The sequence below is a fragment of the Gossypium hirsutum genome, chromosome A03 (assembly GCF_007990345.1).
Source record: "Gossypium hirsutum isolate 1008001.06 chromosome A03, Gossypium_hirsutum_v2.1, whole genome shotgun sequence".
NCBI classification, from domain to species: domain Eukaryota; kingdom Viridiplantae; phylum Streptophyta; class Magnoliopsida; order Malvales; family Malvaceae; genus Gossypium; species Gossypium hirsutum.
Window position 1 is genome coordinate 17,859,543 of NC_053426.1, and position 72,089 is coordinate 17,931,631.

A 72,089-nucleotide genomic window follows, 5' to 3' on the forward strand; every position below is an offset into this window, starting at 1 on the left:
AGATCCCAATTTTTTGAAAAAATTTCATTAAACTCTTAAAACTTTTGAAAACTTTAATTAACCCCAAAACTTAATCTTAACATCCACTATTGCTTAAATTTCTTTGAAGGTTCATATTCAAACTTTGTTTGAGCTATATCAATAGTTTGATCTTTAAAAATTAAAATATTAAACTATAAAGTGTGACATGGTGGTTGTTAATTTTGTCCCTTAATTGTGTGATTGGGGATTCAATTCTCGCTAAAGGGGATGAAACACATTTTGTGGCCAGCTATGTATCATTTTAGAGAGCATCAGTGATAAGAAAATTAACCACTATTATCAGCGATAAATACCCTAATTTCAACCTAAAAGTAATTAAATATTTTATAATTAAATTTAATGATGTTTGTTAATTATTAAATATAAATTTGGATCAGTCCAAAGCTTGAGTGACATTATCTTAACTTATCAATTCTCAGAGCTGATCTAACTCTTGAATGGGTATAGAGATAAAATCAATTTTTTAGACAAATAGGAATAGCTTTGAGTTGTTGCAAAACAAAATTGTTTAACATCTTTTAAGTGGAGTCCAATTTTAGTTTGTTGCAAACTAAAAGCTCATAGTCATTCATATGTGCCTGCAATTAATCTATTGTCTTAGAACAAATATATATATATATATTAAAATTTAAATTCTAAATCTTTTAGATGCCAATTTTAAAAAAATAAGAAGAAGAAAGTAGGTCACTATCTCATAGGATTTGCCATAATCTATGGAAGATTGTGTTTGCTAGATTCCCAACCTGATTTGTATGAGATGAAAGTGAGAGAAGAGAGCATTGTATCCACTCCAACAATCAGCCTTTAATTTTTAGGTAGTTATACGGTTTATAATAGCTACCCAACACCTCTTTTCACGATTTTAAAAATATTTTTATTAAATTTAAAGAAAATAATTTTATTCTGTTTTAGTTAGTTTAATCCAAATTAAAAAAAATTATTAAAAGTCAGACCCCAACAAACATAAGCATCATTGAAACTTTCAGGTATTCAAGATTTTATTTGAAGAGTTGGTATGTCATTATTTATTTATTTTTAAATGACATAAGAAAATTAATTTAAAAAATATTAAATGTAAATACATATATTTTTTTAAAAATTAACTAATTATTCCTGTTGAGATTGATTTTTTCCGAAAAAATGTTTGAGATATTATATGTCTGGTCTCTCAAGTACAACTAAAGGTGATTATACTAATTACTTTAAGCTTTGCCTTTGAGCGACCTCCATGTTGCCTACAAGGTGGTGATCGTGATTGTACTTTAAACTTAGCTATTCCATCAAGGTACATAGGTGCTACTTTCACATTTGATTAAATGTCTTGTAAAGAAAGTATAGTAAATAAAGTTAAAAGACCCATTGTATTGATATTCAAAAAAAAAAAACATAAGCTAGAAACCAAGTCAAAAACCACAATCTATGAATATTAAAAAGTAACCAAACAATTGTTAGACTAAATGAGAAGATTTACTGTGAAAAAAAAAAAAGAAACTCACTCAATAACATTTTATGGATTGTATACAAAAAAAACTCAATGAAAAACAAGAACTTAAGACACTTTTTATTCACTGATTTGCATCCTTTATATAGGCTGAAACTAAAACAACTTTAGCTAAAAAATAGGATAACTCAGAAATAAAATCACAATCAGATATTAAACCATGATTTTAGCTAACTATTCAACAACTTTATTGAAACTAATTTGAATATTTCATCTACTGATATGCCCAAGATTTTAGGCCACTAATTGAGTTGGTGGTGAACTTTAATACTCCCTCTCAACGCCAACTCCAAACCTTTTCACAATCCCAAGTTGTGAGCAAAACATTTCCAACTTAGTTGTACTCAAGCCTTTCGTGAACAAGTCTACAACCTGGTTATCAGTCTTGACATAGGACACTTCAATTTCTTCTTGTAACACCTTCTCCCTAACAAAATGGTAGTGCACCTCCACATGTTTGGTCCTTGCATGAAACACAGGATTTTCTGCTAAACGAATAATTGACTGATTGTTACAATAGAGGAGTGTTGCATAATCAACTTTTTGGTGCAAATCTTCCACAAGTTGCACTAACCATGTACTTTCTTAGGCTGCCGTAGCTGTTGCTCTATATTCTGCCTCTGTTGTCGATAAAGACATAGTTGGCTGTCTTTTACTACACCAAGAAATTGTCTCTGAACCAAACTTGAATACATAGCTAGTGGTTGATCGATGTGTATCGTGATCCCCTGCATAGTCAACATCACAATAACTAGCTAGTTTGTAAACCTCACATTTCTTATATAGAAGACCATAATCAAGAGTACCCTTCACATATCTTAGAACTCGTCGAACTGCTTCAAAGTGTTGTTTCTTGGGATTTTGCATATATCTACTTACTACCTCAACAAGATAAGAAATATCAGGTCGAGTTAAAGTTAGGTAAATGAGACTACCTACTAGTTGCTGATACATCAACCTATCTTTTAAATCTTTCCCTTCATGAGCACACAACTTGGTGTTTGGTTCCACTGGTATAGTGATGGTCTTGCAATTGAGCATTCCAAATTTCTGCAACAAATCTTTTGCATATTTCTCTTCACAAAGAAACATGCCTTCTTTTGTATGATCAATTTCTAGCCCTAAGAAGTGTTTAAGTTGGCCAAGTTCCTTCATTTGAAAGCGGACTAACAAGTTTTGTCGAACTTGGTGGATTTCTTCACAATTATCTCCAGTGATTATCAAATCGTCCACATACACCAACACTATTGCCAACTTTCCTTCACTAACTTTAACAAACAGACTAGAATCTGCTTGAGCCATAACATAACCAGCTTGAGTTAAAAATTCAGCAATCTTACCATACCATGCTTTCGATGATTGCTTTAACCTATATAACGCATTCTTTAACTTGCAAACATAACAAAGATGACTTTCACTCTCAAATCCAATAGGCTGATTCATATAAATTTCACAATCTAGCTCTCCATGCAAAAAAGCGTTCTTCATATCCATTTGCCACAACTTTCAATCTTTGCTAGCAGCAAAAGCCAAGAGAACTCAAACAGTAACAATCTTTGCCACCAGACTAAACGTTTCTTCATAGTCCAATCCATATTGTTGAGAAAACCCCCTTGCAACTAACTGAGCCTTGTACCTCTCAACTAATTTATCAAGATCGTACTTTATTTTATAAACCCATTTACAAGATATAGGTTTCATATCTGGTGGACATGGCACAAGCTCCCACGTCTGGTTTTGTTCCAATGCAGCAATCTCTTTCTCCATTGCTTTTACCCACTCAGAATCTTGAGACGCTTTGTAACACCCCTCACTCATATTCGACGCTAGGATAGGGTTCGTGGTGCTACCTGACTCAAACTCAACCAACTGTATAAAACTGAGCGTGAAATTTCAAACAATTTAAAAACTTCCCTTTTCACAAACAACTATCTCGTATATGGGCTTACGAGGCCTAATCATAAATCCAGGGCCGTTTGCAATCCAATCGAGACCTCGTGAAAACTTAGAAAATTTTTGTGCATCAAGACTCCACACGCCCATGTGGGTATAGAACACACGACCGTGTGCTAGGGACACGCCCGTGTCCTGAACCTGTGTCTGAAATCATAAGTATTCTGCCAAAACCACACGGCCCACGAACATACCCGTGCCCTATAACCGTGTCCTTCACACGGTCGATACACACGGCCGTGTCTCTTGTCCGTGTGCTACAAGCATGCATACTGACTTTATGACACGACCTAGGCACACGCCCCTGTGGCCTACCCGTGTGCTAAAATGACTTTAAAAATTTAAGTGCAAAGGATGCACGGCCATAACACATGCCCATGGGTGTGAACCGTGTGTCACACACGGCCTAGACACACGTCCGTGTGTCTTACCCGTGTGGACAATTTAGGCTATTTCCCAATCCCTTTTGTCACCCATTTTGCACAACCTACACAAGATCATTTCAATATATAAATCCCATCACAATGGGCACTAATTCATCCATAGAATGAGCATTATATACATTCATCAAAATGAATAATAGCCATTATTCCAGGCTTGATTACAAAACGAAGGGCCTTTGACTTAAGCTAAAATACACGAATCATTCTCTTAATTCAACATCCTAGTCTAGCCCTATACATGCCACCATAAAAAAATATAAATCCAACTATACTGGGTATTGCGGCCAATAGTGTGATCGATATCTCTGACTTTAAGGGATCTTTAAGTTAGCTTGATAACACTGAAAGAAGAGGGAAAGGAAAGAAGGTAAGCATAAAGCTTAGTAAGTTGCATATAAATAAATATACAACAACAATCTCACCATTAGTCATCATACTTATAGCTCAAAGGTAAACATAATTTAACTTAATCATTATCATCTACTAGAGTCACATTCTCTAAATTAAGCTCGTTATTCATGCTTACCATACAGGTACCTGTACCACTCACAACATGATTATTCTTTCTTTATCAAAATTGATCTACAACTCTCATCATTGAAACGTTTGGAATATTAGTGGATATTCTATGAACCTTCAACATGGGATATATTGTCGATGCCATGTCCCAGACATGGTCTTACACTGGCTCTCATATACGCGTGCTGATGCATGTCCCAGACATGTCTTACACTAGCACAACTCTTAGCCGATGTGCGTCCCAGACACGTATTACACTGGCTATCTCTGTCGAGGCCGATGCATGTCCCAGTCATGTCTTACACTGGCACTCATCTCTGTGCCGATGCCATGTCCCTGACATGGTCTTATACTAGCTATCACAGTATGGCTGATGCATGTCCCAGACATGCCTTACACTAGCCCTCGTCTGGATGCCGATGCCATGTCCCAGACATGGTCTTACACTGGCTCTCATAATGTGTCCGAAGCATGTCCCAGACATGTCTTACACTGGTACACAAATCACCCAATGCCTTGGCACAAATATCCAGTTCGTATTCTAATGTTTCAACGAAATATTTCTATTATCTCAAATATTACTAAACATTCTCAATTCATAACTTGAAAACTCATACAATATCAATTCAATGGTGATATGAATACCAGTATTAACAGTGTAGTTGTATCATTTACATACAACTTACCTCGATTTACAAAAAGTACTTGGCTATTCGATTTAGTCGGTTTGCTTGGCTTTCCCTCGATCTAGGTTCAGATTTGGTAATTCTTGATCTATAATGACAATATGCACTCATTTAGTCACTAATTAGGATTAATAAATCATAAATTTACATCTTTGGTAAAATGACCATTTTGCCCCTAGACTTTGGCAAAATGACCATTTACCCCTATGCCTGAAAATCGATTTTCATCGGATTTTGTTGTATCATAGGCCTAATCGAACTATTTTTGCTATTATAGCAACTTCAAATAATCACTATTTCACATACTTATTAACTATTTTACAACTTATGCAAAATAGCCCCTTTAGGTGTTTTCATGCTAACACCTTTCACAAAAGTTGTTTATAACACAACTAGGACTTATATTCCTCCATAAAAACTCAATAAAAATCACAAATACTTTCATGGAAACACTCTAAACTCTTGAACATTTTGCAAGATATCACCCTCATTTGAAAACTCATGCTTCAAGGGTCTCAAAAATGCAAAAAATCATCAACAAAGGGTGTGGGAATCACTTACTTGTGAGGGCTTTTAGTTGCTAAAAATTTTCAGCCTTTAAAACTCCATTTTTGCTGATATTTTTGGTGGAGAAGAGAGATGGAGAAGAAAGAAAATGATAGCTAGGCTTTTAGGCATTATTTTATCACCAAATCATGACATCATCCACCTAACACTTTGACTATTTGCTTAAAACTCATCACATGGCCGAACAACACTAATAAAAAGGGTGTAATTGCCCTTTAAAAGCCCTCAATTTAATTTCTTTAGCTATTTAACTCATTTGGGTACTAAAATGTAACTTTTGCCTTTTATGCGATTTAGTCCTTTTTCGAAATTGGGCTAGAAAACATTAAAATTAGCTCATCAAAATTTTTCATACACTAATAGAATCATACTATAACCTCATAAAAAAATGAGAAAATAATTTTTTTCTAACTTCGAATTTGTGGTCTCGAGACCACTGTTCCGACCTCTAAATCGGGTTGTTACATGCTTCTTCATAAGTTGTTGGCTCGACCAAAGGTTTTTCCTCCGCTACAGCTACATTAGCATACTTTGGATTTTGCCTACGAAATCTGGTTAATCTTCTAAGTTGTGGCTACGAATTTTCTTCACCCTCTGGATTGATTTCGGCCTCCTGCCTTTGATGAACACCACACCAAGAATTTGTTGTTGTCTTAACAACTTCATTGTCTCCAATTTCTTCATTAGCTGCAGAACTTGGTTGTTTCTCAAGAAACTATTCCTCTATTTTCCCTTAGGGTTGATCTTCTTTTACTTCAGAATATGGCAACTTCACTTGTTGTGGATTCCACCAAGAAGAAGTTTCATCAAACACTACATTGCGTGATGTGTAGCATTTTTCAGTCACAGGGTCACAACACCTCCATCCTTTTCTTTTGGTTATCATATCCAATGAAGATACACCAAATTGCTTTCTTATCGAACTTGCTCCTTAAATGACCTAGAATAAATACATAGCAAATACACCCAAAAACTTGAAAATGACCAACAACAGGTTTAGTATCCCATAGTACCTCAAATGGTGAGATGAAACCAAGCTTTGGTGTTGGAAGTTTATTAATGACATGAGCAACAGTCTTTATACATTTTCCCAAAATCTTTCAGGTATATTTTTTGCATGAAGCATACTCCGACACGTCTCAGCAAGATGTCAATTCTTCCTCTCGGCAACTTCGTTTTGCTGTGGCGTGTTGGCACATGTGAATTGATGATGAATCTTGTTATTTCTTACATAGGAGAAGACTTATCTGATGTATACTCCCTGCCATTATCTGTGCGTAAGCATTGAATTTTTCTACCAACCTCTACTTCAGCTATTTCTTTAAATTCTTTAAACTTGGCAAATGTATGTGATTTTTCTTTCATAAAGAAAACCTACACATACCTTGAGAAATCATCAATAAAAGTCACCATATAGTGCATCCCACTAATTGAAGGTTGCTTGACACGCCCAAATATATCAGAATGAACTAGCTCTAACGAAGCCTTTGCTTTGTACTTAGATTCTTCATATAACAGCTGATGCGCCTTACCAAATTGACATCCTATACAAACAGTATCATCCCATACTTCAAGTTGAGGAAGACCCTTTAGCATTGACTTCTTCATCATAAATTTCAACTTATGATAGCTGACGTGTCCAAGCCTTGCATGACACAAATCTATCATCTCATTCTTCTTTGTTTTGTCCATATAAGCAATTTCTGCCGACATCACATGGACAGATTCCATTCTCTTCCCTTTCATGGTTGGTGTTCCTGAGACTTTAACATTTTCAAATACCTTTACACCCTGTGGACTAAACAAAACATGGTGGCCTACAGATATTAGTTGTGTCACAGATAATAAATTTTTCTTCATGTCAGGCACATGATAAACACCTTGAATTGACATTGGATCATAACTAAATCAAGGTGCGATAGTTGTCTTACCAACATGGGTGATAGGTAACCTTAAGATGTTAGCCATTACCACCACATGATTTCCTTTGTACACTGTAACATCTTGAAGCTTTTCTTGATCACCAGTCATATGATTAGAACAACTAGAGTTAACAATCCAGTCGTTTTTATAGTTAATCTTCTGGGAAGTTGTTACTGCGAGTGCCAAATCTTCTTCTTCCAAAGTAAAGGTTGCTTCAGCATCCCGCTCATCATCGCTCTGAACATCTCCTTTTGATGTCACTGCATTACTCTCAGCAACTTTCTTCTTGGACCAACAGTCATTGGCCATGTGACCCTTTTTGCTGCAATTATAGCAATCACCATCAAACTTCTTCCTCTGGTTGAATCAGTTATTGTAGTTGCTATGCTTTTGAGTTTCTCCAAATTGAGAACTCCCATGATGACTTTCTAATTTTCCATTATTCTTTCTTGGTTTGCTTCTGACATTATACTTGGGTTTTTCTTTACTTTTTCCACTAAAAAGTGCAACATCCTCAGTTTTGATTGAGACTCCACTCATTTTTTTTGCCAAAGGCAATGGTTGTGTTGGCCATCATTGAATGCAGTAACAAAACTCTTGTACTCCGGTCTCAATCCATGAATGATGATTCTTCTTATTATAGAATTCACAATACGAGAAATAGAATCAAGTCACTGTATAAGGTTTTTACCTTAGTAAAGTACTGGTTGATTGCCAAATCTCATTGCTTCATTGATAACAATTCATTTTCTAAGAGCTGCAGGCTTGTGTCATTTTTTCATGAGAAAAGTTCTTCCAACGTGTCCCACGCCTGTTTTGGTGTGTCAGCGTCTCTGATATGCTCTAACATTTCTTTCCCTATAGTGGTTTTAACTGCAAACATAGCCTTGTCTGCACGGGCCTTTCAATTCTTTAAGTTGTTAGCTTCTTGAGGCAATGGTGAAGGCTCATTTCCACTAACAATGTCCTATACATCTTGAGCCTGCAAGTAAGAATTCATACATGTTGCTCATGTGTTGTAATTTTGGTTATTAAGCATTTTTACTGCTCCAACAACTGAAAAATCAACCATGATTACCTTCACGAACTTGGTAGCTGATACCACACTGTTAGACTAAATGGAAAGATTTACTGTGAAAAAAAAAACAAAAGAAACTCACTCAATAACACTTTATAAATTCTATAGAAAAACTCAATGAAAAAATAAGAACTTAAGACCTTTTTTATTCACTAATTTACATCCTTTATATAGGCTGAAATTACAAAAACTTTAGCTAAAAAATAGGATAACTCAGAAGCAAAATCACAATCAGATATTAAACCATGATTTTAGCTAACCATTCAACAACTTTATTGAAACTAATTTGAATATTTCATCTGCTGATATGCTCAAGATTTTAAGCCACTAATTGAGTTGGTGGTAAACTTTAACAACAATAACATATCCCCTATTCCCCCCAATGTCTTTAGAAATATTTTCTCGAGTAGCAAGAGGAAGCATCACTAGTGCACGATATTGCTCCTTAAAATGCTCCCAAGAGTCATCGGAAGATTATAAAAATATAAATCAACTAAAACATAGCCGCAAACCCCTATGTCAACATTACTATGATCTAGTGGATCATGTACAACTTTGTTCAGATCAGCAATATACTGGAAAAGAGAAAAACAACCAGTTTACTCATTTTATTAAAGAGTAAAAACCATACTACAATTCAAGGTTTTCAACTTCATATTTATACAGAGAATGAACTGATGCTTTATCAATAAGCTAACTCTAACAACTTCTTAACCAACACATAACTGCTTTGACTATCATTAACTGCCTTCTTAGACTATCCTTAATATTCCTTCATCAATTTCTCTGTTGCAAATCTCTGTGCTTCAAAACGTGATGATCGTATTTGCTGACTACATTAAAACACGATCTGAACTTACAGAAAAATGTTGCAGCAATGGTTTTGTAAGAACATCAGCTACATGTTCTTATGCAGGTATATGACCAACAATGAGCATCCCAGTTGTGTCGCATGTGAATACAATATGCGAATTGTGTAAGTATACACGTCAGATCAAGTAATAAAGTGATAAGTAAGATCGTCTCCACAGGGATCGGATTAGGTATAAAAGTGATCACGTTATTATAACGAATTATGATTATTGCTATGACAAACAAAAATAAGTATGTTGTGGTAATTTAGAGGGATAATAATGGGTGCTAAATGTGTACTGCCTAATACTAGAAAGTGCTCAAGCAAAGCAAGAGTAAAAATGTAATGACAATTACGAAAATAACTACGAGTATAATATGTAGCGAACAAGTAAACAACTAAATATGTGCTGGAAAGATGCTACAGCAAAGGATAGAGGATATACGATGTTGTTTTAAAAGGTCGGGATTATTAAGAATCTACCCTACCTATCAATAATGCCTCAGCAAAATCATACTCAATCTACTGCTTAGTAGAGTTCTAAAATGGTCTGCTTCTTTTAAGAGCAAAAACTCAAATTACCTTGCCTCAAACAATATATGTCTATAAGCCTTTAGCGTAGTATCTTGCACTGTTTTGTTTTCTTTCCATATGAACACTGCACTATGTCTAGAGTCTACTACAAGTATCGGTCCAGCACTTCCTCATATCATTCAATTTTAGTTCAACTAATCCAACCTTTTCAGAATTAAATTAGTTTGTGGGCATGCTGCACAATCGTCTATGTCTAGGGATTACACGCATACAATTTAAAAATAAAAACAATTGAATGAAATAATAAATTAATTCAGATCTATGCTTCAACCATTAAAGAAAATAAATGTTTCATCATGTAATTCCAACCCTATGAGATTTAGTTCATGGGCTGACAAGTAAAATTCAAAACCAAAATATCATCCAACATCGTTTCAATCAAATCAATTCACTGGAGAACAAATTAAGAAATAATGGAAGAACCTTGGGAAAATGGCTTTCGCCAAACGAATCCACAATCCAGCAGCACAGTGTCCTGTGGTGGCTGAGAGGGACTGCCTTCAGTTTCCTTTTTCTGTCTATACTTAGTCGTTACCCTCTATTTTTGCCTATAGATCTCCATCCTCCTTAGGGTTTCCTCATTTGGCTTTTTACAAGCTTTTCTTTCTAGGGTAAATCCAACAGCCCATGATATGTTCTCCTCTTTTTTAAATAGATTTTTCTGGTACAAGTAGAGTTAGGTTGAGACTGGTATCATTATGTGTTGACTCGGTCATCTTCCTGGAATTGCCATGGGATACAAGGTTGCAAACTATCTAACCTTTTACCCCAACAAATCTTCATTCTTTTATTTCTTTCTCCACATTCTGCACCTGCCGAACCACCAAACACAGCCCTTCCACACGCAATTAAAAGTACCTAACATTTAAACACAGTCCAAGCTCCTAATGCAATGACAAACATACTAATGAAATGTCCTAAAATACAACTAAATGTACCCAAGTACAAACAATTAGCTAGGTCTAAAATCATGATATATAACACTTTTCAAGAGTTATAAAACTGCCACCTTCTTTCGGAAGAAATAAAGATCTAATTCAACATGTTTAAATTTTGAATGCATGACTGGATTAGTTGAAACAACCATTACTCCTGAGTTGTCACACTATAAAACTGGTGGTCCTCCAAAAGAGACATGTAACTTAGACAGTAAGGATTGTAACTAGGCAACTTCAGCAGTGGCATGTGCAATACCCTGTACTCAGCTTCAACAGTAGATCTAGAAACAACCTGTTGCTTCTTTGATCCTCAAGAAATAGGATTGCCACCAAGAAAAATACAGAACCCTGTTTGGAGCATCTATGATCCAAGTTTTTTCCCTAATTTTCATCAGCATAGCTGACCAAAGAAGGCCTAGAAGCTGGTTGAAATGAAAAACCAAAGTCTATTGTCTCTTGAAGATATTTTAAGATTATTTGACAGCTTTGAAATAATGATCTAACGACTTGTGCATGAATTGACATACATTATTTACTGCAAAAGAAATGTCCGGATGAGTAATAATTATGTATTGGAGAGCACCAACAACACTTTGGTATCAGAATCATCTTGTAGTCCACTACCAACATGTGTAGAGAGATTACATGAACTAACCATAGGCATAGAACAACCATTAGATTGATCTATCTTTCACTTCTTCAAAATATCGAAGATATATTTCCTCTGACTAAGACACAAACCAAAAATTGTGTGCGTCACCTCTATGCCTAGAAAAAAATTTAACTGCCCCAGGTTCTTGAGAGAAAATTAAAAATTGAAGGTTTGAACAGATTGGTTAACATTAGTAGATTTGCTCCTAATGACAATAATGTCATCAAATACACCAAGACATATAAAGTTTGTTGGTCAATCACTTTAATGAACAATAAAGCATCTGACTTTAACAAAACAAACCCCGCAGCTAAGAGAAACTCTTGTAGCTTATGATCCATAAAGAGCCTTTTTGAGCTTACACACAAAAAGTGTAGTGCCATCAGTTGCTATTTCAAAACTTGGAGGCTGATGCATTTATATTTCTTCTGTAAGATCACCATTAAGGAAAGCGTTATTAATGTCTACCTGTCTCAGCTGCCAGCCATAAGTAAATACCAAGGTGAGAATAACCCTAATGGTTGTTGGCTTAACCACTTGACTGAAGGTTTCTTGAAAATCAATACCGGCTTCTTGAAGATAACCATTCATGTAACGACCCAAAATTCGTGAGCACCAGAAAAGTGTGTTATCGGGCCTCCGTCTTAGTGAAATAAGTTCGAAAATAATTATTAAAAATATTTTTGAGTCTAGTAGTGTGTTTAATTAGGTTTTAATTAAGTAAATTTAGCTTAATTTAGAGTAATTAGTAAAAAGGATTAAATTGAATAAGGGTAAAAGTTTAATTATAGATTAAAGAAAAATTAGAAGGACTTAAGAGGAAATTAAACCATTTCCTATAGCTGAGGCGGTTTAACGTGGAAAATATCAAAGATTTTATTGATTAAAAAAATATATATTTATTTAATAATTAAGTATATTATATTATATTATATTATATTATTATTATATATAAAAGAGACAAATAAGTTAAAAGAAAAGGAAATGAAAACGAAAACAGAAAAGAAACAAGGGAGAAAGAAGAAAGAAAAGGGGAAATAGGGTTTATGAAGCTTGGAGTTAATTGGTAAGCTCAATCAAGTCCTTTTCTCATAATTTTGATATTTTAGAAGTCTTAAAACAAGTTTTTGATGAAATTAAGTTGTTAGTTTGGAAGTTCTTAGGTTTTTAGACAAAGTTCATGTTGAATAAAATGATGAAATAGGGGTTTAATTGAATGAAATTCAAGTTAGAATAGATATAAGGATTGAATTGCAAAGTAAGCTATAAGTTTTGTGTTTTAGGGACTAAATTGAGAAAAATTCGGAATTAAGAAAATATGTTGAAAATTTAATAGTTAAATTTGAGTTTAAATGAAATTTGAATAGGAATAAGGTGTGAATTGGTGTTATAAATTTGGTTATTAACATTTTACATCAAAATAGTTTTGGGAAGTAGCAATGTCTGACTTTGAAAATTCACTAAAAATTTTATAAATTGAACTAGAGGATGAACAAAATATGGAATTAAAGCTTATTGAGTCTAGTTTCTTATAGTAGAAACAGTGTAAGCAATTAATTGATGAATCAAGAGATATTTGAAATTTTGTAATACTGGTTCGGGGTGATTTCGAGATGCCCTGTTTTAACTTTGGAAAATCATTAAAAATTGTACAAAAATTATTATGGAGTGTAATTTATATATGTGAACTCCTTAATGAATCTAGTTTCAAAATAAATAAACAAGAACTTTATTCGATTTCTGTACAATGAGATAATTTATTTTTAGTAGAGAGAGGTCAGAACTGTCAAATGAAATAGCAGGGGAGTATTTAACGAATAAACTGTACTAAATGGCTAGACCAAAAATTCTGGAAATTTTATGGTTAGAAGATATATGAGTCTAGTTTTAAGGAAAATTTATGTATATTAATTTGGAGTTTCGTAGCTCAATATATAAATAATTTAGTAACAATGACTCAAGTAGACAGCTTAATGGTGAAATTATATATATATACATTAAAAATGGTTAAATTTGCATGTTTAGGCTCATGAATTAAATTGAATCATGTTGTATTGATGATTATAAATTATTATTTTCGTAGCCAACAAAGAACCTGAAGCATCAGCATCGAAAGGAAAGGAGAAAGTCATCGAGGACTAAAACGGGAGAATTACGGTGTGTATTACTATAATTCAAATTTTAATTATTATTGATTGCTGAAATTTTAATTGTTATGTATGGTAAATAAGACTTGAGGTAAGTATGTAAAATTGAAATTAGAAAAATTAAAATAATACCCTATTAACTCGTCGGACTAGATTCGATACAAATGGCATGCCATTGGATTTGTTATGTGTGATGAAGAGATTGTAGTTCGGCCGAGAAGATGTTTCTGTTATTATATACTTCGGTTTATCCGAATAGGCATTTAATGCCTTATTGGTGTGTTTGGGAGGATATATTATACCGGTGTGTTATGGAGGATTTACAATATTCCAGGTGTGTTTGGGTTGGATATTCTGGTGTGTTTGGGTGGAAATCCGCGTATCTGTCATAGTCCGAGCTTTGTTAATAGGGTAAATAATTGAAATGAAATTTTGAAAATGAGATTATTTTTTAATAGAGTAAATAATTGAAATGAAATTTTGAAAATGAGATTATTTGTTAATAGGGTAAATAATTGAAATGAAATTTTGAAAATGAGATTATTTGTTAATAGGGTAAATAATTGATGTTTGTAATTTATTAATGTTAAATAGTCTTGGATTATAGTAATACCACTGAGTATATCCATACTCAGCGTACGGTTGTTTCCGTGCGCAGGTTAGTAGAAGTCAAGTGTCCCGGCTCAGCATCCAGAACAATCCCGACTCTAACACAAACTTGGTGATGTATATTTTTCTTTTGGGTAAAGGTGGCATGTACATAGGTGTTGTTTAGTCACTTGAATATGTATATTACTTTGGGTAGTGAAGGATGAATTATAAAATTTAGATGGTTAAATGAAATGGAAAGAAAAGTACATGATATTTTGATACATGAACATTAAGTTGTTAAATGAATGAAGTTTTTAACCAATTTTGAATGATGCTATGATAGTAATTAAGTTAAAATTTTGTTAATGATATAAATATTAGTTTTATGATTGTGAAATATTGGTGTTGGTTGTTTTGGTTTGAATTTGCAGGAGGGTTAAGTAAAAATAAGCAGAAATACTGCCGAAATTTTTATAAAAAAAAGAAGAAAAAATTAGAATACTCGAACAATTCCCGTTCTACTTTTAATACGTGTTTGAACTTCGAGAGTTCAAGATAGGGACTCAATTATTATATTATACTATGAAAATTTTTAATAATTGTAAATTATTAGTAAGTTGTCTGATATGTCCGATAATGCCTTATAACCTCGTTCTGATAACGGTTTAGGGTTAGGGGGTATTACAATTGTTGGTATCAGAGCTATCAGGTTTAGCCGATTCTTGGGCTAAATTGGGCTCGGAAGTGAGTTTAGAAGTACATGCCACTGTCGAGTCGAAATTGAGTCGGGATTTTTGGATGCTAATGTATTTATTTGATTTTGTTTTATAGATAAAATGTCAGATGAAAGAATGGATAATGTTGAACAGGAAATGTATACTGGAAGTCGAGAATTAGAAGAAACTGAATCTGCTACACCTGGTGTGAATCCGTTAAATAATCAATCTCCTAACGTAGGGAGAGAAAGAAATACCTCACAAGTGTTAAGAGATATAGCTGATGCATTACAGCATATAGTGAGAGCTATAACTACTACTACATCTGTACCCACTGTCAGACAGGCCCCAATTAAAGAGCTACGAAAATATGGTGCCACGGAATTTCAGGGATTAAAAGGAGCTGATCCATCCGTTGCTGAAAATTGGATAGAAACAACAAAAAGAGTTTTGCAACAATTAGACTGCACCCCCCGAGAGAGTCTGATATGTGCTGTATCACTGTTACAAGGAGAAGCGTATCTCTGGTGGGAATCTGTGGTTAGACATTTGCCGGATGATCAGGTAACTTGGGACTTGTTTCAAAAAGAATTTCAAAAGAAGTATATTGGGGAACTATACATCGAAGAGAAAAAGCAAGAGTTTTTAGTGTTGAAACAGGGGAATATGTCAGTATTGGATTATGAGCGAGAGTTCTCTAGATTGAGCAGGTATGCTTTAGAATATGTTCCAACCGAGGCTGATAGTTGTAAACGATTTCTACGGGGACTACGAGATGAAATCAAGATTCAATTGGTAAGTCTCAAAATTACTGAACTTGTTGATCTGGTTGAGCGAGCAAAAATGATAGAACAAGTACTAGGTCAGGATAAAAAAATCAGAAATTGGTAAATCAGCTGGGAAACGTATGGGAACTACTAGTTTTAATCCATTACCGAAGAGATTCAGAGAATCAAGAAGTGACTAGAGATCCAGTTTTAGTTCAGACAGAGGTGGTAGAAGCAAAGGTAAACAGATGACAGTATCTACTAGTAGTGTGAGAGGTCCATCCCGAAGTATAGAAATTCCAGACTGTGAGCACTGCGGAAAGAAACATTTAGGTGAATGTTGGAGAATAACTCGACGATGTTTTCGATGTGGGGCTACAGAACATTTCATCCGAGATTGTCCGAAAGGTGAAAGTGCCGGACTTGCAACATCTCAAAGATCAGTACCTACTGTTCGTGGCAGAGGATCTAGTAGGGGTGGTTCGGGTTCTATGTCTAGAGGTGGAGGTGTCAGAAGAAACAGCGATATAGTTACACAACAGTCAGAGGCCAGAGCGCCGGCCAGAGCGTACGTAGTCCGGACCCGTGAGGAGGGCGATGCACACGATGTTGTTACAGGTATATTTCTATTGTATTCTGAGCCTATTTATGCTTTAATTGATCCAGGTTCGTCACACTCTTATATAAATTCAAAACTAGTCGAATCGGGGAAATTAGAATCTGAAATGTCTAAAGTTTCTGTAGAAGTGTCTAGCCCTTTGGGACAAACGGTGTTAGTAGATAGAGTATGTCAGAGGTGCCCGTTAATAATACATGATAAAATGTTTCTTGTGGACTTGTTGATCATGCCTTTTGATGATTTTGATATCATTTTGGGTATGGACTGGCTATATAAACATGGGGTAGTTTTGGATTGCTATAAAAAGAGGTTTAGTATTCAGACAGAAAATAGGAATAGAATTGAAGTGAATGGCATCCGTATCAGTGGTTCGACACGCATTATTTCAGCGATGAAGGCTAATAAATTACTGCAGCAGGGTTGTCCAGCATACTTGGCATACGTTATTAATTCTGATTCAGTTGGGAGTCAGTGCAGTCGGATTAGGACTGTATGTGAGTTTCTAGATGTATTCCCAGAAGAATTACCGGGCTTACCACCTGACAGAGAGGTTGAATTTGCTATTGAGGTGTATCCAGGTACAACACCAATTTCTATACCTCCGTATCGAATGTCGCCCACTGAGTTAAAAGAGTTGAAGGTGCAGTTACAAGATTTACTAGATCGTGGATTTATTAGACCAAGCATTTCACCCTGGGGAGCTCCAGTATTGTTTGTTAAAAAGAAAGATGGCTCTATGCGACTTTGTATTGATTACTGACAATTGAACAAGGTAACAATTAAAAATAAGTACCCGCTGCCTCGCATTGATGATTTATTTGATCAGTTGAGAGGAGCTTCTGTGTTTTCGAAGATTGACTTAAGGTCGGGTTACTATCAGTTGAAGGTAAAAGAAAGTGATGTACCGAAAACAGCTTTTCGTACGAGGTATGGCCATTATGAGTTTTTGGTAATGCCATTTGGGTTAACAAATGCCCCAGCTGCTTTTATGGATCTCATGAATCGTATCTTTCAGCAGTATTTAGATCAGTTTGTGGTGGTTTTCATTGATGATATATTGGTATATTCGAAGACAGAGGCAGAACATGATCAGCATCTTCGAATAGTTCTACAAATTTTACGAGAAAAACATTTATATGGAAAGCTCTGTAAATGCGAATTCTGGTTATCAGAAGTGGTATTTCTGGGACATGTAATATCTGCAGATGGAATTCGAGTTGATCCGAAAAAGATCGAAGCAATTGTTCAGTGGAAGGCGCCAAAGAATGTATCGGAGGTACGCAGTTTTCTTGGTTTAGCTGGGTATTACAGAAGATTTGTAAATGGATTTTTAAAGATAGCTTTTCCGATGACCAAGTTGCTGCAGAAGAATATTCCTTTTATTTGGGATGATCAGTGTCAGAAAAGTTTTGAAACATTGAAGCGAATGTTAACCGAGGCACCAATTTTGACATTGCCAGAATCGGGTAAAGATTTTGTAGTGTATAGTGATGCTTCTTTGAGTGGCTTGGGTTGTGTATTGATGCAGGATGGGAAGGTAATAGCCTATGCATCTCGTCAATTGAAACCACATGAAAGGAATTATCCCACTCATGATCTTGAGTTAGCAGCTGTGATTTTTGCATTGAAGATTTGGAGACATTATCTTTATGGTGAAAAATGCTACATCTATACTGATCATAAGAGTTTGAAGTATCTTCTTTTTCAGAAAGAATTGAATTTGAGACAAAGGCGTTGGATCGAGCTTCTGAAAGATTATGATTGTGTTATAGACTATCATCCGGGAAAAGCTAATGTTGTAGCTGCTGCATTAAGCAGAAAAGCTGTAATTGAATTAAGGGCAATGTTTACACGACTTAGTATCACTGATGATGGGAGTCTTTTGGCTGAATTAAGAGTAAAACCGGTAATGTTTGATCAGATCAGATCAGATCAGCTCAGTTGGAAGATAACAAATTATTGAAGAAAAGAGAAATGGTACAGAATGGTACAGCAGAAAATTTTAGTATTGATGATTGTGGATGCTTGAGGTTTCGAGATCGGATTTGTATTCCAAATACTTCTGAGCTTAAAGAGTTAATTCTACGGGAAGCTCATGATAGTTCGTTTGCTATGCACCCCGGAGGCACGAAAATGTATCGAGATTTACGAGAATTGTACTGGTGGCCTGGGATGAAAAAAGAGATAGTTGAATATGTCAGTAAATGCTTGGTTTGTCAGGGGGTGAAAGTAGAGCATCAGGTACCTACTGGATTATTACAGCTGATTACTATTCCAGAATGGAAATGGGATCGTGTTACGATGGATTTCATTACGGGATTGCCATTGTCTGCAAGCAAGAAAAATGCTATATGGGTAATAGTTGATCGACTCACAAAATCGGCTCATTTTATAGCTGTCAGAATGGATTGGTCACTTCAGAAACTTGCAGAGGTCTATATTCGGGAAATTATAAGGTTTCATGGTATACCGGCTTCTATAATTTCTGATCGAGATCCTCGGTTTACATCAAGATTCTGGAAACAGTTACATGAGTCTTTGGGTACTAAACTTAATTTCAGTACAACATTTCATTCACAGACTGATGGGCAATCTGAGCGAGTAATTCAAATTTTGGAAGATATGCTTCGAGCTTGTGTTATTGAATTTGAATCTAGTTGGGAACGTTACTTGCCGTTAGCTGAATTTGTTTATAATAACAGTTATCAGTCCAGTATTCAGATGGCTCCGTATGAAGCTCTATATGGTAGAAAATGTCGATCACCTGTATGTTGGACAGAATTAAATGAAAAGAAGATAATTGGACCTGAATTAATTCGTGAAACAGAAGAAACAGTCAAGAAGATTCAACAGAGATTAAAAGCAGCTTTTGACAGACAAAAATCTTATGCTGATCTGAAACGTCGGGACATTGAATATTCAGTTGGAGACAAAGTATTAAGATTTGGCCGAAAAGGAAAGTTAAGTCCTCGGTTTATCGGACCATATGAAGTTATAGAGAGAGTTGGACCAGTTGCTTACCGATTACCTTTACCCCCGGAATTACAACAAATTCATGATGTTTTTCATGTTTCCATGTTACGAAGGTATCGATCGGATCCATCTCATATTATCTCTACTGAAAACATTGATATTAGACCAGATTTGTCATATGAAGAGGAACCAGTTCAAATACTAGCTCGAGAAGTGAAAGAATTAAGAAACAAACGAGTTCCTCTGGTAAAAGTACTGTGGAGAAGCCATAGTGTAGAAGAAGCAACGTAGGAGCCAGAGGAAACTATGAGATCACAGTATCCTCACTTATTTTTAGGTAAAATTTCGAGGACGAATTTTTTTTAAGGGGGAGGAAATGTAACGACCCAAAATCCGTGGGCACCAGAAAAGTGTGTTATCGGGCCTCCGTCTTAGTGAAATAAGTTCGAAAATAATTATTAAAAATATTTATGAGTCTAGTAGTGTGTTTAATTAGGTTTTAATTAAGTAAATTTAGCTTAATTTAGAGTAATTAGTAAAAAGGATTAAATTGAATAAGGGTAAAAGTTTAATTATAGATTAAAGAAAAATTAGAAGGACTTAAGAGGAAATTAAACCATTTCCTATAGCTGAGGCGGTTTAACGTGGAAAATATCAAAGATTTTATTGATTAAAAAAATATATATTTATTTAATAATTAAGTATATTATATTATATTATTATATATAAAAGAGACAAATAAGTTAAAAGAAAAGGAAATGAAAACGAAAACAGAAAAGAAACAAGGGAGAAAGAAGAAAGAAAAGGGGAAATAGGGTTTATGAAGCTTGGAGTTAATTGGTAAGCTCAATCAAGTCCTTTTCTCATAATTTTGATATTTTAGAAGTCTTAAAACAAGTTTTTGATGAAATTAAGTTGTTAGTTTGGAAGTTCTTAGGTTTTTAGACAAAGTTCATGTTGAATAAAATGATGAAATAGGGGTTTAATTGAATGAAATTCAAGTTAGAATAGATATAAGGATTGAATTGCAAAGTAAGCTATAAGTTTTGTGTTTTAGGGACTAAATTGAGGAAAATTCGGAATTAAGAAAATATGTTGAAAATTTAATAGTTAAATTTGAGTTTAAATGAAATTTGAATAGGAATAAGGTGTGAATTGGTGTTATAAATTTGGTTATTAACATTTTACATCAAAATAGTTTTGGGAAGTAGCAATGTCTGACTTTGAAAATTCACTAAAAATTTTATAAATTGAACTAGAGGATGAACAAAATATGGAATTAAAGCTTATTGAGTCTAGTTTCTTATAGTAGAAACAGTGTAAGCAATTAATTGATGAATCAAGAGATATTTGAAATTTTGTAATACTGGTTCGGGGTGATTTCGAGATGCCCTGTTTTAACTTTGGAAAATCATTAAAAATTGTACAAAAATTATTATGGAGTGTAATTTATATATGTGAACTCCTTAATGAATCTAGTTTCAAAATAAATAAACAAGAACTTTATTCGATTTCTGTACAATGAGATAATTTATTTTTAGTAGAGAGAGGTCAGAACTATCAAATGAAATAGCAGGGGAGTATTTAACGAATAAACTGTACTAAATGGCTAGACCAAAAATTCTGGAAATTTTATGGTTAGAAGATATATGAGTCTAGTTTTAAGGAAAATTTACGTATATTAATTTGGAGTTTCGTAGCTCAATATATAAATAATTTAGTAACAATGACTCAAGTAGACAGCTTAATGGTGAAATTATATATATACATTAAAAATGGTTAAATTTGCATGTTTAGGCTCATGAATTAAATTGAATCATGTTGTATTGATGATTATAAATTATTATTTTCGTAGCCAACAAAGAACCTGAAGCATCAGCATCGAAAGGAAAGGAGAAAGTCATCGAGGACTAAAACAGGAGAATTACGGTGTGTATTACTATAATTCGAATTTTAATTATTATTGATTGCTGAAATTTTAATTGTTATGTATGGTAAATAAGACTTGAGGTAAGTATGTGAAATTGAAATTAGAAAAATTAAAATAATACCCTATTAACTCGTCGGACTAGATTCGATACAAATGGCATGCCATTGGATTTGTTATGTGTGATGAAGAGATTGTAGTTCGGCCGAGAAGATATTTCTGTTATTATATACTTCGGTTTATCCGAATAGGCATTTAATGTCTTATTGGTGTGTTTGGGAGGATATATTATACCGGTGTGTTATGGAGGATTTACAATATTCCAGGTGTGTTTGGGTTGGATATTCTGGTGTGTTTGGGTGGAAATCCGCGTATCTGTCATAGTCCGAGCTTTGTTAATATGGTAAATAATTGAAATGAAATTTTGAAAATGAGATTATTTGTTAATAGAGTAAATAATTGAAATGAAATTTTGAAAATGAGATTATTTGTTAATAGGGTAAATAATTGAAATGAAATTTTGAAAATGAGATTATTTGTTAATAGGGTAAATAATTGATGTTTGTAATTTATTAATGTTAAATAGTCTTGGATTATAGTAATACCACTGAGTATATCCATACTCAGCGTACGGTTGCTTCCGTGCGCAGGTTAGTAGAAGTCAAGTGTCCCGGCTCAGCATCCAGAACAATCCTGACTCTAACACATACTTGGTGATGTATATTTTTCTTTTGGGTAAAGGTGGCATGTACATAGGTGTTGTTTAGTCACTTGAATATGTATATTACTTTGGGTAGTGAAGGATGAATTATAAAATTTAGATGGTTAAATGAAATGGAAAGAAAAGTACATGATATTTTGATACATGAACATTAAGTTGTTAAATGAATGAAGTTTTTAACCAATTTTGAATGATGCTATGATAGTAATTAAGTTAAAATTTTGTTAATGATATAAATATTAGTTATATGATTGTGAAATATTGGTGTTGGTTGTTTTGGTTTGAATTTGCAGGAGGGTTAAGTAAAAATAAGCAGAAATGCTGCCGAAATTTTTATAAAAAAAAGAAGAAAAAAATTAGAATACTCGAACAATTTCCGTTCTACTTTTAATACATGTTTGAACTTCGAGAGTTCAAGATAGGGACTCAATTATTATATTATACTATGAAAATTTCTAATAATTGTAAATTATTAGTAAGTTGTCTGATATGTCCGGTAATGACTCATAACCTCGTTTCGGTAACGGTTTGGGGTTAGGGGGTATTACAATTCACCACAAGCCAACCCTTGTAACAAACTATGGTACCACCAGCATGCTTTTTGAGTTTAAAAACTCATTTACAACCTGCTACCCTTCTATTGGGAGGTCAAGGTATCAACTCTCCCACCTTTGATTCATCAATATGGCATCATTTTCCTCTTGGAAAACTTTGGTCCATTCGGGACTTAAGAACACCTCATCAATTGTCAGAGGTTCATGATTAGTCAAGGTAGTAGCATAAAGCTTGAGCTTGAAAACACCACTTTTGGAGCGTGTTTGCATAGGATGAACATTTGTAGTAACTAAGTTGACATCATTAACTACAGCTATAGTAGAAGAGTCTGTAGAAACGATAGGAACTATAGGACTTAAAAGAACATTAGGAACTAATGCCAAATAAGAGTCTAGAATAGTTGCAATAGCTGCAGTAGCTAAACTAGATTCCCAATCAGGTATATCATTGTTGTAAACAGGGTAAGAGACATCAGGTGACCTTGGAGGAGAGTTGACCTTGGAGGAGAGTTGCGATGACAAAGAGATCTACTCAACATATTTTCTGAGATAGATGATGCAGAAAAAAGAGGGAGAAATAATCGCTGGTGAACTTGTGACTATCGTGATGAAGTAACTGGAACACCTGTAGAGGTAAAAGGAAAACTTGTTTCATCAAGGACAACATGTCACGAGACAAATATTTGACCTACAAGATCAATACACTTATAGCCTTTATGTAAAGGACTATAGCAAATGAAAGTGCATTTTACTGACCCATATTGAAGCTTGTGGTTATTGTATAGTCTGAGATAGGAAAAACAACTATAACTAAAATCCCTCAAGTATCAATAATCAGATTGTTTATGATACAATACCTTATATAGAGATCGATCTTACAAAACAGAAGTGGGAAGCCTTTTTATTAAATACACTGCACTAACAAAAGAATAAGTCCAAAGTTGTAAAGGAAGAGGCCTGAGCCAACAATGTGAGACTAGTCTCCACAACATGTCAGCGTTTCCTTTCAACAAGACCAATTTGCTCAAAGGTATAAGGACAAGTTAACCTATATTGAATCCTAAAATGTACAAGAAGTGGTGATAAGGACTTGTATTCTCCTCCCCAGTCACTTCGAAAAACCTTAATCTTAGAATTAAACTGAACTTCAACCAATTTTTGAAACTCCAAGAACTTGGAAACAACTTTAGATTTATTTTGAACCAAATAGAAACCTACTATATGCATCAAGAAATGATACATAATACAGACATTCTTTAACGAGACACTAGAAGTCCCCACAAATCAGATACAACCAATTCAAAAGGAGCAGAAAATATAATCTTGGAATTAAAAAATGGTAGCTTGTGAGACTTGCCAAGTTGACAAGCTGAACAAACAGACAAAGACTTATATTACCGAAAGGAAATATTACAAGTTTTAAGAATTTGCTGAAGAACCCTATTGTAAGGGTGTCCTAACCTCCTATGCCACAAAATAGCATCAGTATTGGAATGAAACTCAATGTAGTGCAATGATTTCATGGAAGTGTCATTAGAAAATCTCGTAGTAGTAATGCCTTGTTGAAATATAGCTATTAACCGATATAAACCTTTATGAATATGACACATTAGTAAAGTCTCCGTTGTCTGTAGATCTTTCAAAAAATAATGAAACGGATGAAATTCAAAGAAAACATTATTATCTTTGGGAAATTGTGCTGCTGACAACAAATTTTTACTCACACTAGGAACATGAATAACATGCTTGAGATGAAAAACCCTCTGTCCAAAAACAATAGTAGAAAAACCTACATGATCAATAGGTATATTTGCACCATTACCCAAAATTAACCTATCAGTAAATGTATAAACAGCAACTTCAATTAGATTAGAGACATCACCAGTCACACGATGTATGGCTTCGGAGTCTGATACCAGACTTGGTCACAGTTAGGAACAAAACCTGTAATAACAAGATTACGTTCTGACTTTGCTGATGGAAAATTTGTTGCCTGAAAATAGGAAAATTACCACCTGGACTGAGGAAAACTAAAACCATGACCATTTGAATTAGACAAGCCACATCATTGATGATGTGGACATCCTTCACAAGACTGAGATGCCTGCCCATTATCATTAAATTGATGATAATTGAGACCTATCTTGGAATCTGAATATTCTTAAAAAAGTTTCATCAAAGTGATAATTTCTACACCACATGTCCAATTCGCCCATAAAGTCGGCATTGAAGATGGTTGTTTGAAAAACGCCCCCTAGAGCCGCGACCACGATAAAACCCTCGTGTGCCTCTAAACCTAACATTTTTATTTTATCCATGATGAGAGACCTTAGACTTATCAGCCTCATTCCCTTATTGCTGAACCATATTGGCATGCATAGGTAGATTACTTACAAACTCAAGCTGTTTAGACTCACAATCCACCAACAACTCAGCAAGAAACTCAAATGAAACACTAGTAGCTGAAGCAACTACCTGAATAGATTCATATTTGACTGGAAGACCTGCAAGAACAATACTAACCTATTCTAAATCAGAAATGTCACTCCCAACTACAGCTAACACATCACAAATCACATATCTGCTTAATCTTAAACATGTATTCTTTAATAGTCATCTGACCCTTCTTTTAAGAAAAAAACATATGTCTTAAACTAAATAGTTTAACACTAGACCGAGTAGTAAACTTTCTTTCTATCGTTATCCGGATATCAAAACTTGTAGTAGCACTCGTTAGATACACAAGAACATCATCACACATAGTAGAAAGTAACCATGATGCTAAGAGTTTATCTTATTGTTTATGTAACAAGAAATTTGGATTATCCACAAGAACACCATTTGCACAAGTTATATATTGAGAAATATTGAAAGAAAGACTCAACACATACCTTCGTAACCCATAACCTTCAAGAATAAGCATGATCTGATGTTTCTATAAGAGAAAACTATTCTCGTTGAGCTTAACTGCGTCATGTTTGGGAAACTATGGAACTCAACAACCTAAACCATTCAAACAAGCCATAAATGGTGATGCTGGGAACTGTTCTTGTGTTCCTACGTGCATAGAAGAATTACCACCATTCCTAAAAATTATTTCTAGAACCATGAATACAATATTATGAAAAGCAAAATCCAAGAACTCCTAAAAATATATGAACTAGCATTGATACCATGTTTATGTCAACAATATAACAGAAAAGAGAAAAATAACCAGTTTACTTATTTTATTAAAGAGTAAAAACCATATTACAATTCAAAGTTTTCAACCTCATATTTATACAAAGAATGAACTGATGCTTTATCAAGAAGCTAACTCTAACAACTTCTTAACCAACACATAACTGCTTTGACTATCATTAACTACCTTCTCTAGCTATCCTCAATAAACTTAAATGGCCAAGATAGCACCTCGTTGCATATAAAGTATTGTATCCGCTATCTCAGTTTTAGCATCTTTTGCGATAATGACCATTAAACTGTCCTCCGCAGACAAAGCAAAATTCACATATTCTATCTTTTTTCTTTAGAGACTCTAGTTTTTTTGCATGAATTTCGATCATCTCATCACACTCTTGCTTTATAGTTATTACTTTTGATTTGTAAGACTCCTAGTAGCACGATCTTGCCTTGCTTACTCCGCCTCTGCCACATGCTTATCTATATTTTCTTTGTACGTGTTGGTCTCAACTTGTAACCTAAGTTTCTCCTTTTTCAAAACTTTATTCCTAACCTATAAATGTTTGCTCTCAGATTTAAAGGTTGCCTCTCTCCTAGCAGCTTCCATGTTCAACTTTTTGTGCAATTCAACATCTGCAGCGGACTTCTAGAATCTCGTTTTAAGCTTTAGCTTCTCCTGGTTTAGCTCAACTAACTACTTAGCAACGAACGTCTACATCTTCATTAGCCGTAAAAAAGTATAAGCTTGTTTAGCTATAAGACCCGTCCAAGCTCCTATAACTTCTATTAGAACATTAGTACAATCAGCACCTCGTATCTTTTTAGGAATCATAGTTATTATATGTGCTATTGCCTCATCAAGATTCAATGGGAGGTTATCCATTCTCAGCACATCTCTCCAAGGGAAAAATTTTACAATAGGGTTATTCTTACTGGGAATACGCCTTAACACATTTTCCCCCTTGTCAACTCCCTAGATATATCTGGAACGCTAACACGACTAGTGTAGCTAGCTTGTGCTGGTGTCTTACATCACCATTACAACAAAGATATAACTATTGTGCAATCTACACAAACTTCATTTAGGTAATAACCACAATAGATATACTAACTTACCTAGTACGGAGGTAAAGTTTGATGAAGAGTTGATAGGAAAAACACCATGCGCAACTGGTTGTGAGGCCACAGTTGTTAAAGGAGGAATATTTTGCAGAGGGTCAGCAACAATCAGAACCACAATGGTAGGAATTGAAGAACTTTATGAAATAATGGTAACATTAAAAGTTGATGCAGGGAATGACCTAGTAGGAATTTCTGACACTCACGTTTCTAGTATCAACGTATTCACTTTTACCAATGACTACATTTTTAGCAATAGTGTTTTTCTGCTTTTTTTGTTGGATTTTAACCATTGGGAATTGATAGAGGCTTTCTTTGTCCACTTCTCCTCATCATCTGACTCCTAAAAGAACCCAAGTTCTTTAGGAAATCAGGAGTAGGGGCAGTGAACGTAGTCGTAGACATAGACGTCACCAATACCTCTGTTGTGTTAGTCTCACTAATAACAATCACCTTTGTTGTGTTCATGTCACTAACAGGATTTAGCACACCTATGTTCCTAACAACTTCACTAGTAGAAACCTCCCAAATTTTAACCATTGATCCCTCTTTTGAATCACCACCTACAAAGGTAAAACAAGTAAATGTATTAAAACATTCTAAGGTCATATGCATACCAGAACTAGAATCCAAAGTAGTACTGAATCAGATGAATATTTTCATTGTAGAGTAACATATCTTCTATGTATTCCATAGCCCCAAAATATCAAGTGGAGCATTTAACACTTTTTTTGTCAAAACTAATGCCATAATAGGCGGACTAGACATCTTCTAAAGGAAGAATTGCTCACCTTTGCAATAACAAGTAAAGCCGTAAGCAAAAAGCAGAGAACCTGCACAGAAGCAAAAAAAATGAATCAGAAAAGCTATAAACTACCTTAAGTAGTACAACCAACATTTGACCTTGTACATTACCCCATATCTCATGATCCCTCGCTAGATGAACCTCTATCATACAGACAACACTTTAAAAAAAATTTCTGAAGGAGCCGACCCCCTTCAACTATAAAAGGAGCTCCAATGATATCATGGTTGCAAGTAAATGGCTTAAGGTTTGTGGATCAAGTCCTTGCATGCATAGGTGAGCTTCATAATCATTACACGTTCTATACTAACATCTCTCCATTTAGCTTTACAGGTCTTCCAATCAAAGTGCTCTAGGATCTATGAACCAAGCTCACTGAGCAGCTGCTCACGGCACACTGACTCTCGATAAAGTATCAAAGACAAACCCCCCATCAATGGGCAATACCTTTGATTGTTGAGGGATAAGTTAGCCTAACGGGCGACTCTTCAAAGATTTTTCTTGGAGTCAACCTCCCTCAACAATTCCTAATTCAAAATATACAATTTGGGTTATGGTTAAAAGTAGACATTGTATAAAAAAAATATACATATACAATTTATGCAAATATTATAGTCAAAATGAAATTAATCATTTTAAAATTCTAAAACTAACAAGTTATTTTTCGAGCCAATTTCTAATAAGTTTGTTTTGAAACTTTAATTTTCCTTTCTTTTTACATTAGTTTTTTTTTCTAAATATAATATTTTATAAACCTTTGATTGAAAAAATTTTGGCTAAAGAAAATGAAAAAACCTTAAAAAAAAACACTTTAGATTTACTCTTCTTATTAACAGTTTGACATTTCTTTCAAGCTAGATAAAAATAGTCCTCAAAGTTGATCCTTGAAATTGGAAATTAAATCCAAAGTTAAAAATTATGGCTTTCAAAAATTCAAATGTTCAATCAATGATTATATAATAAAAAATTATGAACATTTAATTTTTCTTGAGAAAAAAATATGAAAGAATTAATTGAATTTCCTTTTGATACATTGATAATAATTTTTTTTTTACAAATTGGTTAAGAGTTTATTATGTATTTTATTTATTTTTAATTATTTCTTTTAAATTTTTAAATCCATAATAAGCAAATATGTATCACTAATAATCTGATTTAGTGTCAAATTATTTATCAAATTAATTAAAAACTAAAATTATTATAGTAAGTGAAAGATTATTTTTACAAATATTAAATTATTTATATAATTTTATTGTATATTATATTTTAAAAAAGGGTTATGTATTGAAGTAGATAATTTCAACAATAAATAACACAATTAATAGATACGGAATGTCTCTGTTTTAAAATATGAAAGCTTTGGTTAGGAAATTTAATTGTAAATATGAAGGGTTAAATTTATTGAATTATTTAGAATTAAGGTCAAATTGATAAAATGTGTAAGCATTGAGAACTAAATGTGTTATTATACTACTTAAAAAAAGGTTTTTCATTATCAATTTAACGGCAAGTGACCAAAATAAGAATGAATTCAAACGTTAGTGTTTAAATTAAAAAAAATTAAAATTGAATGACCAAAATAAGAATGCAAGCATAGTTAGGTGACCATTTATATAGTTTACCCGAAATTCTACTACATGTGTATGCATATGAAAATCATAAATTTAGAACATAAGTGTGCATTTAAAAAGAAGAAATAAGAAATAATGAAATGTTATATTTGAAACTAATAATAATAACACATATGCAATATTTATGAAATTAAAATTTAAAAAAAATTAATTCAAATTGTGAGTAAAAAGAAATTTAAATAGGCAAATACATTAAATTAAAATATTAAATACACTCTAATTGTTTATCATGACATTGTCATTTTTCTTGAGTTGGTTTCAAGTTGACTTGTGGCACAAACTCAATCAATAAAATTATCAATATATGCAAATAATGCGAGTGAAACAATCTGTATAATAACATTAAAAATATTGTATAAAAAATTAAAATAAAGCTTTGATTATATAGACAATCATATAATATTAAGAAAAAAGCATAAGGTTATCAAAATTGTATATATGGTTTTGATAAGTTAACAAAATTTTTATATACCAAATATTCTTTACCTGAATACATATTAATAGTTATTATTAATAAATGTTTTTAAATTGATTTAAGATTTTAATTTTAATAAAAAAACTTAATCACTAAATAAATTAATTACATAAAACATGCATTACGACATTTTAAGCTACTCACGTAGAAGTACTGATATTTCGATTTTAATATATATATATATATATAGAAGATTACAAATGCAACATACAAAAGATGACTAAGAACATAGGAGATTTGAAGACATGATATTATATGCCACTTTTTCCGTCTTCATGTTTTAGGATCTTCAGTTTGGAACACAAACAACAAATGCCAACGCAAAGTTGTATGTTTCTAGTCTCTCAAGTGAAGCAAAGACTGCTTCTTCAAAAGCAACTTGGCTTTAATCCTGTACAGAACCTCCAAAACATAGTTGTCCCCGCTCCCCCAGTACAATTTCATTATGCCATTCTGCCAAAATTAGCTAAATAATAACGCCATGTTGGAGATTATATGCAATACCTTAGAGCAATTACATAATTAAATATGCCAATTAGGAAAGTAATTTACCATCTCTTTCTATATGCAGTACTTTCAGCCACCATGACTGCTTTGTGTCTTCGGCACCCCAATATCCCACCCGATCGGCTTCTTTGAGCCTCTTTGGTGGTGGTTTTTGATGCTGGAGCTCTAATACTTTTCGCTGATTTCGTTTCATCATTGTAACCTGAAACAACTGAGCAGTCAGCTGCAGTACTGGCAGTGACCACACTCCATTGAATGCTGGTCTCGCTTGGTGCATATGGGGTCATCATGCAGCTAGACATGCCATCAGATGCTTCACCATCGCCTAATATGTTGCCTATCTCAAAGATATCTGAGCTACCTTCACTATGTTCATCATCATCATCCCCTAGAAGCCTGCTTTTGTATATAGATGAAATGGTTGGGGCATTTGGAAAGGCATCCCATGTTAACATACACAGTTTCTTCTCAAGGTTCTTGGCTATGTCTCCTTTGTTCATACCACTGGATCCGAACACTTCCAGGGATTTTCGTGGATCGAAAATCTGGGTGTCAAACTCATCTTCCACCTTAAATTTTGCTTGAACCAGCTTCGTTCCGTCCATGTCTATAGGCCTGTGATCGACTCGAATGTGTTCTTTGCTGTAATCCTTTCCATGAACAACGTTTTGATTGAGATAAACAGATTTCCCATCTGAAGAGGACCCGCTGCTACCAAGACTGGAGAAAAAGCTCCTTCCATCGACCTTGGTTCGCCTGTTTTCGGATCGACTCCTTGTAAAATTCGGTAAGGAAACAGATTGGATGTTCCAGCTGGTTTCTGAACTTGCACAAAGAGTCATATGATGAAGATCGATTTGGTTCGAATACTTGTCATAAAGCTTGGGACACTCACCATCATCAAGCTCCATGTTGAAGTATTTTTCGGCACCGAAGACACCGATTTCACCCTCTTCGATCTCATCTCTTGGAGCAATTTCAGGCTCCGGATGCTGATTTGCAGGCTTCATAGGAAAACTCTAAACGAAAGTTTATAGGACGAGGACACACCGGATTTAACTTGGTTGATTTATGCAATTCAAGATTCGAGGAAGGACCGGCAGATCAGTTGGCATGAATTATGTATATGTAGAGGCACAGGGGCAGGGGTAGGGGTAGGGCTGCAACATTCCATGTTTTAATGAGGTGGGGCATGGATTAACAAATCATCTCGTAGATTATATATTTGAAACAATTCAATGACATGGGGGAATTATCTTTCATTTAGTTTTCGACATTATGCACCAATAGTTGATGATAATTGGTGTATATGGATGGTATGGTGACAAGTGGAACATGGCTGCAGTTTGAGGTCACCCACCAATGATTGTACTAATGCAGGCCTCTATAGATATAGAAGCGCAACTGTGTTTTCAGGGATTAAATATTTTACAGTCAAGAGCTTCCTTATTTGACTGTTTATAATTCCATCACTCCGTCGATGTTGTAAATAGGACACAGGAATATTATCCTCATCATCTGCCATTCTTGTATTCTATTTCTTTCACGTAAGAAAACTTTTTACTTCGATAAGGTCCTTCATTTCATCTACGTGCAAAGACAGAATTGTGTGATGGGTCGAAATAAAATTGGAAAAAACAAAAAAAAATTCTAGAGGTTTAAAGGGAATATATTGAATTATTACTAATTAAAAGAGACTAAAGTTATAATGGTATAATTTAACCTAGAAGCCAAGACCCATGGCCCATTGATATGCCCTTTTGTTTCATCGCGGATTGTAAAACAGTCGTCGAACAGATTGGTTAATTATTTTTATAGTTTATTTTATTATATATTGTAATTTATTTAATTTTAACATAATATGTAAAAACAACACAATGTAATATATCATAAATTTACAAAACAAGTCAAGTTGCACTAAGCCTTGAATATTTTTTGAATATAATATTTTTGTTCAAATTCTTTAAAATTTGTACAGACTTTCAAGTTTGTACATGTGTATTTAAACCATACTAACAATATTATTTGATGTATTATATACATATATGTAGAGGCCCAATTTCGCTCGAGCTCATATTCTAAACAAATAAAACAAAAATTAAACCAAAAAATAAAGTCCAAGTCAGAAAGCTATCCATTTACAATATGACCCAATGGCCCAAATAAATAAATAAAAACCCTAATGGCCCAAATGGCCCCAAAACCTAAACGTCTTCAGAAACCCTAGTCTTCTTTGTGCACCGCACCTCCTCCTCGTGCTTCCACAGCACGCACGCCGCCCAAAGCCTAGCGCCTTGGCCGTTTTGCACCAAAATGGCAAAGGTCAGCTTTTCTCTCCTCCATTGACCTCGCCAAAGCCTGCAAAAAAGAAACAAAGTAAGGAGACAGAGCACAAAAGGCAGAAATAACAGTGAAATAGTAGCAAGCTGAAGCAAAAAAACAAAAACAATATATTGTATCATTCGGCTAAAAAAGCCATGGATAATGTATCCATTGGAGGACATGAAAATTGAATGCAAAAAAAAAAAAAGAGAAGGCAATCAAAAACAACTAAATAGAAATTTTAAAGGTGAAATTTTTATTTTTCTCAAATCTATTAGAACGCATATATATAAAATAATAACAAGGCCAAAGATCTTACCGGAGATACATTGTCGTCACCGTGTTGGTCCTTTCCGCCGATTCGAGGAACCTAGGAAGGCCTCATCGGCGAAAAATGAAACCTTTCAGTTTCTATTCCCTAGGGCGAGTATCGGTTGGATTTATAGGGTTTTAAACCCTATATCTGAGTTTATTTCAAAAATGGGGTAAAAAAATTATTTTGTGAATCTCCGACCATCGTGGACGGCGGTGCTGTCGTCGGTGAACGGGGGCGGTTCGCCAGAGCTGTGACCAGCCTGAGATGGCCTTGAGAAAAAAAAAAGAAGAAAGTTTTTGTTTTTTTTTTTAAATGAAGGCTGAAAATGAATTTTTTTTAAAAAATTTTAACTTAAATAGGGTTGCGAAACGACGCCGTTTTGGGATTCAAGTTCAGACGCCAAAACGGTGTCGTTTTGCCCTCAACCTGCGCCTTGACCCGATCTTCCCAGAGGATCCACGTGTTTTTAACTTTTGGTATATTTGCGCGATCAGCCATTTCGCTTTTGCGATGCGCTTCAATTTTGTCATTTTTCACCTTTTCTGAATTTTTTAAATTTGGCCACTGATTTTTTCGTGTGCTTTAAATTAGTCCCCAGTTCATTGATCTACAGAGGAAATGACACGTGTCTTGGGGATGGGGCTAATTTCTTATTTAGTCCTCGCTTGTTTTTGCGCATTTGATTTTAATCCTTTACTTTATTTTATTGTTTAATTTATTTATTTTATTATGATTTTTACTTTAAATTTTGTTTATATTCTGATTTAGTCCCTTACTTTCGATCTTTTATATTTTATTTTTCTTTGTATTTATTCAATTGTATTTATACATCTATTCGTTTTTCTGTTTTTTTCTTTTTTTTTTCTCACTATTATTATATTATTTTATCTATTTTTATAATTTATTTATGTACTTTATTACAAAGTGTACCCGTAATTTCATTTATATTTAAATTTGATCCTTTATTTTCAATATTTTATAAAATATTTTCCTCAATATTCATTTATGTATTTATTTATTTATTTTCTTTATTATGTTTAAAAATTAGTATTGTCATTTCATGTGCATATTTTGTCATTATTATTATTTTTTTATCATTATTATTTACTTTATTATTTATTTTATTTTTCTTTGATTGTTCATATTAGTGTTAAAATAGTATATATTATGTGATTATTTTCATTACGTGCATTATGAAATGTTCTATCAATAATTTATATTATTGTCATTTATCCACGCATCATTTCATTCGTATATTATTGTTCCGTTTTCTACATCACCATTTTATCTCATTTCGTTAAAATCACGTCAAAAATCACGTTTAAACGTATTTATCTATAATAGGTCGTTTTATATTATACGTCGAATAAGAGAAATACACATCGTAAATATTACACTTGTTATTATTCAAAATTTTCAAAATAAGGCAATCTTTCGTATTTGGAGATTCGAGAAGTCATACCCTAACTTACGGGGTTTTGATTTTCCTCGTTGAACCTAAATAACCAAATATCCTTTTAGAATTAAAATACATAAGATTTCAAATAAAAATAAATAAAGGCAAGCTTATTCTCAAAGGTTCAAGGTGTCGTGTCCTAACTTACGAGATGTGACATCTTGTTATCACGAGATGAAAGGGTCTTTAACGTTTGTTTTGATTTATTCAAGCGGGTTTTAAGTAAAATTAACATTAATACAAAAAGGGATCATATTTTAAACTATCTTCAAATTTTCAACTTTTGACACTAAGACATGAATTAATCAATTAGGTACCAATTTTAGGCGTTACAAGGGTGCTAATCCTTCCTCATACGTAACCGACTCTTGAACCCATTTTTGGATTTTGTAGACCAAAAAACATTATTTTAATAAATTAGAACGATTGAATTTACGAGGTGACCCGATCACACCTCCTAAAAAAGGATTAATGGCGACTTCCATTTTCATTTTAAAATAAAAAGTTGACCATTTCAAAAATTGTTTCGACAGCTTGGCGACTCCACTGGGGATACTAAATAAGAGAGTCAAGCCACGTGTTGATTATTTCTTGTTTTTTTGTCAAAAATTGATAATTTGGTTTAAATTTACGATCCTTTCATTGCATTTCATTCTTATGGTCTGCATCATTTTGATATATTTGCTTTATTGGTTTGAGTGTTTGGATATATTCTTGCATATTGCATTACATAACCGGTCGGTTATACCCTTTTAAGTGGGAGTGAGAAACTATTCCTTCGTAAGGTCTTCACCTTCGTATAGGATAGTGGATCGCTTTCGGGATACATTCGTACCTATGTCTTCGTGAAATTTTCATCTCTATACAGCCATAGGGAAATGTATTCCCTTGAACTAAACTCGGTCCGTATGAGCCTATAATGGATGAGGATTGAGGAATTTGCTGGTTCAGGTACCCTTACTTTAGAACCAAACTGCATATAATGAGCCCTAAGAACATACCCTAGGTAGAACCGCAATGAACCCCTAGTGGCCACCCAAATAGGTGCTTTATTTATTATTTCTTGTTTGCTTTAAATTTCATTTTTGTATGAGATGTACTGACTTGTTTTGTTTTGCTTTGACTGTGATTGCATGACATTTTCATAATAAAAAATGTGTTGATTCATATTCAGTAACTAAATAGAGAGTTTGCCATGAAGAACGGATTTCTTGATAAAGTAGAAGATAATGCGGCTGTCCAAATATGGTCCGAGAAAACACAACTAGAGAAGAGTGATGTTTGACAGAGGGGTATATGTCAGAATTGTGGGATTTCACTAGTATCAGTGTGACTCAGAACAATCTTCAAAAATTGAAAGAGATCAATGGGACGAAAAAATCAAGCAGCTATTCTACTATAATTATGGTGACTTACCTTATCTTTTCGATATTAAAGTGGACAAGCACCTATTTCGAGCTCTGGCTTAGTTTTGGAATCCCGCCTACAGTTGCTTTACCTTTAGGAAGGTAGATTTGGTACCTACTGTGGAGGAGTATACAACTTTGCTTTAATGCCTGAGGATTCAAGCCAACAAAGTTTACTCTAGAACCGCCAATGTCCCAACTTTCCTAACGAAACTAACGAGCATCACGGGGATAAGTGAGCAATGGGTCACGGCCCAAATCAAGCAAAAAGGAGAAAGTAAATGTATCCCTTGGAAAAGTTTACGAGATCTAATTTTGGCGCATCTAGATACAAAGAAAAGGGTCAATATCTTCGCCTTGAGTATCTACGAGTTAGTAATCCTCCCTAAAGCACTAGGGCACATAGATGAGGCAGTTTCAGATTTGTTTGACCAGCTCGATAAAAGGGTGACACCCGTCCCAACAATCTTGGCCGAAACTTTCAAATCTTTGAATGCATGCCAGAGAGCGGGTGAAGGTAGGTTCATCGGGTGTGCACAACTTCTGTTAGTATGGTTTCATAGCCACTTATGGAAGGTAGAAAAAGTTTCTTATCAAGTATTCTCTAAGAACTACTCTCCATAGAAATAATTAGTGGCTACACCAAGGCGAGACAATATTTCGAAAGAAAAATGGATAACGATTCTCCAAAATCTCCAAGACGAAGACATTGAGTGGAGGGCTCTTTGAATGATCCCCTATGAGATTTTGTACCGGTGTGGAGACTTCGACTAGGTCCCCCTACTTGGGATATGGGGAGTTGTTGGATATGCTCATTTACTTGTGTTGAGCCAGTATAGATCAAGGCAGTTCATACCAGCAACACAAAGTTTGGCTCAGTGTGAGTTTTCATACAAGGGTGATAACTACAAGAAAAAGGTTCGATAAATATCTAATGTTTGGAACCAAACCTGCAGAATGAAGATATTTGTTGCGAGTCCTTTGACGACCCTCGAATATAGTTAGTGGTGGGGTCAAAGAGTCAATGACAACATCCGTGTATCGAATCAAAAAGTCACTCGACCATTGAAAGAACACCTGTAAGTGATTCCATCTGAGCTAGAGATCATCAAGAAAGATTTTGAAAAGAGGAATTTAGAGCTAGGAAAGAAGATAACAATTGGAGGAGGAAAAGATGCAACTAGGATTAGATGTTGATGTCCAAAAGTTAAAAGCTGAAAATTTGATAAGGAAGACTTGAACAATCTAGAAACGGATTATAAGAAGTTACGCTTGTCGATGATGACTGTCGGGCTAGGAAAAACATTAGAAAAATTACGGCAAGAGATCAAAAAAGAAAAGATTAAAGCCAATCGATGGGAAAGGAAGTTCCAAAATGCTCAAGTTCGAGAAGAGGCTCTAGAAAAGAGTTTGTCAGAAAGTCGAAGTGAAAAGATCGAATTAAAAACTTGGATGGAAGAGCTAGAAAAGTCACTTTATCAATATCGTAGTCGCAACTCTATAATTGAGCTGAAAATGAGCCTAAACAAGATTGAAGAGCTGAAAGGAAATATAGAAGAGCTCGAAACCGTATTACAAAATTGTGAACTTCGAGGTTAAACTCCTTAAAGCAAACAATGAGCATTGGAAAGAGCAACTCCACCATTCTCAAGGTCAGGTCAGGGATAGAGACCATGTCATGGATGAAGCTATATCTCAAATACGAGAGTTCGCCGATCATTTGCAAACCCTAGTAGTTCAGGCTGACGTGCTAAGCTTGAAATATGAAACAAAATCGGATCGGGGTCAAGAGTTAGCTTGGCTTTTTAGAAAGGTTAAGGCTTTGAGTATTAGGGCAAAGCCGTATATGTAATCCGTTTTATGTAAAGAAATTTGTTTTCTAGTAAAGTTGTTCTAATAGAATTGAATCAGAACCAATGCCTCTTTTTTCATTCATTCCATGCATTTGCATTACATTTCATCATATACATTAAATTTCACAAAAAGACCCTAATTAATCGAAATTATTTCAGTTGATATGAAAATCAACAAGAGCCAACCAATCGAATATCATTACAATACTCACACCAAAACCAAAGTAATAGACCAAAGATTGGAAAAGCTAGAATAGATTCAAAAAAGACATGCAAGATCAGTTGTAAGCGCAGCTACAAGAACAGTTAGCAAAAGTACAACAAGATATGAGGGATTAGATACAGGAATTCCAAAGAAGTATGATAAGTCAATTGACGCAGTTGCTGGATAGAGGACTTGAAAAAGGGAAGAGTATTGTGGTCAACTCAGGGGACGATTATAAGGATCCTATTTAGCCCCTCAAGTTTTACCTCGATAAACGCTCAGGCACAACTAGAGGTGTACCTATGAAGGGTACCGGTTACTATCAAACCCCAACAACATCAGGTTGGTACCTCGGTACCAACAAACTACCCAACGCGTTTAAGCTCTAATTCGAGGGATAATACAACCAATCTCATTGTTCCTGATCTAGATGATATGGCAGAAACAGAAAAAACAAGAATGGAACTGCCAAAAAGCAACTTGAAGATCGATGCAGATGGTTAGAAGAAAAATTCAGAGTAATGAAAAACGTTGATTATCATTGCTGAAATGATGCCAAGGACTTAAGTTTGGTCCCAAACCTAGTGCTTCTTTCAAAGTTCAAAACTCTAGAGTTTGAAAAGTATAACGGGACTAGCTGTCTTGAAGCTCACATCACAATATCCTATCGAAGGATGACAGGACACGTTAATAATGACCAGTTATTAATTCATTGCTTCCAAGACAGTCTGATAGGGTCAACAGCCAAATGGTACAACCAACTGAGCCATGCCAAAATCAATTCATGAAAAGACTTAGCACAAGCTTTTATGAAGCAATATAGTCATGTGACGGACATGACACCCGACAGAATCACGTTGCAGAATATGGAAAAGAAGTAAAGTGAGAGCTTTATGTAATATGCCCAAAGATGGAGAGAGGTGGCAACGTAAGTCTAGTCACCTTTTCTAGAAGAAGAAACTACAATACTTTTCATCAATACTTTAAAATCCCTACTCATCAACCATATATTGGGAAGCGCTACAAAGAGCTTCTTGAATATAGTAATGACCAGTGAAATGATTGAAAATACAGTGAGAAGTGGTAAGATAGACGCAGGGAAAAGTACCAAAAGATCAACCCCGAGGAAGAAGAAAAATGGGGTGAATAATGTAAGCATATATAACAAGGGTTATTCAAAACCAATCAAAGTAGACCCGCCAAGGACACTGACTACTAGCTATCAAGGCCCCCAAGGCAAGAATCCAACCCAAGGCCAAATATAGAAAGGCTCTAGTTCACACCTATCCCGATGACATATAGGAAGCTATATTAGAGTCTGTTTGATACACATGTGGTATCCTTTTTCTACTTGAAACCTATGCAACCTCCATTCCCTAAAAGGTACAACACGAATGCTCAATGCAAGTACCACACAGGAATCACGGGACACTCAATCGAGAACTGCATTGCTTTTAAAAAGTTAATTAAAAGGTTCATCAAGATGGGCATTGTGAAGTTCGATGATCCATCGGGACCTAATATGGCAGAAAATCTGTTACCCGGTCATTCTAATAAAGGGGTAAATACGATAATTGAGAGTGGAGGAAAGAGAACCAAGATGAATTTAGTGAAACTAAAAACCCCACTAAAATGGGTTTAGAAGAAAATAGTAGAGGGAAGACTAATCAAACAGGATTCAGAGGAGAAACTCGAAAAAATGAGGAACTACTGTGAGTTTCATGCTGAAGAAGGTCATAAGATCTAGGAATGAGTTAAATTCAGGGCCTTAGTGCAAAATCTGATGGATAATAAGAAACTAGAATTCTTTGAATATGCCAAAGTCTCGGAAGGAGAAGATGAGTGCGCTTCAGAAGAAGGGTCAACAGAGAAGGTTTATAAAGTCAACCACCAGTGGTTATTATTTCATGACCAAGAAGTAATGAAGTCAGAGTACAAGTTGCACCAAGGGTCATAATCTAGAAACCTGTAGCCTTTCCCTACAAGGATAGCAAGAGGGTTCCCTAGAATTATGACTGCAACGTGAAGATCCTGGAAGAAGAAAACCCGGCTAGCGCTTCAGAAGAGGGCCAAATGTAGGTTTCTACACAAGCAGTGGAAGGCATTATGACCTCGCAATTTCAAGAACTGAGCCCATTAAAGGAAAGACCCCAGTAGTTGAATATAATAAAGAAAAGATGGCTAGGCTTGAATCACCAGTTAACAAGCCAGTAACTGAGAATGAGGCTAGAGAATTCATAAAACTTTTAAAGCATAGCGAGTACAGCATTGTAGAATAGCTACACAAACAACGGGCTCGCATATTAATACTACCCTTGCTCTTGAGCTCAAAGACTCATCGTAGCACGTTGATGAAGGTACTGAATGAAACTTATGTTGTTATGAAATACGTCCGGGGGGATGGGATCTACAAAGGCTCTTCACATCACCACCCGCTGCAAAGGATATACATTGCCAGGGGTGTTAATTGATAATGGATCTACACTAAACATCTTTCCCTTATCCACATTGAAGAGGTTGCCTGTGTATAGCTCTCATATGAAGACGTGCCAAAACATAGTGAGAGTATTCGATGGTACCGAAAGGAGGATAATGGGAAGGATTGAGATACCCCTTTTGATTGGTCCAAACACGTATAAGGTAGATTTCTTGGTGATGGACATCAAACCTTCTTATAATTGCTTGTTGGGGAGGCCTTAGATTCACTCAGCTGGGGCAGTGCGATCATCACTGCACCAAAAGCTAAAGTTGGTAACTGAGGGTCAACTGGTAACGATAAACACAGAAGAAGATATTATTTCATCTGTAACCAGTGACGCGACATACATAGGGGCAGACGATGAAATGATAGAATGTTTCTTTCGATCGCTGGAATTTGTGAATGCAACCTTCATTATCGAAGGGAATAAGATCCCGACACCCAAAATCTCCAAAACTACAAGGATGGGCCTGCAACTGACGGTTGGGACAGGAGCCTTGCCGGGAAGAGGACTCAAAAAATACCTTCAGGGGAAAGTCGAAGCACCAATGCTAATGGACAAATGAGATTGCTTTGGCTTAAGATAGAAGCCAGATGCGAAGCAAAAGAAGAAAGAGCTACAGAAAAATCAAGAAAGGAGAATAGTGCGACTAAGTGGGGAAGAGGTCAAGTGGGAACAAATGACCTTTCCCTATATATCTAGAACTTTTGTGTTAGGAGGAACTATTTACCCTGAACGGAAGATGTCAAGAAAAAGCCCGCAGAAGAAATGTTGGAAAGCCTGAACATTAACGCCATATCCGAAGAAGGAATTGGGGGAGAAAATTTATCAAGCATCTGCCCCGGTGTACCTAGAAGTGTTCTGAATAATTGGATCGCGTAAGAGATTCCTGTAGTTTTTAGAGTTAATTCAGAGTAATGCTCAAAACACACTTAATACTCTAAGCCTAGGAGCAATAAGAATCCTTTTATGAAATAGATTTATGTCCAACATCTTTATTTCAATAAAATGCATGTTTGCGTACCATCTCGAGCAAATATTCTTTTATTTTCCATTTCATTCATAATCATACCATACAGATAATTATTTTTAGATTTTTTTATTCTTTGGATTTTTCTTCATCCCTATAACAGGTCTCCAAATATCAATGATATGAGCGATGCTGCTATTGACTCAGAGTCTCCTTTTGAGCAAGATATGTGTATAGAAGATTCTCAGGATTTTGAAAATAATTGAGACTGTAACCTATCTCCTAATTTGTTGGGGATGGTAGAATAAGATGAGAAACAAATTCTAGCTTAGAAAGGGTCAGTGGAAATTGTGAGCTTAGGAGAGGAAAAAAATGTGAATATTAGAGCTTACATTACCATAGAGACAAAGCGGGACCTCATTGAGTTACTCCAAGAATTCAAGAATGTTTTTGCATGGTCATACCAAGACATGCCAGGGCTAAGTACTGATATCGTGATACACCGGCTCCCCATAAGAAAATAGTGTAAGCCATTTCGAAAGAAGTTCCGAAGGATGAGGCCCGACGTTTTGTTGAAAATAAAAAAGGAGGTCAAGGAGCAATTCAATGCTGATTTCTTACAAGTGGTTAAATACTCAGAATGGGTAACCAATATCGTCCCCATCCTTAAAAAACATGGGAAATTATGAATGTGCTTAGATTATAGGGATTTGAACAAAGCCAACCAAAAGATAATTTTTCATTATCACATATCAACACCTTAGTGGACAACACGACAGGTTACTCACTGTTCTCTTTCGTGGATGGTTTTTTTTTATACAACCAGATTAAGAAGCATCCTGAAGATATGGAAAAAATGACATTCGTAATCATATGGGGAACATTTTGCTATAAAGTTATGCCATTTTGACTGAAAAACGCAGAAGCAACGTACCAAAAAGTCATGGTAACCTTGTTTCATGACATAATGCACAAAGAAATAGAAGTTTATGTTGATGATATGATCGAAAATCCAAAATAGAGAAGGAGTATGTACAAGTCTTGAGAAAATTATTCTTGAGATTGAGAAAATTTTAGCTGAAGCTCACTTTAGCAAAATATACCTTCGAGGCTAGATTGAGAAAATTGCTAGGAGTTGTAGTCTGTGAAAAGGGGATCGAGATCGACCCAGATAAAGTTAAGGCTATACAAGAGTTGCCTCCGCCGCGCACTTAAAAAAAAGTTCAAGGTTTCCTAGGAAGACTAAATTACATCACCCGGTTCCTTTCACAACTGACCAAGAAATGCAACCCCATATTCCGTCTCCTTAAGAAACACAATCTAAATGTATGGGATGAGGAGTGTCAGAAAAATTTTGACAAGGTTAAACATTATTTGTCCAATGCCCTAGTGCTGATGCCTCCTAGCCCAGATAAGCCGCTAATACTGTACTTTGCAGTATTCGGGAATTCCATAGGATGCGTGTTTGGTCAACATGATGAGTCAGGAATAAAAGAAAGAGCGATATACTATCTCAGTAAGAAATTCACTAAATGTGAGACAAGATATTTGTCAATTAAGAAGTTGTGTTGTGCCTTAATCAGTACAACCCGAAGACTGAGACAATACATGTTTTACCATACAACTTGGCTTATCTCAAAACTGGACCCTCTAAAGTGCATGGTGGAGTCGACTACTTTGAATGGAAGAATGGCCCGAAAGTAAATTCTGTTTTCTGAGTTTGATATAGTCTATATGAATCAGAAGGTTATAAAAAAGAGCGCAATAGCAGATTTTCTGGCCAGTAGAGCTCTAGAAGATTATGAGCCTTTGAATTTTGATTTCCTAAATGAAGATCTAATGTATGTTGTAACCACTGAAGAAGACTATCAAGAAGGCCATCCTTGGAAATTAAACTTCGACGGAGCCTCAAATGCTGTGGGCAATAGAATATGGGCAGTCTTAGTATCCCCAAACGGAGATCATTATCCCTTTACTAGTAAATTGGGTTTTCATTGCATGAATAATATGGCAAAATATGAAGCGTGCATCATGGGTATCCGTGCAGCCATAGAACGCAAAATCAAAGTGCTAGATGTATATGGAGATTTTGCGCTAATGATTTATCAACTTAAAGGAGAATGGGAGACAAGAGATCCCAAGTTGATCGATTATCGAAGGTTGGTTCTTGAGTTAATTAAAGAATTTGATAACATTATCTTCTGCTACCTTCTACGAGATGAAAACCAGATGGCTGACGCTTTGGCTACCTTGGCTTTGATGGTCAAAGTGAACAAACAAGAGGATGTAAATCCAATCCAAATGAGTATTTATGAGACTCTGGATCATTGTTACAACATCGAAGAATAAGAAGAAGAAGAAGAAGAAGAAGAAAAATAGGAAAAAGAAGAAGAAGAAAAGAATGATCACCCTTGGTACCACGATATACTGAGATATGTAAAGAATCGTGAATACCCTGACATACAACTGAGAATGATAAAAGGACGTTGAGAAGACTGGCCAGTGACTATATCTTAGATGTGGAGATCCTATATAAAAGAAGAAAGGATCAGGTGCTACTAAGATGTGTAGACGTTGTCAAGGCTAAGAAAATCTTGGAAGAAGTCCATGAGGGTGTCTATAGAACACATGCCAATGGTTTTACAATAGCTTAGCAAATCATGAGATTTGGGTATTATTAGTCCACCATGGAAGGAGATTGCATCAATTATGCCAAAAAAATGCCATAAGTGTCAAATTTATAGAGATAAAATTCATGTGCCTCATTCACCTTTTCATGTCATGACTTCTCCATTGCCTTTCTCTATGTGGGGCATGGATGTCGTTGGGCCGATATCGCCAAAAACTTCCAATAGGAATCGATTCATGTTTGTGGTCATCGATTACTTCACCAAGTGGGTAGAAGCCACTTCTTACGCCAATGTCACGAAATCGGCAGTTAGCAAATTCTTGAAGAAAGAGATTATATGTTGGTATGGAATGCCAGAAAGAATTATATCTGATAATACACTGAATTTGAACAATAGCACATTATCAAAAGTCTGCAGTAAATTCAAGATCAAACACCATAACTTATCACCATATCGCCCAAAAATGAATGGTGCAGTGGAGGCAGCCAATAAGAACATTAAGAAGATCGTTGGGAAAATGACTGAAACTTATAAAGGTTGGCATAAGAAGTTACCATTTGCCCTCTATGCTTATCGAACATCTGTAAGGACCTCAACCTGGGCAACGTCTTTCTCTTTGGTTTATGGAATAGAGGCGGTTTTACCCATTGAAGTCGAGATTCTTTTTCTCTGAGTTTTAGCAGAATTGAAGTTGAATGAAGCAGAATGGATCTGATATGATCAGCTAAACTTGATTGAAGAGAAAAGGTTAAAAGTCATTCATCATGGTCAGATGTACCAAAAGCAGATGATGCGAGCTTTCAACAAAAAGATTCATCCCAAAGAATTCCATAAGGGGGACTTGGTATTGAAAAAGATCCTCCCCATACAAAAAGACTACAGAGAAAAGTGGATGCCAAACTTGGAAGGACTTTATGTGGTAAAGAAGACCTTTTCTGAAAGAACGTTGATTTTTACTAAGATGGATGGCAAAAACTTGTCTAATCCTGTGAATTTAAATTTAGTCAAGAAGTATTTCACCTAAAAGAAAAAAAAGGAGAGGCTAAGGCGAAAACCCGCAAAGGGCGCCTTGAGACCAAAAGGCAATTCAAATTTTAATCAAAGGTGTGCCATATGGAAGTCCTGTCATATCAAAATTAAGAAGAAAGAGAGATGCTACATTTTGGGGCATCAACAAAGTATTCTAGATCTCCCAAGACTATGATATCTGGGGCACCTATTTTCATCTTATTTCTTGTATTTTAACAAATTTGTTATGTTGATAATCTATTTTGAGCTTTGCTCCTAATAAATTTCGAGTAAAAGGAGTTCTGCATATTGCTCTGAAAGCTTCTAAACAGTATAAGGACCTGAAACGAGACCCCTAGTCAAAACTAACCAAATTTAAGAGTTGGAAACATTTGAGAAAGAATAATCTAAATTGTGATTATTTCTTCGGGTTCTCTGTCAAAGATACCAGCTAAACAAGAAGGTAGGGTAATACGTCTGTGATAGAACCTTGGTGAACGTTAAGCAGTGTTAACCTAAGCATTAAAAATAGACCATTCTTGAAAACTGACATTCTACATTCATGCAAATATCATTCATACACATCCAGTTAGGAGTATTTGATTTATCTTGATCATGACTTCCCAATCACTAGGCATAAATAGGCACATGAAATGGATTCTATAGGTCAGTTCTCTAGAGAATGGTGTAACAAGATTAGAGAAACCATAAATCCTACACCCTTGAAGTTGCAATGGGATATATTGAAGTTATAATGGTGAATCTTATCTCTCTGAAGTTTTAGTGGAGCAGATTGAAGCCACTAATCTTATCTCCCTGAAGTTGCAGTGGAGCAGATTAAAAATAACAAATCTTATCTCTCTAAAGTTGCAGTAGAGCAGATTAAAGCTATAAACTTTATTTCCCTGAAGTTGTAGTGGAGCAGGTTGAAGTCACAAGTCTTATCTCCCTGAAGTTACAGTGGAGCAGACTGAAGATTACAAATCTTCTTTCCCAAAAGTTGCAATGGAACAGATTAAGCCAACAAATTACAAATCTGATCTCCCTGAAGTTGCAATGGAGTAAATTGAAGTTACAGATCTTATCCCCCTGAAGTTACAGTGGAGTAGACCGAAGATAGCAAATCTTATCTCCCTAAAGTTGTAGTGGAGCGATTAAAACCACAAGTCTTATCTCCCTGAAGTTGCAGTGGAGCAAACTGAAGATAGCGAATCTTATTTCCCTAAAGCTGCAGTGGAACAGATTAAGGCTACAAATTATAAATTTTATTTCCCTAAAGTTACAGTGAAAAAATTGAAGCTACTAATCTTATCTCCCTGAAGTTGCAGTGGAGTAGATTGAAGCGGCGATTCCTATACCCCTGAAGTTGCAGTGGGTTAGAATGGAGCTACTTGAAAAAGAGAAATACCAAAGAGGTCAAGATTTGACAAGACCAGGAAAAATTGGCCCTTTTTAAAGTCTTTGCTCCATTCTTGTTACACACAGTGAGCAAATAGGGGCAGCTGTGGAGGCCCAATTTCGCCTGAGCCCATATTACAAACAAATAAAATAAAAATTAAACCAAAAAATAAATTCCATGTCAGAATGTTGTCCATTACAATATGACCCAATGGCCCAAATAACTAAAAAAACCCTAATGGCCCAAATGACCCAAAAACCTAAACATATTCAGAAACCCTAGTCTCATTTGTGCGCTACACCCCTTTCTCTTTCCTTGGCGACGTGCACGCCGCCTGAGGCCTGGCGCCTTGGCCATTTTGCACCAAAATGGAAAAAGTTAGCTTTTCTCTCCTCCATTGACCTCGCCAAAGCCTGCAAAAAGAACAAAGAAATGTGACAGAGCAAAAAAGGTAAAAATAGCAGAGAAACAATAACAAGCAGAAGCAAAAAAACAAAAACAATATATTGTATCATTCGGCTAAAAAAGCCATGGATAATGTATCTATTGGAGGACACGAAAGTTGAATGCAAAAAAAAAGGCAATCAAAAACAACAAAATAGAAATTTTAAAGGTGAAATTTTTGTTTTTCTCGAATCTATTAGTACGCATATATATAAAATAATAACAAGGCCAAAGATTTTACCGGAGATACATCGTCGTCGCCATATTGGTCCTTTTCGCTGATTCGAGGAACCTGGGAACCTTTTAGGGTTCTGGCGAATGCCTCATCGGTGAAAGGTGAAACCTTTCAATTTTTGTTCCCTAGGGCGAGTGTCGGTTGGATTTATAGGGTTTTAAACCCCAGATCTGAGTTTATTTCAAAAACGGGGTAAAAAATAGTTTTGTGCATCTCCGGCCACCGTGGAAAGTGGCGCCGTCGCCAGTGACCGACGGTCGATGTGGCGGAGGTTCGCCGGGGCTATGAACAGCCTAAGACGGCCTTAAGAGAAAAAAAGAAGAAGAAAGTTTTTTTTTTAAATGAAGGCTGAAAGTGGAATTTTTTTAAAAAAAATTGACATAAATAGGGTTGCGAAACAACATCGTTTTGGGATTCAAGTTCAGACGCCAAAACGGCGTCGTTTTTCCCTCAACCCGCACCTTGACCCGATCTGCTCAGAGGATCCGTGTGTTTTCAACTTTTGGTATATTTACGCGATCAACCCTTCCGCTTTTGCGATACGCTTCAGTTTAGCCCTTTTTCACCTTTTTGAATTTTTAAATTTGGCCATTGATTTTTTCGTGTGCTTCAATTTAGTCCCCAGTTCGTTGATCTGCAGAGGAAATGACATGTGTCCTAGGGATGGGGCTAATTTCTTATTTAGTCCCCGCTTGTTTTTGCGCATTTGATTTTAATCCTTTACTTTATTTTATTGTTTAATTTATTTAATTTATTATGATTTTTACTTTAAATTTTGTTTATATTCTGATTAGTCCCTTACTTTCGATCTTTTACATTTTATTTTTCTTTGTATTTATTTATTTATTTGTATTTATACATCTATTAGTTTTTCTGTTTTTGTTTTTTTGTTTTTTTTCTTTTTTTTCTCACTATTATTATATTATTTTATCTATTATTATCATTTATTTATGTACTTTAGTACAAAGTGTACCCTTAATTTTATTTATATTTAAATTTGATCCTTTATTTTCAATATTTTATAAAATATTTTCCTCAATATTCATTTATGTATTTATTTATTTATTTCTTTTCTTTATTATGTTTAAAAATTAGTATTGTCATTTCATGTGCATATTTTGTCATTATTATTATTTTTTTATCATTATTATTTACTTTATTATTTATTTTATTTTTCTTTGATTGTTCATATTAGTGTTAAAATAGTATATATTATGTGATTATTGTCATTACATGCATTATGAAATGTTCTATCAATAATTTATATTATCATCATTTATCGACGCGACATTTCATTCGTATATCATCGTTCCGTTTTCTACATCACCATTTTATCTCATTTCGTTAAAATTATGTTGCGTTTAAATGTATTTATCCATAATAGGTCGTTTTATATTATACGCCGAATAAGAGAAATACACATCGTAAATATTACACTTGTTATTATTCAAAATTTTCGAAATAAGGCAATGTTTCGTATTTGGTGACTCCAGAAGTCGTACCTTAACTTACGGGGTTTTGATTTTTCTCATTGAACCTAAATAACCAAATATCTTTTTAGAATTAAAATACATAAGATTTCAAATAAAAAAAATAAAGGCAAGCTTATTCTCAAAGGTTAAAGATGTCGTGTCCTAACTTACGGGATGTGACATCTTGCTATCACGAGACGAGAGGGTCTTTAACGTTTGTTTCGATTTATTCAAGCGCCTTTTAAGTAAAATTAATATTAATACAAAGAGGGATCATATTTTGAACTATCTTCAAATTTTTAACTTTTGACACTGAGACATGAATTAATCAATTAGGTACCAATTTTGGGCGTTACGAGGGTGCTAATCCTTCCTCGTACGTAACCGACTCCCGAACCCATTTTTGGATTTTGTAGATTGAAAAACATTGTTTTAATAAATTATAACGATTGAATTTAAGAGGTGACCCGATCATACCTCATAAAAAAGGATTTGTAACGACTCTCATTTTTGTTTTAAAATAAAAATTCGACAGTTTCAAAAATTGTTTTGACAATATATATATATATGAAATGTTAGTATTTCCTTTGGTACATTGGCAGTGTAATTTTTTTATTCTACAAGCATCTTTACAAAATTGAAAAGTCTCCTTTAAAATATTTTATTATACACCCAACAATACTTCGAATGAGATCGTAATACAAAAAAAGTTCGTTTTAAGGATCCCACAACAAATATTGATAGTTTTATGGCTGCGGATTTGACTCCAGTGCTGATAGAGTCATGGAAAGATAAATTGCTGAGAAAGGGAATTCATGGCTCTACTGGAGAGGAGGTTCTCGAGTTATTAGAGGGAAATGTCACGGAGACAACGATTAGTGGAGTTTCCACAACCAACTTTCTCTGAGAGAATCCAACAGATTTTGATTAGAGACATGGCAACCACGGTGGTGGTGAAATTGTTGGGATGTAATTTAGCCAATTCCACACTGCAAAATGGAATCCTTAATATCTGGAAGCCTTCACATCCCTTGCATCTCATGGATGTTGAGAATAACTATTATCTAGTCAAATTTTAGAGTAATGACGATTATGAAAATGCATTCATTCAGGAGCCGTGGACTGTCTTTGGAGAATACCTCACGTTTAATTGTGGAGTCCAGATTTAAATCCCCTTCAGCCGTTCCTGAATCATGTCATGGCTTGGGTTCGTTTTCTTTGTTTACCAGGGAACTTTTATAAGAGAAAAATTTGGGAAGAAATCGGCAGTCTAATTGTTAAGGTGACTAAACTTGACTTTAAAATAGATTGTGGATCTAGAGGACGGTTTGCTTGTATGGCAGTTTTTATCAATCTAAAGAAACCACTCATACCACATGTTTTGATCAACGGCACGGTGCAATGTATTGAGTACGATTCGCTACTGGTAGTTTGCTTTTTGTGTGGCCGATATAGCCACGTGCGTGATCTTTGCCTTTCTAAAGAAACTGTGATGAATGGTGAAATGGCCAAAGAAGTAGTCATAGTGGACTTACCAGAGAAGGAGAAGGAGAAGATGGAGGAGTCATGGAAATCGTTTGGCCCACGGATGTTTGTTGAAAGAAAATCTCTGAATAATTCAAGGGGTAATGAGAATCTAACAACAAAAAAATTACCTAAACAAGGGATGGGCTTCTGATTTAATATTTTTTCGAAGATTAGAGATGGCATGAATGGAGCGATAATGGAGGAATTTTCGTGGGTCATGTCTTAGAAAGGAGAATTTAAAAAAAGAAAGGAAAGAAAACTTTCACAAATGAGGGAATGAGTAGCTTGTTTCAAGCAAAGTGGGCCAGTCTTATGGTAGAAATTCTGGGCCTGTTGGTAACGTTGATGTGATGGAGGGTAACGGGCCAGGTTTAATAGAAATAAGAACCCATTCAAGGCCCACACACGAAAGTCCAGATAAGCTTTCTGATCTAATTGAGATTGCTTTAAAAACTGACTTAATTTCCTCTTCTTCATAACAGGTCCACGAAGTCTTAGTGGGACTAAATCGGATGAGAACCCTTTCAAGACCCACACATGAAAGCCCAAGTAAGCTTTCTGACCCAATTAAACTTGTTATAAAATCTGACTTAATTTCCTTTTCTTCACTTCAAGTCAACGATGTCATAGTAGGACAAAATCAGACATAAAATTCCAAGGACCAGGATGTATGTGAAGCGAATTTTTTAGAATTTTTGAAACAAGTTGGTTCGAATAGTGCATTAAATTGAAAGGATGAAAAGGTCACTGTTCCAAAATCTGATTCTCAACCATTTTTATTAAATTCTAAAGAGGGGTCAGTTTCATTGGGTATAAATGCCCACTTTAACCCTACTTTTGATAGGTTGGTTGATTTAGTGGTAGGTTTAAATAGTAAATTTCTTAATCCAAAAAATCACTCGACTTTCACTTTCAAGGATATTGGAGGAATTATTCATGCCAAGCCTCTTGAAACTGGTATCATGGTTGGAAGAGGTAAATGGACCGCGTCTTCGAAAGGGAAGGGGTCAGGAATTAAGTGTATTGTTCATTCTAGTGGTGGCATCAGCAAGATAATTTGAGAAAGAATGGGCATTTTGAAATTTATGGTAATGCGAGGGTCCTTCTAGCAAATACTATGAATTCTATGGCCAAACTTATTAGCTCCCAAATTAATTTTGAGGCTAAAAAGGAGGGACATAGTAGTGACGGGAAATGTAATGAAGGTATCTAACTGACATGTAATATGAAACGTTTTTTTCCTCTTTTAATTTTCTATATATTCATGAGTTTATCTATTTTTTCGCGGAATTGTCAAAGATGTGCTAGCAACAAGTTTTTGCGGTTTTTTCATGAGCATAATAAAGAGTACAAGTCGAATATTGTTGGCCTCTTAGAAACAATAGTTAGTGGTAGTAAAGCTAATTCGGTCATTGCTGGTCTTAGTTTTTAGAATTCTCATCGGGTGCAAGTAATAGGTTTTTTAGGGTATCTAGGTCGGATGGAAGGAGTAGGTTTAAGTGAAAATTATATGGAGCCATCCTTAATTTGTTTTGACTAAGGTTTTTGACAATACTCTTCAGCGACAGATTTATATTGTCTTTGTCTATGGTAGCCCTGATAGTCGCAAACGCAAAGGAGTTTAGGATGCTCTGAAAGTGACCATTCTGTGTTCCAACTCCCCTTATATGGTTGTAAGAGATTTTAATGCAATTTTAGCCTCTAATGAAAAAAGGGGTGGACGAGTTAATGGGAAAAGGTGTTCTTTCTTCGGGAATTTTATGGGTTCCTCTGAGTTACATGACTTGGGTTTTAAAGGTGTATCCTTTATATGGCATAAGGGTGGTGTTTTTTAGCATCTCGATAGAGCTATTAGATGGCTTGTAAAATTCCCAAACAGTTCTATCACTCATCTTCCAAGAATCAAGTCAGATCACAAGGCCCTTCTTATATCTTTTCAACCTTAGACCCATTCTCCTTTGGGTAGACTGTTCCTTTTTTGGCAGGTTGGATTTGAGCATGTTTATTTTCCAGAGTTTATTAAGAAGAATTGGAAATTCACGGGTTCTATGTCCAATTCTCTTTCTAACCTTACGAGTCATCGTAAGGACTGGAATAAAAAAGTGTATGAACACATTGGTTTTTAGAAAAAAAAGACCGATTCAAAAATTAGACAATATTCTAAAGGATATAGATTATTCTCATTCTGAGTCTTTATTACAGCTGGATTTGAAGGTTAGAAAGGAGCTGGAACAGGTCTTGTATCATGAGGAACTTCTCTGAAAACAGAAGGTAAGATGTAATTGGCTTTCTTTGGGGGATCGCAATACAAAATTCTTCCATAGGTGTACACTCAAAAGGAGAAATCAAAATTGGATCATGACTTGAAAAAATAAGGTAGAGGATTGGATTTTTATGAGGAAGAACTGCGTTATGAGACGATTCATTTTTTCGAGAATTTGTATGGTGAGGAGTAAGTGATAACGAGGGAATTCCCCCTAGTTCGTTTCTAAAGCTTAAAGATGATGAGGCTTATTTTTTAAGTAAACCGTTTCGAATAAGGAGATAAAGGTTGTTTTGTTTGATATGGGACCTTTAAAGTCTTCGGGGAGTGACGAATTTCATGCCTTTTTCTTTCAGAGTTAATGGGATCGTTTTGGGGATTTGGTTTGCTCGTGGGTCAAGAGAATTTTTGTTGGAGAGAAAATCAATCTGAAGTTGAATAATACCTTATTAGTTTTCATCCCAAAGGTTCAGAATCCTGAATTTTTCTCTTAGTTTTGACTGATTAGTTTGTGTTCGGTTCTTTACAAGTTGGTGATGAAAATTATTGCAAATTGATTTAAACTAGTTTTTCCAAAAATTATTGGCCAAGAGCAAACTAGGTTTATCACAGGAAGGAGTATCACAGGTAACATCATTATTTCACAAGAGGTATTCCATTCCATGAGAATTAAGAAGAAAACTAGAAAATGGTTGGCCATCAAGGTTAATCTGGAGAAAGCCTACAATCGAGTACACTGGGAGTTTATCAGAGCTTCCCTTCATGCTGTAGGTATTCCAAACTTTCTCAGTAATGTAATTATGTCTCTCATTACTAACTGATGCATCGTTGAAGCACCAAATATATCCCTATAGAAATAATAAAAAGAATAGTATAAGGGAAGTAGAGCTAAATCCTCAAAGGCTGGATTTGCACAATGTCTTATTTCATAATATCCCGAACAGAATCATGCCCAAGAAAACCTGCATACTTGGGGAAAAAAATAAAAAGACAGAATAAAAAAGACAATTAAAAGTTGATTACAATTGTGAAATTAAATAAATTGTTAAATTTTAAAATAGAAAATATAAAAATAAATAGAGTTTGGGAAAAGAGAGAGTTTCTTATGTGGCGAGATTTTATCCTCCGTTGTCTCGATCCTCCTTGAGTTCAATCCTTGGCTTTTAGGTGATCCTTCCTGAACTGAATAAGCCAGTTATGGTGAAAGAGGACGTCTATGACTACCCGCTCCACTTAGGGTTTAGACTTATAATTTAGAGGAACCTAACTCTAGCCAACCGTAGCTCATGTGGGACCGTCTTACACTAGATCATCATTTCCCAATGACGAATCCCATGCCATTTTCTCTTGGGCTCGACAACCACTGACGCAGTAAGCTAGTAAGCTAATGAACCGACTGTGCAACCTTCCTAAAATATACAAAGCGGCCATTCCTTGCACAAGTTGGAAAGATCACTTTTGAAGGGACATGGACGAAAGCGTCAACCCCGTAATGCGGAGAAGTGATGAATACTCATTGAGAAGGCTAAGCGCAGATTCTAAGCCTTATGAACCTTTTTTGGGGATTTTTTGACAACTTTTAGCTAGATGGATTTAGTGGCTCATACTTTTGGGAAAAGAAATAAACTTAATAGAAAATGGAATTTTATTCAATAAAGAAAAGAACAAGGCTAAGCTTTTTTTGGGAGGGAGTGTTTACAGAAAAGATGATATCCAATTTGAGTCATTCCATCCCCTATTTATAGTCCTAGGAAACCTAGTCTTTCTTACTTAAATTCTAAAAGATAAATACAGATAATTAAAGATAAATAAAGATAAAAGCTAAAATAAAATCTAAATAATAATATCTAACAATTATCCTAATATAATTAAAAATTAAATAGAGTCTTGTGTTTATAAAATATCTCTTCTTTGCATTTTTGTCCTTATGTCTTCCATGCTTGTATTTCGGCACCACATTTTTTTCCTATGTCGTATGTTGGCCCACTTTATCTCCAAATTCACACTTTTCGCCCCCAAATTTAGTTTTGCCTTCAATTTAGTCCCTAAAAAGATAAAAGACCATAAATAGCCCAAATTAGTAAGATCATACTCAAAATAAATATACAATTAACACATTAAAGTATGTCGTTCTAGAGTATTATCACTAACTCTGCTATGCAGATTCTTTGGAAACATATATCGACATAGAAATTTTGTCCGTCTAGATGTGTTCATCAAAGATGCCCATTGTCACATTATCTCTTTGTTTTCTACATGAAGTGGCTCGGTCATAGTATCCATTCTAGTATTCATTCTAGAAAATAGAGACCTATATGTCTTTCTTGATCAAGTCCTTCTTTATCTCACCTTTTCTTTGCAAATGACCTTATTCCATTTGGTCAAGTGGAAGAGGATTAAGCCATCATTTTGAAAGAGGTGTTGGACAGCTTTTGTGATTATTCTGGTCATACGATTAATGCTAATAAGACGAATGTATGCTTCTCTAAAGGAGTAAGTGCTAATTTATGTGGTAAACTTTTTCATATCATTGGTTTTCACAGAGTTCAAAATCTTGAAAGTTATCTGAGGGTACCTCTGTTTCATGAAAAAGTAACTAATAGAACATTGCATTGTGGTGGATAAGGTTCATAGCAAGTAACAAAGTTGGGAGGCAAGGAAATTATCCTTAGCTGGCAGAGTTACTTTAGCTCAATCGATTCTATTGGAGATTCCTAGTTATTTCATGCAGTCTATGTTGACCCCTAAAGGCCTTTACGAGGAAATTGAGAACATAGTGCACCAGTTTGTTTGGGGATTTTGGAGCAGGAGCTGAAAAGTGGCTTTGGTTGGTTGGGAAGACGTTTGCCAACCTCGGAAGCATGTAGGGATTAGCTTCTGGAAACTGCATGGTCATAATAATTCCTTCATAATGAAGTTGGGCTTTAAACTTGTGACTGATTCCAGAATCCTTTGGGTCGAGGTTTTTCATGCTAAATATGGGGTTACCAACGGAATTCTTGATCACCGATCAAGGAGAAGATATTCTTTCCTGTGGAGAGCTCTCACCAAGGTTTAGCTTCTTATTTGACGAAATTTACTCTGGTCAATAGGGGATGGGAGAAACATCAAGTGTACAGGGCCTCTTGTTAACTTTTTGATCATTCAATTTTTGATCGAAATTGTTTGCTAACTGATATGGTTGTAGATGGTGGTACTTGGAACCTTGATTTATTTCGATTTTAGCTGCCAGAAACAGTTGTTCGTAAGATTATTAGAGTCCCTCTTCCATACCCAACAGTAGGGGTTGATAGGATCATTTGGAAAGGTACATTGATATGTTCTTTTTCAGTTAAAAGTGAATATGGGAAAGTTCGGGAAACTTCCTAAAGGCCAAATGATGCTATATGGAAGATCCCCTAGAAGTTTCAAAGACCAGAAAGGGTTAGGTTCTTTGTTTGGCTTGCTCTCAAGCGGAGGCTGCTCACTAATATGGAAAGAGCCCGGCATGGTATAGGTCATAGCTCGACTTGTGAGGTTTGTGGGTACATCACTGAAGATGTATTACATGCTATCAGGGACTGTTTTGCTACAATGGATATTTGGAATCTTTTAATTCCTACTTGTAAAATTATTAACTTCTATTCAAGTAATTTATAGTAATGGACCGTCTCAAACTTGCAGAACGTGCATGACTTAATATTTGGAAAAGCAGATTGGAAATGCTTTTTTGGAATCCTCATATGGCGCATATGAAAAAATTGCAATATTTTCATTTTTCAAGGGGTGTCTTGGAATAGTATCGATGCTATTAAGGTCCCTTATAGTTGGGCCAAACAATTTATGATGATACGAAAATACTTTAGGTTTCAATTTCGTATTCCAATCTACATGAAAATTGGGTTTACTTGAATATTGATGGTTCCGTAAGGTTAAAGGTTGACTCTGCTTCAGCAGGAGGAATTGTGCAAGACAAAGCTGGGAATTGGATCTTTGGCTTTAATAGATTATTAAGGAGTTGTTCAGTGTTTGAGGTTGAATTGTGGGGCATCTTAAATGGCTTAGACATCTTGATTGATTGATGTTATGATATGCGTTGGTTCAGACAGATAGTCTTGAAATGGCTACTATCGGGAGGGACTCACAAAAGAATATAACTCTACTTTGATTAGGAGAATTCTTCAGCAATTTTCTCACCTTCAACATTAAAACATTTGTCATATCCCTTGAAAAGAGAATCAGGAAGGTAATAAACTGATTAAATTAGCCCATTTGGATAGTCAAGGATTATAAGTTTTTGTAATATCTCCATTTGGGAAAACGAGTTCTGTGATGTAATTTTTATTTTTATTTTCTTCTTTGTCACCAAAAAAGAAATAGTACACTTTCTGAGTTCAAGCTCTTGTGCTTCATTTAATTTCTCTTCAGAAAAGCAAAACGCTATATCATTGATTCACTACTGAAAAAAAATTAAGAAGAAGGTTTTGATTCATCAATGTAATATAAAGACTAGAATATAAATAAAAAAAATATTCGGTAAGCAAGATATTGATGTTAATGGTAATATAGAGAACATTCAACATCATCCTCTGCTGCATCCAGACCACAATTCGCTTCAGTGTCTTTGCCTAAACTTCCATTTCAAGTTGCTTCTATCTTTTTATCGGTCATAAAATATTTCAACTCATTGCTGTCATGTTGCACCCTCCCTGTAATTTCCAAGCACAAGCCACTAACAGGGCTCTTACTTGGCTGTTTACTCTTGGAACCCTTCTTACTGGGGACCGGACTTAGAAAAACTGGTTGCAGTTTAAGGTTTGGATTCGGTTTAATCCTGTTTGCTTCCCTTTCATCTGGTGGACGTAGAAGTATTCTGTTCTCGGATTCTAGTTCTGAAACTTCGTCTTCATTCAATAGGACCTGAGGGAAAAATGTAGTATCTATAAATTTTCAAAAACAAATAATGCACAAAAGAAAAGATCAAAGCAGTTAAAAGCTACATGGTAGAGCAAGAATCCTGAAAAAGAAGTCGGACGACCTAGACATTTCAAGCACTGAAGACAATGATTACTATGAGTGAAAGCGAAACCAGGAAGGAAGGAAGATTCAGTGCAAGTGAAACGGCTAATACGTGTTTGAAATTTTATTAGTGAAATGTAAGCAGAAATCAGGTCATTGGAAAGAGCTAATACCTTGCGTCCCACTAAATCAAAAGTCACAAACACTTTACTTCGTTTCAAACGTTCAGCTTCTTCAATCTCCTCTTGTTTCTTCTTCAGAAATTCCTTCTCCTGAGAAGAAAAAAACATGCAGTGCAAGTGACTTTCAAGCAAACACATGTAGTAATAACCTCTGGTCTCAAAGAGTTAGGATTTAAAAACATGATATACCTCCTTTGATAGCCAACTGTTACCCTCAATCTCATAGTAGTCACTTTGGTCATCAATAACTGTCGTACGTGCTGCAGCGTTTCTGTCATATTCTACAAGCCTTTTTGCGTAAGCTTCAGCTGCTGCTTCAGCATCTGATACAGGAGTGAAGCTTCCTTCAAGACCAGCATACGTGCTCCCTTCTCTAAGCACTAGAGCACCACAGAAATTGCATGGCCCCTCTCCTTCCTGCTCGCAGACTATCTTACCACATGAAAGACAATTACTGACCAGTCTGTGTTGGCGAGCTTGGCACGAGCACGGTTTCCCCTGGTGGAAGACAATCGACCCTTTGGCTGCCTCTGCAAGTGAAACAACTTTACCAGCTTTCTTCTTTTTAGAATTACCTTGGTTCCCTTTATGCATGTTTCTTGAATCACTAGCATCATTCGGGATTCTGTTTTCCTGATTACCAGAAATGACATTCTTTTTTGGTTCAGCCCGATAACTAGAGCCCGCAGCCTCTTTTGGAGTCTTAAATGGTTTCTTCGTTCCACTGACAGAGATTTCACCCGAAGGTGGTTTGACATAGGCTTGAAGTTTCGAAGCAGGGATGGCTGCATTGCCGGTGCAGAGATCTAAGTGACCTCTCCGCCGCAAGTACTCTTCGGTAACAACTTTTCCTGCTTCTTGTCCAATAATATTCTGCAAAACAAATGAAATTTAATACTTCGATAAAGAATAAAGCTATTGCAGCTGAGATTAGGAAACTTGACATGATACTTAATGTTAGATTTTGACTCCAAGAACTTGGCTCAATGGTTAGTGCATGTTTCGAGTTCAAACATCAAAGTTCTAAAAATAATTTGTGAAAATTCTACAATAATAATAATATAATGGAGGGATAATCATTCATAAAAATCAATTATCCATCGAAATTTGAATCATCAAAAATCATCTTGCAAGTTGCCAACACATCTAATATCAACTAAACCCAATCCCAGATCAACAGACACCCTCAAAAACAATCCGCCCTTTCAAATTAAAAGAAAAAAAAGAAATCCATAAACCCTAAACTCATAACAAGAGAGTGAAAGAGAATTACGTCAAGATATTCTTTGGCGTCAAGAGGATGAGCCAACTCGCAATAGGAAACTAACCCAGAAATAATTTCAGCATCCAAATACAAACCCGTCTCTATTTTTTTACACAAATCAATCAAAGCCTTCTCCAGCCATTCTCCTGCCGTCTCCATTATTTTCCTCTCTTGTGCTTCAGCAGAAGATCACAGGGCACTTTTCCGTAAAAAGAAGGGAGTATGATTGGTATAAAGTGGGAAAAATGTAGAGGTCTTGGGAGCCGTAGGTTGCAATCTTTTTGAGCTGAGATGGCAAGATCTTAGTCGTTGACGTTTGTTGGATAAATTTAATTGATTTAATATCAGTGATTAGATAGTTTACCATTAAAACGCCCGACCAAAGATGTCAAGATGGCCGAGTTGGTCTAAGGCGCAAGTTTCAGGTACTGGTCCGAAAGGGCATGGGTTCGAATCCCATTCTTGACAAGAATTTTTATAATTTTTCTTTCCATTTTATTTCAAATTTTTTTAAATTTTTGAATCCCTTATTTAAGTACTTATTCTTTAAAGCCCTTGTTCAACTCTTTTTTTTTTTTGAAGCCCTTATTTAACCCCCTTTTTTTTCTTTTAAGTCCTTATTTCACTTTTAAAATTTTTAAAGCCCTAATTTAACTTATTTTTGCTTTTAAGTCCTTATTTCACTACTTTTTTTAACTTTTGAAGCATTAACTTTTTTTTAGTTTTAAGTATTTAATTTTTTAAAGCCCTTGTTTAACTTTTTTTTATTTTTGAAGCCCTTATTTAACTTTTTTTGCTTTTAAGTCCCTATTTTACTAATTTTTTGGCTAAACTACACATTTAAGCACCCAACTATAAAAAAAATCATTTTATGCACCCAAAATAAAAAATGTATAATTTAAGTACTCGTGTTATATAGTTCATTCATTTTGATCATGTAACACCCCTACTCATATCCGTCGCCAGAATAGAGTGCAATGTATTACCGAGGAGTATGGAACACTGACAGATAATTTAAATCATTTATCATTCAAATACTGAGATTGATTATAAAAGTTCCTTTAATGGACCCTCGAGGTCCAAAGCATGCATTAGGATCGGGTCGGGACTAAATCGGAGTTGTATGAAATTTTTCACAAAATCCCAAAATTTTTCTCATTTACAAGGGTCACACGCCCGTGTGGTGTGGCCATGTGGCTCCATTGGCCGTGTCTCTGAGGCATGTAACTCTCTAACTTGCATCTATGAAGAAACTCGGGTCACACGGGCTTAGTACACACCCGTGTTGTCAGGCCGTGTGTCACACACAGTTATGACACACGCTCGTGTGTCTACCCGTGTGGACAAAAGTTAGGCTATTTTCCAGCCATATTTCTCACTCATTTGATCCTTTATCTTCACTCACATTTAATACATACAAAAACTAATTTAGGATATTCAACCGAGCCTTACACTTAATGCCATTTATCAGTTGTACATTTCATGTAAATAACAAGAAACGTATATCGGCTCAATTCCCATTAAATTTCTCTTGTACTTATACTTTTTCACATTATATATTCATATAACATATAACAATCATACCTCTGTATTTCATATACAGTTTCATAACAATTTGTCTTGGTTTCGAACTACTTCATATTTGAGTTTTACTCATCAAATCATTTGAAACATCATCTTTACACATATAGTGCGATTGAGGTGCACATTCTATAATTATAAATGACCACATTTATCAAACATATTCCATGTTTTTATATATATCATAGTTTCATATTTCCATGTATCAATTACCATTACTTACTCGTATTTTAGACAAATACGTGTAACAATTCATAAACATGCAATTCACTAACTCTTCCTGCCAATCACGATTTAAATTGACAAATCACTTATTGAGCCCAATTTCAATGTTCACTAAAATCTATCATATAAATTTGGATGTACGTATTCATCAATAGATTCCATGTACAGATATCATCATCTCATATTTCCACATACATTTACTTTCCAGATTTATGAATTCAAATAACATATACAAGACATACTAATGTATTTCAGGTACGTTTTGATGATATTTCATTTCAAATTCAGATTATTTCATATTAGAACTTTTCTCATTAACTCATTTGGAATACCAATTCATACGGATAATACACTCAAGGTGTAGAAATATATAATCACAAATGAACTCATTCATCAACCAAGTTTTATGTTCATGTCTCATCAACTCGTATTTCCTTATATCACATAATTCCATGTAATACTTGCCAAACTTTGTCAAATTAGTGAACATCTTACGGAATTGGTCTGCACCGGTATGGACTAAATTTCACTGATAATCACTGATGCCTTAGCATAGCTATGGTATTTTCACTAGAATGTCATAGCTCAGCTATGGTCTTACCTCTTCACTATCATTATGCCATGGTGAAACCATGGACTTATCCGTCAATTCATCACTTTTTACTAAAATGCCATAGCCCAGCTATAGTCTTACATCTTATACAAATATCACACCGATGTCATATCCCAAATATGGTCTTACACAAATGCACATATCACTCCAATGCCCTATCCCAGATATGATCTTACACGGAAATCACTTGTCACTTGTAGCCGAAGCTACCACTATTCATTGATCAGGTAGCCGGAGCTACTATTTTTCACAGATCAAGTAGTCGAAGCTACCACTTTTCACTGATCAGGTAACCGAAACTACCACTTTTCACTTGCCATTTGTCCTTGATCAGATAAGTGTAGCCGAAGCTATCACTTATCACTTGTTGCCATGGTCCAACCATGGTCTTTTCTGTCAATTCATCTTGTCACTAAACTGAAGTGCTCAATTTGATCATTTATTCAATTTTCATGCTTTTACATTATTCACGATTTTATCATCAATACATATGACATAACACATCATGAAATTCATAAAATTAACAAATGATCACTAAAGTTTAGCCATTTAAACTCACAAGTTCGATTTATGTATTATAACGATAATCATAATTTCATAATAAATCTTCCAAATAAAATATTATATCATTTCTAATTCAACACTTATCGATTATAATCGGGCATGTGATCAATTTATACACGAGTCATTCATATATTTTTCCTCCTCCTCCTCTCCATCCACATCTTTAGTATAAATAACACACTTGTAAGTAACATTATCTATCATTTTCACTATTTATTTATGTGAATATTCAAGCTATCTATTTGTGTCATAGTCACTAAATTATTTTTATCTCGAACTACAGAACTTCAAATTAAGATCCGCTAATTTTCCCTGAAACTAGACTCACGTATCTTCTTAGCATAAAATTTTCAGAATTTTTGGTTTAACCAATAAGTACAGTTTATTTTTTAAAGTCACCCATGTTCTGCTGTTTGACAGTTTCGACCCTTCTTCACTAAAAATTAATTATCTCCTCGTACAGGATTCGAATGATGTTTTTGTTTGTTTCTCTTGAAAATAGGCTCATTCAAGATTCTAAACATTTATATTTAATCTCCAAATTATTTTTCTCCAATTTTTTTATTATTTTCCAAAGTCAAAACAGGGGAATCCAAAATCATTCTAACCTTATCTCACAAAATTTATTATATCTCATGATTTACAATTCCATTGCTTACATAGTTTCTTCTATAAGAAACTAGACTCAATAAGCTTTAATTTCATATTTTATTCATCCTCTAATTCGATTTCTACAATTGGTGATTTTTCAAAATTAGACTACTGCTGCTGTCCAAAACAGTTTTAGTGCAAAATGTTGATTTCCATTTTACCCCAAATTTCACAGTTCATACTATTCAATCCTTACTCAATTAACCCTTCAATTGAGCTAATTTTTCTCAATTAATACTTTATTCTATCATTTTAAACTACTTAATAACCCTTGAAAATTAGAAATTTAGCACTAGACCTTATTTCCAAACTCTTTCACAATTAGGTTCTAAAATCAATTTCCATCAATTTTACTTGATAAAATCATCATATATCAAAATTAAAGCTTCAATTCTATTAGTATTCATCATATGCTTCCATCGCTCATCCATAACAACTTTAAAAATTAGCTATGGAATCAAAAACTAATGAAATAGTTAGTTGGACCCAATTGTAAAAGTCCAGAAACATAGAAATTTCAAGGAGAAAGTAAGAATTAAACTTACATGAAGCTAGAGTATGAAAACCAGCTTGAACCCTCTTCCATGGATATTTTTCAGCTGATGAATATGAAGAGAAATGAAGAGAATTCTAGATATTCCAATTTACTCCCATTTTTTTAGCTAATTTTGGTAATTTTCCAATTTTTCCCTTATTTCACCCAAATTTTTCTCAGCTATTTCGGCCCAAAATATCTCTTTTGGGCTTATTTTCACTTTAGGTCCTTCGTCATTTGACAATTGAGCTATTTAATCCTTTTAGCATCTTTTACATATTTTTCAATTTAGTCCTTTTTATTTAATTAACCACCCAAACGTTAAAATTTTCTAATGAAATTTTAATACTACCTTATTGACACTCCGTAAATATTCATAAAAATATTTATGGCTCGGTTTATAACACCGAGATCTAGATACCTCTTTGTCTCAATTTCTTGACCAAATAAATTTTTATAAAACACAATTTACTATTTTAAAAATCTTTTAAAAACTACATTTGGCTCGTAAATATTAAATAATATAATCTACGAGTTCATTTGTCAAATTTGATGGTCTCGAACCACTATTTCTGAAATCGTTGAAATTCGTGCTATTGCAGATCACTCCCGTTAAAAACTCTAATAAAAATCTGACATGACATTTTTTTGACACATGGACTAATTATTATATGCCACATGGCACAAATTACGATGTCATAAGTATTGATGCCACTTAAAGGACTAAAATATAATTTGCCCAATACTAATTATTAACCAAAATAAAAGAAAAAATAATTAAATAGTTAAAAAAAACCCAGAAATCTAAACTAAAGATGAACAAACAATTAGAAAAAAGAGAACTTATAGGCTTCCTAACAACAACATGCAGCTTTCTATCAACTTCATTTCTAGTTGAGTAGGGTCCAAAACTAGTTGCCTCAGCCTCCACCGCATAGCAGAGCCTTCATCGGAGCCCGATTCCGAGATCCTCGGAGGCTCTCCTTGATTTCTGGGACCAAATTCATCCATAACTATCCTCCACAAAGAATCAACATTTTCTAATCCCAAAATTTAATATTATCCCCAATAGCTCCATTAAAGAAGAAACCACTCAAAACACCATAAAAGAAAAAAAAAAAAAACCAAATTTCATAAGCAATCAGATTGTAGTTTCCAAGTCAAGATTGAAAGTTTGGTTATTTTTCAAATAACCAATAAGCTAACTCAAATCCCATTCTTTTTCTTCTTCTTTTTATATTGATTCTAAGAAGAATCAGAAATAAGATGTTTAGGTAATTTATAATAATTTTTTTATAAAAACAAATAAAAATGTTTCTATAAAGTCAGGATTCAAACTTTAGTTATTTTATAATAAATTTATTTGTTCTATTTTTCAAATTTTAAGTTAAAAATTTGAAGTAGAAGATGACGATTAGATTTTCTGGGTTTTCTTTAACTATTTAATTATTGTTTTTATTTTTATTTTTATTAATAATTAGTATTGGATAAATTATATTTTAGTATTTTAAAGTGGTATGCTATGACATGGTAAATTGTGCCATGTAATATCTAATGATTGGTCCCCATGTCAAAAAAAAAATATTATGGCAGATTTATTTTTGCGTGTTTAACAGGAGTGACTAAAATGAACGAACTATGTAACATGAGTGCTTAAATTACAAATTTTTTATTTTAGGTGCCTATAATGAGAATTTTTATAGTTAGGTGACAATCTGTATAATTTAAGTCTTTTTTTTTTCACTTTTAAAGTATTAACTTCCTTTTTTTACTTTTAAGACTAATTTCAAAATGGCATAATATTTTTCTTTTTTTGCCCTTTAACTTTACAAAAAGAAAAAAAATAGTCCTTCATTTAATTTTTCACCTCATTTAACCATTAAACTTGTATTTTTTATCAAATCACCTCAAGAGGGATGGAAAAGTTAATGTTTGTTAATTTTATTAATGTGACATACACGTGGATTGTCACGTAGATGACAAATCAACATTTAATTATTTTTAAAATTTTAAAAAAAATATTTTTATAACTTTTTTTTACTTTTTTAAAATAATTTTTAAATTTTAAAAATAGTTTTTATAGTTTTTTAAAATTTTTAAAATTTAAAAATTAATTAAATGTTGATGTGTTATCCACGTGGATATAACATCAACAAAGCTAAAAAATATTAACTTTTCTATTCATTTTGGGGTAATTTGAAAAAAAAATTAAAGGACTAAAAAAGACAAAAAATTAAATGAAAGGCTAAAAAACTTTTTTATAAAGTTAGAGGGCCAAATAAGTCATTATCTCTTTCAAAATTATTTAAAAAAAATTACAATTCTAAAGTCCTTATTTAAATTTTTTTGGAACTTTTATGTCATTATTTCATTAATTTTACAGTTATAAAACAACATATGCCAAAATACTAAAATATTTCTTGAACTATTTCCTTTTAAAAGCAAGTTTTTATTTAAATGCTTTTTTGGAACTTTTAAGCCCTTATTTCACTAATTTTATAGTTGTCAAATAAAATAGGAAAAAAGGTAAAGTAATTCTTGAATTATTTTAATCTTTTTTAAATAAATCTTGAATTATTTTCTATAAAATTTAATTTTTATTGAATTAATTGTTTTTTTTGACACTTTTAAGCACTTATTTAACTAATTTTATAGATTTCAAATAAAATAGGCCAAATTATTAAAATAATTCTTCAAAACATAATTGAAATTTTTAAAAATAATTTTTACAAAATAAAAATAAAAATATTTGAAAAAATTTTAAAAATAAAAATAAAAATTTTCTTTCACTAAAAACACTTTGTAAAACGGAAATATTGTTTTTGTTTTTATTTATCATTTTTTTATTATTTTAATAAAACTTAGGCTCCATTGGCTTTTGAAAATATTTTAATGAACTCCAAATCCAATTTATCAATAGTAATTTTTTTAAAAAAGTAAAACATATGGGTATAGTAATTACTTTTACCCATAAATCTTCTTTAAACTTTAAAAAAAAAACAAAATTAAGCATTCAAATCCTTATCCACCTTCAAAATGTTGCAATTATAATAATGTCAACTTAATTAATACTCAATCAATAATAATATTTTTTTTAATATGGCCAAAAATTAAATGCTTATTTAAGTGTCATAAAAACATAAAATTTTTATTAGATAAAGTAATGAAATTTAAGGCTTTTTAAAAGATTAATATATATGTTGCCCCTTAAACTCGATTATTAGTACCTAGAGTTGTTCAAAGGCGAGCTACTCGCCAAGCTTGAAAGCCTGCTTGAAATTTGAAAGGATTTGGATAAAAAATATTAGACATGTTTAAAATATGAGCCAAGCTCAGGCTCAAGCATTCAAAGCTCAACTCGATCCAACTCATTTTCTATTTTTATAATATATTTATTATGTTATATATTTTATAAATTATATCATATAAAAATCAAATTTATAGTAATTTATAATAGATTTATGTAAACATATTTAAAAAATTGTTAAGTTGCCTACATATAAATTTTTAATAAATAAAAAATATATAAAATTATTAAATTTTAAATTTTAATTATTAAATTAAAAATAATATAAATAATTTTTTTTTAAAAATATGAACAGACTAAAATGAGCTTGGGCTTGCCATTTATAAATATGGGCAAATTTGAACAAAATTTTAAGCTCATGTTTTAGATCGGGTCGGGCTTGAGCAATCATAAAGTGTGTTGATGTCATGCTTAATCTCAACCCATGAACACCTCTACTGATAGCTAAACTTCAATTTTATCACTCACTTTGATACTTTTACTATGACGCCATTAAAATATATAATAATATATAATAAAAAATATTAATGGATGATTTTCATTGCCTATGTTGGATTGTGACAGGCCTATGGTAAAAATAAACCAAATGAGTTTTGGTTGAAATGATAAGTTTAAGATATTGAAACTTATGATGTATTAAGTTTAATTTCATTATATTTGTATTTTTTTAGATTTTTTTTGTAAAAATATAAAAAGATAAAAACATCATCGCAATAATATTTGTTATTTTATGAAAAGAATGTATTTTTTTTACAATTTCTCAATTGAGTTGGAACATAGTTAATGAGTGACACCAACTCACTCAATTGTTTAAATAATAGTGTGTATAAATAGTAATCTATATATATGGTCTAATTTGCTCACAGCCCTTATACTCTTAGCATATTTAGATTTTAATCCCTCAACTCCTCTCTCCCCACAAAAAAATAATAATAATAATTTAGCTAATCTACTCTTTTTGATAATAATTGAAGTCGAATTGAGAACACCTTCAAACACCTTTTGTAACATTACATTGCAATGATAAGTTAACATTATTTTTTGAAAAGGAGTAGCCATGGAGGAAGCACATGAGGTGTTGGAAGAAAGAAAAAGAAAGAGTTGTTTCAAAGGAGGCTCTCAATCCATTGCGAGAGAGAAGCAAGGGCGGATTCCCATTTGAATACCTTTTTTCAGTATAGGTGTTTTTACTTATTTAGATATTAAATATATCAAATTCGCCTTTAAACGTAAATAATATAATTATTCTTTAAATTATAGGTAAGTTTTTATTTTGGTCATTTAATTTATGAAATTACAATTTGATCACTAAACTATTTGAAAATTTTCATTTAAGTCATCGAACTATTCAAAATTTTTTATTTAAGTTACTGAATTGTTAAGTTTTTCTTTTTAAAGTTCCGCTAGCAAGTTCTAAGCAACGATTTGACGATCAATATAATGGATCAGTACTCATCAATGAGTAGAAGAATATACCTTAAATTCAAGTCAATTTGACGATCAATATCAAAGATCGGAGAAAAAAGTTATTTGAATTTTGATTCGTAGACTCATGACATGCAATGTTGTTTCATGAAAAACAAAGTTGGGTTGTAAAAGAGAAGGGAAAATAGAGTTTTCAATTGGTGCAAGTAGTGCGAACAGAGAAAGTCATGGTATCGATTTTAACAACTCAATGACTTAAATAAAATTTTTTGAATAGTTTAATGATTAAATTGTAACTTTTTTAGTTAAGCGACCAAAACGAAAACTTACCTATAATTTAGTGACTAATAGTGCAGTTTACCCTAACTTTAAAATTATTTTTTATTAGATACATTATATACTAAATAAAAATAAATGAGTTTGTCAAAATAAATTTGATATGCATAATTATTTGGGAAAATATTTAGTACACTATCAATGAAAAATTTAGACTTTACAAGTAGAGTTAAGGGGTTGATAAATATATATAATAAAAATATTAAAAAATAGATATTTAAATAGATATATGCCAAAATTTTAAAATTGCTTGTGCATTAAAAAATTTTCATTACCAGTGGAATAAAAAATAAAAAAATTAAATTTTTTTTTACATATTAGCTTCTCTTATAATTTGTAACATCCTGAATTAGGCCTAGTCGGAACAGTGATTTCGGACCACAAATCTGACATAATAAAATTTGATTTTATTATATTTTTATGATCTACAATTTCACGGGATGATTTTGTGAAAATTTCTTTCGAAAATTCTGACATTTGGGCACTCAATTTGGTCAAAAGGACTAAATTGTAAAAAGTGCAAAAGTTGAGTTCTACATGTTAGAGGCGTCTAATTGTTATGAAATTTTAAATTGGAGGCCTTTAAATGGAAATTAGACCATTGGATAATTTTTTGGACAAAAATGGACATGAAATGGGTGAAATAGAATATTTTTAACTTAAGGGCATTTTGGTAATCTAGTAATTAAAATGAATTAAAAACAAAATTTAAAAGACAATTTTTGTCCATCTTCTACCCCATGGCCGAAACTTGCATGGAGAAGTCATAGCTAGGGTTTTTCAAGCTTCCAAGCTCGATTGTAAGTCCGTTCTAGTCCCGTTTTTAATGATTTTTACGTTTTTGAAATCTTCGTAACAAGATCTACTCATTTCTACCCATATTTTGAGCTAGGGTTTGTGTTTAAAAATTTATCCATGGATGACATGTATGTTTTTTGATGCCTGATGGTAGAATATGAATGCTCGGTGTGTACTAAACGACTTTTACTAAGTGATTTTCGGTGAAATTGTCAAAAATGACCGTTTGTAAAAGTTACAAAATTTGTCATAAAAGTGTGATTTAGTGGAAATTAGGGGCTGCTACAACTATGAAAATGATTCGGCTAGGCTTAAAATGCAAGTAAATTGAATAAAAATCATTTTATGAGAGGGGCCAAAGTGCAAATATGTGAAATTTTAGGGTTCAAAATGCAAATTTGTAAAAGCATGATTTTTGGACCCATATGAATAATGTGACTAATTAGTAAGCTAAGTGAGGTATTATAGATCAAGGAAAATGAGATTCGGGCATAGATTGGAAATGAATGAGATTATGGACTAAAATAGAATATATAGTCATACTCGAACCCGAGGTAAGTTCATATGATTTTAATAATACAATATTGTATTTGAATGCTAATGCTTCGATATTACATGAGTTGTAAGTATATATATGTGAATAATTTGATATTATGTGATTATTTTGATGATATAACATGTTCTTGATGTTTTGCTATTATAATGAAAATGTTGCAATGCCATGTGATTATGAGATATTGCTATGTGAATGAAGCCACAATTCGAGTACGTCCAGTAAAGGTTTGGAAGTTTGATGGAATATGATGTTTCTTTGAACCGAGTAAGTTTGTATGTAAATAATATTTCGATTCTTTTTATGTTATTATCTTTTGTTACTATATGAGATGTAGCTCCTATAGAATGATCAATTGATGTAAACTACGAATTGGAATTGACTAAGAACAAGTTAGTAAAATGTTGAAAAGTGAAGAATTTTCTGATTGAACCTTCGGAATAGAAGAGATACGAATGATCCGTTGTGAGAACACATGTGTAGTACTATATGCAGGCTACTATGTGTTTAAGACAGTTTTAGGTCACGTGTATAGTACTAAGTGCAGGCTACTACGTGTACCAGATTGTTAGGTCGCATGTGTAGTACTAAATGCAGGCTACTATGCATACCCGATAGTTTCGATCACGTGTGTAGTACTAAGTGCAGGCTATTATGTGTATTAGATGGTTAGGTCACGTGTGTAGTACTAAGTCCAGGCTATTACGTGTACCGGATTGATAGGTCGCATGTGTAGTACTAAGTGCTGGCTACTATGCGTACCCGTTAACTTCGATCACGTGTGTAGTACTAAGTGCAGGCTACTACGTGTATCAGATGGATAAGTCGTGTGTGTAGTACTAAGTGCAGGCTACTACGTGTACCAGATTGATAGGTCGTATGTGTAGTACTAAGTGCAGGCTACTATGCGTACCAGAGAGCTTCAGTTACAAGGGTGGTATATGCACAGGCCACCGGGTATCTATTATTATTCCGATGAGTTCAACGACAAATTTACTAAGTGAAAATACATATGTACATTACTATGTGATGAATAAGTGCAAGTATATCTATGTGAAAAGTTGTGAATAATGTGCTCGATAGTTGAACGAATCTTTTGGTAAGATAGAATGGAGCAAGTGAAATTATGTAAAAGTGAAATTTTGTAATAAAACAATTTTGGACAGCAGCAATTATGTGACTTTGAAAAATCACCAAAAATGGTAAAAATTGAATTAGAGGTTGAATAAGATATTAAATTGAATATTAATGAGTCTATTTTCTCATAAAAGAAACGGTGAAGGCAAAAGAATTTCATATTCTATGATAATTGGATTTTTGTGAGACAGGGTCAGAATGATTTTGGAATCCCCTGTTCTGATTCGGTAAAATCATTAAAAATTGTACAAAAATAATTATGGGTCATAATTTGCATGCTTAAAATCCTTAATGAGTAGGAATTGATGGGGAAAACATTCGAGATCTTTACCATGAGATAAATAATTTTTAGTGAAGAGAAGTCATAACTATCGGACAGTGAAACAGGGGTATATTTAATGAATAAACTGTACTAATTGGCTAAACCAAAAATTTTGAAGATTTTATGATAAAAAGATATATGAGTCTAGTTTTATAGAAAATTAACGGATCTTAATTTGGAGTTTCTTAGCTCCAGATATAAATAAATTAGTAACCATGACTCGAGAAAACAGCATGACCAGAAAATCAGCAAAAGTGTAATCATGATTACATTTTCATGGAATCATGTTGATAATTTGCTTATTATTTTCATATAGACTTACTAAGCTTTAAGCTTACTCCCTCCTCTCTATTTCCTTAGTGTTCTCAGGTTAGCTCGGGGTTGAAAACCGTCGGAGGCAGCATCACACTATCAATCCAACAACTCCGGAATATTGTCATATGTGTATTAAATACTTTCAAGTGAGTGGCATGTATAAAGACTAGTTTTTATGTTAGATGTTGTTATGATTAACCAAATGAATCGGCTTATATTGATTTATTGTATATGGCCATGAGATGTGGCTTAAATGGTTATGGCTTTTAAGCCTAATTATTCTTGCTATGTGTTAATGTTTGTGATGTGTTTATAATTGGTTGTTATGAATGATTAGTATAACACATGTACATGATGAATGCTCTAAGACTATTCGAGGTGGTCGTGGCCATGGAATGAATGTGTGGCATGGTAGTAAGTTGATAATGATTGAATATGGATAATTGTAGAATGTGAATTGGAATGTCTAACTTGGTGTAACATGAGTATAGGTAATAAACACATGTATGACAACATGTAAATGCTTTAACGGAATTTTACTAAAGGATGATTAACCATTAAATTGATGTTATAATGTGTGTCTATAATATGTATAAGTATGGGAGAGAATTAAGGACAACATAAGGCTTGGAAAATAGCCTAAGTGTTAACTACACGGGCAGAGACACGGCCATGTGTCTCAGCCGTGTGGAGGACACGACCTAGCACACGGGCGTGTGGCTTGGCCGTGTGAATCAATTTGTTTTGCTGAACTCATAAACAGAGAGTTACATGGCCTGAGGACAAGGGCGTGTTGAAGACACACGAGCGTGTCCC

The 72,089-nt window shown here is 34.0% G+C and overlaps 2 protein-coding genes and 1 non-coding gene across 4 annotated transcripts; 1 reads left to right on the forward strand and 2 right to left on the reverse strand.

Moving 5' to 3' along the window:
* Positions 1 to 30,066: 30,066 nt before the first annotated feature.
* LOC107886137 (protein PHYTOCHROME KINASE SUBSTRATE 1) lies at positions 30,067 to 31,667 on the reverse strand. Of its 2 annotated transcripts, none has more exons than XM_041096725.1 (2): positions 30,527 to 31,667; positions 30,067 to 30,427 (listed from the first exon to the last, which is right to left on the reverse strand). In XM_041096725.1, coding segments are annotated over exons 1-2 (966 nt in total). In that variant the 5' UTR covers positions 31,492 to 31,667; the 3' UTR covers positions 30,067 to 30,426. The 2 variants fall into 2 exon arrangements, with proteins under 2 accessions (XP_040952659.1, XP_040952657.1); XM_041096723.1 differs by having other exon boundaries at positions 30,127 to 30,440.
* A 25,239-nt stretch (positions 31,668 to 56,906) lies between these two features.
* On the reverse strand, positions 56,907 to 59,178 carry LOC107886139 (activating signal cointegrator 1). The gene is made up of 4 exons (XM_016809983.2): positions 58,921 to 59,178; positions 57,837 to 58,520; positions 57,639 to 57,737; positions 56,907 to 57,366 (listed from the first exon to the last, which is right to left on the reverse strand). Exons 1-4 carry the CDS (start codon positions 59,068 to 59,070, stop codon positions 57,088 to 57,090), a joined length of 1,212 nt encoding a protein of 403 aa, XP_016665472.2. The 5' UTR covers positions 59,071 to 59,178; the 3' UTR covers positions 56,907 to 57,087.
* Positions 59,179 to 59,298: 120 nt separating this feature from the next.
* Positions 59,299 to 59,379, forward strand: TRNAL-CAG (transfer RNA leucine (anticodon CAG)). The gene has a single exon. It is a non-coding gene; the product is annotated as a tRNA-Leu (tRNA).
* The last annotated feature ends 12,710 nt before the right edge of the window (positions 59,380 to 72,089 follow it).

What these genes read in the sequence shown, in the direction of transcription:
- LOC107886137 (XM_041096723.1), bottom strand. Translation starts at nt 31,491, where the DNA reads ATGAAGCCTGCAAATCAGCATCCGGAGCCTGAAATTGCTCCAAGAGAT.
- LOC107886139 (XM_016809983.2), bottom strand. Translation starts at nt 59,070, where the DNA reads ATGGAGACGGCAGGAGAATGGCTGGAGAAGGCTTTGATTGATTTGTGT. An exon ending in ACGCCAAAGAATATCTTGAC is followed by an intron (nt 58,521 to 58,920) that starts GTAATTCTCTTT and finishes TTTGTTTTGCAG; the next exon opens with AATATTATTGGACAAGAAGC. An exon ending in ACAGTTGGCTATCAAAGGAG is followed by an intron (nt 57,738 to 57,836) that starts GTATATCATGTT and finishes TTTTCTTCTCAG; the next exon opens with GAGAAGGAATTTCTGAAGAA.